The 65,976-nt window shown below is 46.4% G+C and overlaps 1 protein-coding gene across 2 annotated transcripts; it reads right to left on the bottom strand.

The window, feature by feature from the left end:
* Positions 1-19,969: 19,969 nt before the first annotated feature.
* Positions 19,970-49,622, bottom strand: DNAL4 (dynein axonemal light chain 4). Of its 2 annotated transcripts, XM_075320878.1 has the most exons (5): positions 49,470-49,622; positions 43,131-43,337; positions 42,004-42,163; positions 37,450-37,533; positions 19,970-21,460 (listed from the first exon to the last, which is right to left on the bottom strand). In XM_075320878.1, exons 3-5 carry the CDS (start codon positions 42,073-42,075, stop codon positions 21,296-21,298), a joined length of 321 nt encoding a protein of 106 aa, XP_075176993.1. In that variant the 5' UTR covers positions 42,076-42,163; positions 43,131-43,337; positions 49,470-49,622; the 3' UTR covers positions 19,970-21,295. The 2 variants fall into 2 exon arrangements, with proteins under 2 accessions (XP_075176993.1, XP_075176992.1); XM_075320877.1 differs by lacking the exon at positions 43,131-43,337.
* Positions 49,623-65,976: the final 16,354 nt, after the last annotated feature.

Here is a 65,976-nt window from a genome sequence, read left to right as displayed (position 1 = left end):
CCGATCGCTGCAAGCTGCTTGCAGTAGACGGCGGGCAGTAAAATTATGACCGCCAGGACGTAACATTACTGCCCGCGGTCGTTAATTAATCTGTGGTCCATAAACCAGACAACAAGCAACCCACTTAGTGACACATGGCTGTAATCATGTTCCATGCCCCTAAATTATGATGCTCTCAGATGAGTTAACGAAAAATTAAGACAGGGCCTCTAACACCGGATACACAAACTTTTTGTTCCAAGGGCCACATAAAAAACTTAAAGTGGTACTTACATGAATACATCACCAAAACCATCGTCAGTACAGGAATACAGCACCAAGTTTAGTACATCGATCAATTGCAGGTTCAGGTCAGACCCATATATACTTATATCATATGAACCTGCTAATCCAAGTATGTCCTTAATAATTTTAAGGAGAAGTTGGGAGTTCTTATTACTGGCCATCATTAGACTGCGGACCATGCAGGAACCATATTTTACTGATGAAACGTATTCAGTATCACAAATGAACATTTTCATCCAAGTACCTTATAGATGACATCTTCTCTGATTGAAGTTGTTCCCATCCCCTTTGTCTCCATACAGTACAGACATTATGATGAGATTTTACGCCCAGAGCTCTTCTCTGCAAACTTTCCTCTTCTCTGTCTTCAGCAGCATTTCTCGACATGGTGTACTTAAAAATCAAAGTGTCATTATAATGCTCCTGACATAAATAAAAGTATCTCCCATGCTGTGCCCCTGAATAAATAATTGCCCCTCATTGTGCTTCCCGCACAAAATCTACCCTCATACTGCCCCTCTCCATAACATCCCCCCACACTGCCCCTCTCCATAATATTCTTCTAACACTGTCTCTCTTTATAATATGCCTCACACATACACACACTGCCCCTCACTATGCTGTGCCCCCTTTCATAGTTTCCCCCCCACTGCCTTATAATGTACTCTCTCAGTAATACTCTCTTCCATAATCTATTCTCTCCCATCCAACCTACAGAAATGGTCAAGACATTCAATCTTTGACTCCTCCATGGAGCACTAATCGTTCCCCACTGCATCCTCACCACCTCTGTGCGGCACTGCAGTTACAGCTGCAGTGTGATGAGGTTAGCAGGATGATGATCTCATCAGGCTGCTGCACGTCAGGGTGGCAACTACTCTGCCCCTCTCCCAGCACTCAAGTATTCAAATGTATTTGCATCTTAGAGATGCAAATATAACTGAATGTAGGAAGATGAGAACCAGCATTTCGTGGCTCTCTGTAGGCTGCAAAACATCCTCCGGCGGGCCAAGTGTTATGCTGGCATGCTTTAAAGGGAATCTATCACCAGGGTTTTGCTACCCCATCTGCTAGTAGCATAATGTAGAGACAGAGATCCTGATTACAGCGATATGTCACTTACTAATTTTGATAAAAATCAATGTCTTCTCTGCTGCAGAAGTAGCAGTTATACAGAGCTCATGAATATACTGGACTATCTGCAGCATGCCACATAGTCCTCTAATGATAATCTACTGCTGATTAAACAGTGATTTTCCAAAATTACACTAAACAGCCCAGTAAGTGACTCACTTCTGGAATCAGGATCTCTGCCCCTACGTTATGCTCCTCTCAGATTAGGTAGCAAAAAGCTGGTGACAGATTCACTTTCATATCCACATAAAAACTGTGTGCCAGGAGGTTCATGCCTTGATTTCAATGGCGAAGCAGCTTCATGCAAGCTTTACATCACGAGGCTCAATACCAAACATCAGAAGTGATGTAAAGCACTGTGCAAGTGGACTCCGGAGCAGTGAAAATGTGTTTTCTGAGTGACAAATTACACATCACTCTCTGGCAGTCTGATGGACGAGTCTATTTTGGCATAAGCCAGGTGAACCATACCTGCTTGACTGCATTGTTTCAATTGTAAAGTCTGGTGGAGGAAGGGGTTGTCCTCGGCCCCTCCATTCTAGTGAAGGGAGATTCTTATGTATAAGCATAAAAAGGAATTTTGGACAATTGTATGTGTTCAACATGGAAACATTTTAGGGAAGGCCTACTGGTCCACACAAAGCCCAGACCTCGTCCCCATTAAACACCTTTGGAAATAATTAGAACAGAGATTACTACTGTCATGACTGACTCCTGGCTCAGCTGGAGCTGAGCCTTTTTTTTTAGTTTCACTTCTGATGCAGGTCACGGTAGGGGTTAATCCTTCCTGCCTCGTTCTGGAGGTCAGGCTGCTTTATTAGGGCACTGTTTCTCTTGGACTTCGCCAGTGATATTTCTGGCTCTGCTGTGTTCTGCTCTTGAGTGACCTGTTGTCTGCCCTGCCCCCTCCTGACCTCCATGTTCACCTGACCTGTTAACCTCCTCTGTTGTCTGTTTCCATCAGTGTCTCTCCCGCTGTCTCCCTGTTCGTTCCTTATCTGTTTACCTTAATTCTGTCTTGTCTTCCCACTCCCCCTCGCTTCTAGGCTCTGATTTCCCGGCTACTGACTATTTGCTTCCCTCTGACTATGTTTAGACTTTGCCCTTGTGTACTTACAAGACCTCATGTTGTGACACGGCTTTCTGATGATTCTACTGCCATCTGGTGGGCTTGACTAGTATTACCTCTGCTAGGGAATTCCCTGCTCATACGTTTCCTCCACTTTTACGCCCCCTAGTGGTTTACCAGCTAACTACCTTCTCAGATAGTTTCAGGAATCCTCTCAGTCCCACATTACTGCGCTGTACTGCTATTGTACATCTTAGAGTACAGCGTGACAACTACGAACCAGAGCCTGAACTCACAAATGCTCCGTTGGATGAATGGGCAAAAAGTCTAATAGATAAACGCCAAAATCTTGTAGAAAGCCTTCTGAGAAGAGTGAAAGTTATTTGGAAGCTATTTTATTTTCAAAATGGGGACCAGCTCCTTATTAATGCCTATAGATTTACAATGGGATGTCATAAAAGCTCCTGTAGGTGTTAGGCCCCTTTCACACGTCAGTGATTCTGGTACGTACAGTTAGGTCCAGAAATATTTGGACAGTGACACAAGTTTTGTTATTTTAGCTGTTTACAAATACATGTTCAGAAATACAATTATATATATAATATGGGCTGAAAGTGCACACTCCCAGCTGCAATATGAGAGTTTTCACATCCAAATCAGAGAAAGGGTTTAGGAATCATAGCTCTGTAATGCATAGCCTCCTCTTTTTCAAGGGACCAAAAGTAATTGGACAAGGGACTCTAAGGGCTGCAATTAACTCTGAAGGCGTCTCCCTCGTTAACCTGTAATCAATGAAGTAGTTAAAAGGTCTGGGGTTGATTACAGGTGTGTGGTTTTGCATTTGAAAGCTGTTGCTGTGACCAGACAACATGCGGTCTAAGGAACTCTCAATTGAGGTGAAGCAGAACATCCTGAGGCTGAAAAAAAAGAAAAAATCCATCAGAGAGATAGCAGACATGCTTGGAGTAGCAAAATCAACAGTCGGGTACATTCTGAGAAAAAAGGAATTGACTGGTGAGCTTGGGAACTCAAAAAGGCCTGGGCGTCCACGGATGACAACAGTGGTGGATGATCGCCGCATACTTTCTTTGGTGAAGAAGAACCCGTTCACAACATCAACTGAAGTCCAGAACACTCTCAGTGAAGTAGGTGTATCTGTCTCTAAGTCAACAGTAAAGAGAAGACTTCATGAAAGTAAATACAAAGGGTTCACATCTAGATGCAAACCATTCATCAATTCCAAAAATAGACAGGCCAGACTTAAATTTGCTGAAAAACACCTCATGAAGCCAACTCAGTTCTGGAAAAGTATTCTATGGACAGATGAGACCAAGATCAACCTGTACCAGAATGATGGGAAGAAAAAAGTTTGGAGAAGAAAGGGAACGGCACATGATCCAAGGCACACCACATCCTCTGTAAAACATGGTGGAGGCAACGTGATGGCATGGGCATGCATGGCTTTCAATGGCACTGGGTCACTTGTGTTTATTGATGACAACACAGCAGACAAGAGTAGCCGGATGAATTCTGAAGTGTACCGGGATATACTTTCAGCCCAGATTCAGCCAAATGCCGCAAAGTTGATCGGACGGCGCTTCATAGTACAGATGGACAATGACCCCAAGCATACAGCCAAAGCTACCCAGGAGTTCATGAGTGCAAAATAAGAATTATTCTTACCGATAATTCGGTTTCTAGGACCTTCCACGACAGCATAGGAGGTTGTCTCTCCACTCCCTAATTGGGACAGGAAGTTCAAGAGGTTTAAAAAGGACCCTCCCACCTCCCACAGCCAGTGTCTTACAAAGAATCCATAGCATATGAGAAGTACCACACATTCAGGAATATATGAATACAAAGGGGAGGGAATTACCTGCTGTCGTGGAAGGTCCTAGAAACCGAATTATCGGTAAGAATAATTCTTATTTCTCTAGTCCCTTCCACGACAGCATAGGAGGAATACCAAAGAATTGATACCTAGGGGGGGGACCACAGCCTGCAGGACCTTCCTGCCAAAGGCCAAATCCCTGTTAGAATCCAGATCCAGACGATAATGCTTCGTGAAAGTATGGAGCGAAGACCACGTAGCCGCCTTGCAGATCTGCTCAGGGGAGGCCCCTGCCCATTCGGCCCAGGAGACAGAGGTAGCCCTGGTGGAGTGCGCCGTGAATCCAGTAGGTGGAGAGAGATGCTGAGCGAGGTATGCATCTCTAATTGCCCGCACAATCCAGTTGGCGACGGTACTTTTAGGCACCTTCTTGCCCTTATTGCGGCCAAAGGGCTGGATGAACAGGTTAGAATCAAGGCGCCAAGAAGCAGTAACCTCCAGGTAGTGCAACACTATCCGACGGACATCCAAAGAATGAAACACTTCCTCACCCGGAGTCCGAGGATTCTGACAGAAGGAAGGCAGGACGATGGACTGCGAACGGTGAAAATCCGAAACCACCTTGGGTAGGAAGGAAGGGTCCAGCTGAAAAACAATGCTGTCATCTCTGATGGTCAGGTAAGGTTCCCTAACAGACAAAGCCTGAAGTTCTCCGACTCTGCGAGCAGATGTAATAGCCACAAGAAAAGCAGTCTTGTGAGAAAGGGAACGAATGTTGCAAGAGCACAGAGGTTCAAACGGAGACTGAGATAGTCCGGTAAGGACCACATTGTGATCCCAGCGAGGCGTCAGGACCCTCTGACGTGGACAGAGTCTACTAGCGGACACAAAGAACCGACGGATCCAACGATGATCTGCCAGAGCCGTGTCAAAGACTGCACTGAGCGCTGACACCTGAACTTTCAGGGTGCTAGGCCTAAGACCTAAGTCCAAACCACTCTGGAGGAAGTCCAGAATCTGCGCAATATTAGGCCGAAGTGGGTCAGGAGGCCGAGAACCACACCAGGAGGAAAATCTCTTCCAAATTTTGTTGTAAATACTATTAGTCACAGGTTTACGGTTCTTCTGTAGGGTAGCCACAACTTTGTCAGAAAGCCCTTGGGCCTTCAGTGCCCGGGCCTCAGAAGCCAGGCAGCCAAGTTGAGTTTCTGGGGAGCCGGATGGAAAATCGGACCCTGTGACAGTAAGCTGGGGTCCGAACCTAAGAGGACTGGGCCGTCGATGCCTAGCGTCATGACCAGGCTGTACCAACTCCTCCGGGGCCACAGCGGGGCTACCAGTATAGTTGGGACCCCCTCGTCTCTGATCTTCCTCAGGGCCCTTGCGAGAAGAGGAAGAGGGGGGGGAACGCGTAAGCGAGGCGAAAGGACCATCTGTGGCAGAAAGCGTCTACCCCGAACGCCTCGTCCCGTGGGTTCAGGGAGAAATATGTTGCGACCTTGCGATTCCCTGCCGAGGCAAAGAGGTCCACCTCTGGTGCACCCCACCTTGCCACTAGAGAGCAGAACACCGCCTGATCCAGGCTCCATTCCCCTGGATGAACATCCCGACGACTCAGGAAATCCGCCTGAAGATTTAGGGAGCCCTTCAGATGGACCGCAGAAAGGGAGAGCAGAGATCGTTCTGCCCATTGAAAGATTCGGGAGGATACTGACTTCAGGGCGCCTGAGCGTGTACTGCCCTGATGGCGGAGATGTGCCACTGTTGTGACATTGTCTGAATACACCAGGACGTGAGAGTCCCGGACGAGGTCCTGAGCCGCAAGGAGGGCTTCCCTGACTGCCCTGAGCTCCCTGTAGTTGGAGGATTGGGAGCTGACGTAAGGACTCCAGACCCCTTGAAATGGGGAATTTGCCACCATTGCCCCCCATCCTCGTAGGCTGGCATCTGTGGTCAGTGTAACCAGGGGTTTCTGAGTCCAGGCAACCCCCACCTGCAGGTTGGCGAGACGCAGCCACCAGAGAAGGGATGAGGAGACGGACCCCGAGAGGCGAAACCGTCTGTTCAGGGATGACGGGAGTCTGTCCCAATGTGCCAGGATATGATCCTGGAGACACCGAGAATGGGCCTGAGCCCACCTGACTGAGGGAATGCAGGACGTCATGGAACCCAGAGCTGACATAGCCGCTCGAAGCGTCGGGCGAGCCTGTCTGTGAAGCTTTGATATTTTGGCTAACAGAGTTACCCTGTGGCCCTCTGGGAGAAAAGATGCCTGTCTGTCGGAGTCCAGCAGCACTCCGAGAAACTGCCGAGTGGAGGAGGGGGTTAACTGTGATTTTTTGAGATTGGGAATCCATCCCAGGGACCGAAGGATTCCCAAAGACCTTTCCACATGGCTCCGGAGGGTTGGAGCAGATGGAGCCATGAGAAGAAAGTCGTCCAAATATGGAACCAGACAGATACCCTGCAATCTTATGAAGGCGACCACCTCTGCCATGATCTTGGAAAAGATCCGTGGAGCCGAGGAGATCCCGAAGGGAAGTACATTGAATTGGAAATGAAGTACTACCTCCCCGTGTAGCACCGCAAACCTGAGGTATTGCCTGTGCCCCGGATGGACGGGTACATGGAAGTAGGCGTCTTTCAGATCTATAGAGGCCATCTGGTGGTGTAGACCTATCAGGGGAATAGCTGATTTTACTGACTCCATCTTGAACCGCCGGTACCTGGCCTGACGGTTTAGACGTTTTAAATTGATAATTATTCGGACGTCGCCGGACGGCTTCTTGACAAGGAAGAGGCGGGAGTAGTGTCCTACCCCTTCTTCCTGACTCGGGACTGGGGAAACGACCCCCGAGTGCACTAGCTCTATAATCTTTGTGTACAACAGAGCCTGTGAAACCTGCGACGCCAGAGCAGTGACTTGGAGACCCGGACGAGGGGGGGAGAGGAATTCTATGAGGAGACCTTCCGAGATGATCTTCAGAACCCATTGGCAAGTGGTTATGGACTGCCACTGGGGAAGAAACGCTGAGAGTCGTCCCCCCACCCGGGCCGAGTCACTGTTTGTCCTGCTGAGGACGTTGCTGATGGGGAGGGATGAGGATGTTTCTCCCTCTACCTTTGGGATAGCTCCACCTGCCTGCCTTCCCTTTCCCTCTGGGCTGGGAGGCCTGAGGCATCGAGGGACGAAAGGACCGCTTCCTGTTAGGTCTAGGATCGGGCAAGGCCTTACGATCGGTCGCCTTATCCAGAATATCATCCAGGGCAGGCCCAAACACTAAATCCCCTTTAAACGGAAGGGAGCAAAGCCTCATTTTGGAGGTGGAGTCTCCGCTCCAGGCCTTAAGCCAGAGGGCACGTCGGGCAGAGTTAGAAAGAACCGAGGTCCTGGCCGCCAGGCGGACAGATTCCACCGAGGTATCTGCCAGAAAACAGGTAGCCTTCCTAATTAGGGACCTGGATACACAGGTGGAGGCAATGTTAGCTTGAATAGAAGAAGACGATGCCTCCCAGGATCGCTTCATCAGGCCCTCTACCTTCCTATTCATCTGATCCTTCAGTTGGGAAGTATCTTCAAAGGGAAGAGCCGTTTGCTTAGCTACCCTAGCCACCTGAACGTCTACTCTTGGGACCTCCCAATGTAATCCAGAAGGTTCCAGAGGAAACCGGCGTCTAAGGTCACTCCGTACCCGCCTCTCAGGAAATTCCCATTCCTGAGAGACAATATCCAAAACATTGGCATGAACTGGGAATCCCAACTGTTTGACTGACTTCAGGCCAGCAAACATTTCGTCCTGGATTGAGGGAAAGAGACTGCACTTCCTCTAATCCCATAGTGCTCCGAACTGCCCCAATAAGATCCCCCAACTCTTCTGAGAGAAACAGAAAGGACTGGTCAGACCCCCCAGAGGGAAATCCTTCATCAGGACCCTCAGAGGTAGAATCAGCGTCCTCCTGATCAGATGGGGTCGACTGGAGTCTCCTCTTTTTTGGAGGAGAGGGTCCAGGAGCAGGGCCAGGAGCAGGGCCAGGAGCAGGGCCAGGAGCAGGAAGGGAGGCCAGAGAGGCCCTAATCTCCTGTTTCATCATGGACCGCAACTCGTCTATCAGGGACGGTTGTTCGGCCCTAATAATCTGGTCCATACATTGCTGGCAAAGCTTTTTATCCCATACTGCAGGGAGCTTCTTTATACAGATAGGACATTTTTTAATTTTTTCCACTCTGTCAGGTCTATCAGGCTTATCGGACTTGTCAGCTTTTTCTGACTTCTCAGGCTTCTCTGACTTTTCATTTTTGTCAGTTTTCTTGGTGGCCTTGTCCTCCTAGAAAACACAGACCAGAGAGCCATAAATCATCTGATGAGACCTATGTCCAAGGGACCATTCCCCTCCATACTTACAGTAGGAGGGGGCACACTGGGTTCTGCAGATGCAGCTGCAGCGGAAGACATGACAGGGAGCACGGTTGCTTACCATGATCTGATGTCTTCGTGGCAGCCCTTATGCAAAAGGGCCTGCCCCCCCAGTGACGGTGAACGTTCCCCGCCTCCCGCATCCGGTCCTGGACAGGCCGTGTCACCATCGGCGTGTCCTCCACGCTGCCTCCGCAAACCGGAAGCGCTCGACCGGAAGTCCGCAAGACCGGAAGTCCCGCCCCCGGGAGCACTTCCGGATCGCTCCGGCAGCGTGCATGCAGGAAGCGGCCGGCGGCTCAGGGAGGACGCCGGCCGGGGAGCTCAACAGCCTGCATCACCCCTAAGGAGGTTCCGGAAGGCTGGAGCAGCGGTCCCCCACAGCGTGAGGGAACAGCAAGGGAGGAGCGGTGAAGGCCCGACCGATGCTGTCCGGCTTAAGGTAACAGGGGAAGAAAAAAAAAAATATAATGTAGTTCGCCGGCCACCACAGCATAGGAGAAAAATAAAAACCTCTCCATGCCCCATGGGGACAGGAAAGACACTGGCTGTGGGAGGTGGGAGGGTCCTTTTTAAACCTCTTGAACTTCCTGTCCCAATTAGGGAGTGGAGAGACAACCTCCTATGCTGTCGTGGAAGGGACTAGAGAAAAAGTGGAACATTCTGCAATGGCCAAGTCAATCACCAGATCTTTACCCAATTGAGCATGCATTTCACTTGCTCAAATCCAGACTTAAGACGGAAAGACCCACAAACAAGCAAGACCTGAAGGCTGCGGCTGTAAAGGCCTGGCAAAGCATTAAGAAGGAGGAAACCCAGCGTTTGGTGATGTCCATGGGTTCCAGACTTAGGGCAGTGATTGCCTCCAAAGGATTCGCAACAAAATATTGAAAATAATTTTTTTTTTTTGGGTTTGGTTTATTTGTAAAATTACTTTTGACCTCCTAAAATGTGGAGAGTTTGTAAAGAAATGTGTACAATTCCTACAATTTCTATCAGATATTTTTGTTCAAACCTTCAAATTAAACGTTACAATCTGCACTTGAATTCTGTTGTCGAGATTTCATTTCAAATCCAATGTGGTGGCATGCAGAGCCCAACTCGCGAAAATTGTGTCACTGTCCAAATATTTCTGGACCTAACTGTATGTGCTTTTTTTATACGTACCAGAATCACTGACATACGCAGACACATTATAATCAATGGGTCTGCTCACACATCAGTGATTTTTCACTGAATATGTCTCCGTGCAGCGTACAACCGTGTCCGTGATTCTGCACGGAGACAAGTCAGTTTTTTTCTGGCATCACTGATGACCGACGGACCACACTATTGTGTGATCCGTGTGTGATCCCTGAAATACGTACCAGAAAAACACTGACATATCAAATAATAAACATTTTCAACTCACCTTTCCAGCGACGTGCTGTGCAGCCTCCGCTCTCTGCAGCTCCTGCCCGGCTCATGAATATTCATGAAAGCAGGAACAGCAGACCCGGAAGTAGCTGCAGAGAGCGGTGGGCGGACGCTGCAGAACCGAGGAGTTCAGCACCATGGACAGCAGGAGCGAAGGCAGATGAGTAATGTCCATTTGCAATCACGGATCACGGATTGCACATGGACAACCCACGTGTGCCGTGAATCACGGGACACGGAGGGACATGTGCGTGTTTTACACGTTAGTGAAGAATGTCAGTGTTTTTCACTGACGTGTGAAGGGGGCCTAATGTGTAGGTGTCTCAATACTTTTGAATTAAAGTCGGACATTTTTTCCATTTTCTTAATCCACGAGCATGTTCTGTTAAATAGACTGTCTGCAGCGGTCCTGTGTTGTAGTCGTGATACCACTTCAGCTGTATGAAAAAGAACTAATGAGCACCGGTAGAGGCAGCACTGGAGCAGCAGGGATAAGGTAAGTCTAATTATACAGTGTGTCCACCCATATCCTGTCTACCGCCTTTAACTTGAGAATGGCGGCAGCTAGAAGTGATGTCTAGATATAGTAAAGTAGCCATGCGCTACACAATGAAACCACCTATAGCGCCACCTGATGGAAAACAACGGAGTTAGCATTTTTATCTCGAAAACGGAACGAGATAGAGAAAAAAAGTGAATTACAAAGTTGTAGGGCATCATCAATTCAATACGAATCGACACCTTGCATACAGAAATGCTAAGATATGAAACCCATGACCCCCCCCCCCCCAAAAACATTGAATGCTGGTCATGCATATGGCGCTCATTTAACTTTGATGCTCAAAGTGGCCACCGTCAGCTGCAATGCACATCTGGACTCTGGACAGCATACTGTATCTTGCTGCACGTTGTGCAATATGGTACAGTAGGTGACACGTTTGCACAAGCATCTGTGATACGTCGTCGTAGGTCCTGCAATGTTGGTGGAGGGGTCGCATACACCTGCTGTTTGATGTGACCTCACAGAAATAAGTCCAATGGGGTCAGGTCAGGTGAGTATAGAGGCCACTCCACGCAGCCACCATACCCAATGACTTGTAGGAAGGTCTCCATGAGGTATTGCTTCACGTCCGCAGCCTTTACATGTTCTAATCATAGTATTTCTGTATTCAAGGTGTCGATTCATATTGAATTGATGATGCCCTACAACTTTGTTAATTCACTTTTTTTCTCTATCTTGTTCCGTATTCGAAATAAAAATGCTAACTCTGTTGCTTTCCATCAGGTGGCGCTATAGGTGGTTTCATTGCGTAGTGCATGGCTACTTTACTATACCTAGACACCACTTATATGCCTATAGCTGCCGCCGTTCTCAAGTTAATGGCGGTGGACAGGATGGAATACAGATTGAAAGCAGACAACCTGTTTATTTGCAAAATTTGAGTGTTTTTTTTGTTTACTATACAATTAAATAACCAGTTTAAGTGGAAAAATGAAGATGTATTGAAACAATATATTTTCTAATTCTATCAATAAAAATTAATATTTTGGCTCTGGATCTGGCATTACACATTTTTTTTTCATATGTGAAAAATAGACAGTTTTTTCTTTCTTCGTGCTGGATCCATTTTTGGTCTGTGTGTAAGTATTTACAATCCTTGTCACTTCTGTTTTGTTTTCTTGAAGGGAACATGTCACATGGAAAAATGCTATTAACCTGCAGATATGGGGTTAATTTGTAGATTAATAGGATTCTGAACCCACCCAGCGCCTGCACATTGAACTCTGCTGCTGGGAGGAAATTACTTTTATTCCTCCCGGCAGCATTCAGGTTTTGGTCACGGGGGCGACTCTAGCGTGGGTTCAGTCATCGCTCTGTGTATGGAGAGTAGTGGTTGTAACCGCACCCCCGCACTGACCGACAGCTTTCTCTAATGCTGTGACTGTCAGTCAATGTGGAGGGCGTGGTTACAGCCACTACTCTCCATACACAGAGCAGTGACTCAACCCACGCCAGCGCCGCCCCGTGACTGACACCAGAGCACTGCCGGGAGGATTAAAGTTAATTTCTACCCAACAGTGTGGTTCAATGCTATTAATCTGTGGATTAACCTCATATCTGATGTGCACACCTCTTCATGAATGTGCAGTATCTGACGAGTGGTGCGTGCCACACGAGAAATTGAACTCCAGTCAGTTACTGGAGTGAGATTTCTTGTATACAGAACACCACAGCTTGTCAAGAATCAGATGAGCTGTGGTATCCCAGCTCTGCTCTACCATTTAGGGAGAAACTGGAGTGAAAACACCAAAAGACGCAGAATTTAGGAGTAACAGGTAAAGCCCACGGCTACAGGCCATAGCGCCCATTTGTGGGCTTATCTTGGCTGTATATCAAAATATGGGAGCTGGTATTCTCAGGCAGGGGAGACCCATGTCTATTGCTCCCCCAGCCTAAAAATAGCAGCTTGCAGCTGCCCAGGATTGTCGCATCCATTAGATGTGACAGTCCAGAAACTTTACGTGGCTCTTCCCGATATAAGATACCCCCATTGCTAATCTGTAAGTAAAGGAAATAAAACCCAAACAACAAAAAATCCTTTACTTGAAATTAAATACAAAGAAAACCCTCTTTCACCACTTTATTAACCTAAAATACACCCCTGCAGGGCCGACATAATCCCCACGAGATCCCACGACAATTCCAGCTTTGCTACATATCTGAAGTTACAGAGCGCGATCATGGAACATGACCGCCCACTGCGGACTTCAGGCAGAGACTGTCCTATCCCCCTATCCCTTCTAACACCATTTTTTATTGCTGGATTCTGGTCTTAGATGGGGAACGGCATCTGGCCTGGAACCAGATTTGTTTTTTTTTTAAAAAAATCAGGTTGGACCCGCCAGTCCCGATTATCTGTGAGTCCGCGCATCACTAGTTAGGAGAAGGGCCAGAAAGGAGACTCCGGTCTCTCCACCATCAGGTGTATCCCTGAGGTTAGGAATACTATAGGGCTCCCTAGCTTGAGGGACAGCCTAGGAGCCCTGGTTCCCCGCTTTCCCATAGTCATCATGACACACACATTTTGATCATCATGTTATCAGACATTTTCAGTTTTGAAACTAATTACTTATCGACGAGAGATCAATGTATACATTTTTCATGTGTGGTGCATATCTTTTTATACAGCTAGGTTACCATACTGGCAAAATATTACATTATTATTAAAAAATCCTGCACTGCAAAATGTAAGCAAAACTAATCTATTTAAGGGTGTATTCACATCTCAGACATGTATGGTATATCCAGTGTTCACTGATAAATTACCGTTTGCAATCCTTGCCATTGCCTACAGAGTAGAAATATAATAGAAAATCAGTAAGAGTGAAAGTGGTTAAAATGGTACAAAAATGTTTTCAGGTCACGCTGACACCAGCAACAGGGGCAGCAATACTTTGTTCAAACAACCATGGCCAGATAAAAGGCATGTCTGCAAACAGTACAAGCGTTACTCAGGTCAGCATGACCAATCCGCAGTCCATCCTACCAAAGAATCAAATTCAGTGAAATGTATTTCGATTTATTTCTGTTCATAAACTGCTGTGAAAAATATTTTACTGATTTTACCTACTTTTGTATATTGGTCACAAGTTCTTAAAAAAAGTATTATAAGAGAAACCTGAGTAATCCCAAAATACTTACCAATATGGCTCCATTCACACATTTGTGTTTTAAATAGCACACAATTTGCAGACAAAGCTCGTCAATTCTAACGATTAGCTCTGCATTTTTAATATGCCATACACGGATGCCATCTGTGCTGCATATGTGTGTTGTCGTGATAAAATATGCATCTGTGAATTCAATATACACTACTCACAGAAAGTTAGGGATATTTGGCTTTCAAGTGAAATTTATGGAAAACGTGAAAAATGCCCGCTATAGGGAAATTTTATCAAGAAAGTAGGGCATTTAAGTAGAACCATGCAATGGTGATTTCATAATCTCAAACAATTTATTGAAACAAAAGCCAACAATACTGGTGAGTATACCCCACAAAAATGTCAGTGTCAAAATGCCTTGTCATGTGGCCTTGAGGATTAACTACAGTTGACAACAATGTCTCCTGCTGTTCAACAATGGAGTTATTGCCTGTCGAATCATGGCATCCCACTCTTCTTGAAAAGCCTCCCTAAGGTCATGGAGGTTCAGAGTCTAGGTACATCTAGGTACAGAGTTACGAGTCTCTAGACGGCGAGTTGGCTGATCCCATAGGTTTTCTATGGGAATCAGGTCTGGAGAAAGTGCAGGCCACTCCATTTGAGGTAGCCCAGTCTCCAGCAGTCGTTCCCTAATGATGCAACCTCGATGAGCTGGAGTGTTGTAGTCCATAAACATTAAATTAGGCCTGTGTTGTTCATGCAGAGGCAAAATAATTGGATTAATGAAGTTATTTAAGTAGTAGGAGCTCGTGATTGTACTATTCACAAATCGTAGGGCCATTCTGTACTGACTACACACACCTGCCTACAATGTAACACCACCACCACCAAAGGCTCGTCTGGTAAGAACAGTGACTCATGCATAGCGCTCTCATTGACGTCTCCCAATATCATTGGCAGCCATTATTTCTGCACATAGTGAATCGATTTTCATCAGTTAACAGCACTGAGGCCACTAGTCCCTCGTCCAGCATAGATGATGCCTGTACCTGAAGGTATGGTCAGGTACCCTTGCAGGTCGTCTAGCACACAGACCATGCTGATGTAAACGGTTTTGAATGGTCTGACGTGACACTTGACATAACACACCTTCCCTTAAATGTGCCTGTAGTTGTGTCGTATACATCATCTAGTTCTGAAGGGCATTGTTCACAACGAAGCAGCGGTCATCAATGGAGATGTGGCCAAAGGATGTCCACTTCTTAGTCTTTCTGTGATGCTTCCAGTCTCTCTTTATCTCTGTTGCAACCTGCTGATGACACTCTGTGACACTGTAAGCTCAGTGGCCACTTCTGTCTCACAACATACCGCTTGAAGCCTCACAATGACGAGCTACTGTTGATCAATTATTAGGTGTAATCATGATGAGGAGGGCTGTATAAATACCAATTCTAATTGAACCCCGAAATTTATTGGGTGATTCATGGATTAAATACCTATTGTAAATGTTGCCATTAAGCTCCTTGTAAGATAACAGCAAGTTGTGCACAAAGTACTGAAACATTGAACAGTTGGACATGTGCATTCAAAGGTTTAGAGAAGATCACATTAAGTTCACCAGAAAAGGTTGAGTGCATTGTAAGATCATTTTGAAACTTAACCAGAAAGACAAATATCCCTAACTTTTTGTGAGTAGTGTAACCCCCATGAAAAAACAATTTCTATAATACCCTATTTTTCCGAAAATAAGCCCTCCCTCGAAAATAAGCCCTAGCTTGAGTTTTAGGGATTTCTGGAGTAGCCTTTAAATATAAGCCCTACTCCAAAAATAAGCCCTGTCTAGTCAGTGCCTCCAGCACGGTTATGTCACGTGATGCTAGGTTATGTCACTAACATCATGGAAACATAACCTAATGCTGGAGGCACTGGAATAGGCATAATGTATCTCCTAAATCATCCTGCCGCTTCCTGACACCATGGCAGGGTAAAATCTGCTCACCCGCTCCTGAATCCCACCTCCTGAGTGTTGTCACCTAGTTCCCGCCTCCTGGCTGCTACTGCGCAATGATGTTTGCTTGTTTGTTGTGAATGTCATCCGAGGGGGTGATTGTTTGGAGCTCTCTCTGGTGGTCAGGACTGGAGGTGAAGCTGACTGTAACTCAACAGGTGTGTGAGCTAATTGGGAGTTTGGGAAGCCCAATTAAATACAGATCAGCCTGGGCTATATAGAATAGCAGTGTCTGCTGGCTGGGGCCGGTGATAGATGTTTATTCTCAGGCTCTGAATTTGCTTGGAGTTTGTCATTCCATTTATCCTGTGCCTGAACTATTCCAGATAAGTTGCAAGTTCTTTGCTTTATTGCCTGATCCACATCAAAGGGTGTTTGTTTCATTTTATTTTGCTTAAAGTCTGTTTTCTTGCAGGAGAGGAATTGTCTTTCTGTTTTGATGAGCATGGGGGTTCCCCCTATGCATGTCCCACTGCAACAAAAGGGAGACTCTCCCTGTTCTATTTGATTATTTGCATTTTTGTATTTCTTGTGTTTTTTTGGCATTTTGTTTCTCCCATTATTTACAAAAGTACCTGATATAGTGGAGGAGAGTCCATGTGATCTCAGTATTTTTTATCAGGAGATTGGTATTTTCCCGCAGTGTTTTTGCACTAACCAAAATCAGTTATCTGTCCTGTTCTATCTAGGACGTTGAGCCTCGCCTTTGCTACTCTATATTTCCTATCTGTGTACTGTGTTTTCTTACATCACCATTGGCTTTATATGTTGGGGGCTTGCTATTCCTTTGGGGACTACTCTGACGCAAGATAGGTTTCCTCATTTCTATATGTGAGGTGTAGTAAGCTCTCCAGCTGTGGCGAGGCGTCTAGGTGTGTTTCGGAACGCTCCACGGCTACTTCTAGTGTGGTCTGACAGATAGGGGATTGCGGTCAGCTCAGATTCCAACTACTCTTGTGTTTTTTCTGCTGATGGAATTTTTGTGATCGTCCACGATGACCAGATCATAACAGTTGCTGTTCCTGAGTCCTGCCTCCTGAATGCTGCCTGCTGGGTCTCACCTCCTGACCACTCCTGCGCTATGGTGTGCGTTTGGCTGCGGCTCCAGGGTCCCACCTCCTGCCTCCCGAGTGCCGCTTCTTGGATCCCACATCCTGGCCAACCCTACTCATTTCCAAAGAAGAGTGCCACGTGTGACATCACAACCACCGTTCCAGAGTCCCACTCAAGACTCCTTCTTTCTGCCCCCCCTTCAATCTGAAGCTGGCCAGACACCTTCAAGGTAAATTGAAGCATAAATGTGATTGTTGTTCATTGAAAGAAAGAAAGAAAAAAAGCCCTCCCCCAAAAATAAACCCTAGCCCTTTTTCGGAAACGAAAATATAAGACCCTCGTCTTATTTTTGGAAAAACACAGTATTAAGGTGTACCCATAAGATTGAGGATCACTTACTGATCCCTGATGGTGCAACCGCTGGATACTCCTGTAATCTGGGCCCTGGAACTGAACTCTGCATAGCTAAAATTGAATACAGGGGAGGTGCACATGCTGAACCTGTCATTGTCTATGAGTCTGCTGGATATAGCTATATGATGTGCGGAGATCGAGCATGAACAACTCTGGGATATGCAAAGCCTATTGAATTTACCAGTTTTGATGATCGCAAAGGGTCCCAGTAGTCGGACCCCAGTGATCAGAAAGTTAATGTGGTTACTATTCTTTGAGAATAACCATTTCAGGAGTTGCCAAAAGTCGTAAAAAAAAAAAGTCTCCTATTTAATTCTCCCAAAAAAGCACTACTGCTGTCCATGGGCATTATGGTAGTGCAGCTTCTTTTTATTCATCTGGACCAGAGATGTAATAATCTCATCCCTTAGTTTGTTCTCTTGCATTTGAGTCCCCAAATGTCAGGAACCAGGACCCAGATATTATGATATCTGTAACCCTTCACCGCCTAATGCGAAAATTGTAGGAGACATTTTTGCATCCATGAATAGAAATGTGATTGATAAGTGTCTTCATGATACAGGACCCCTCTGGCCCAATTTTCAGAGAAGAGCTGGCCGCATGTGAATTTGAGCTAATGCGCAGCATATATACTGTATATGAAAATCAGCACCTCTCAGAGTACAGATGTAGGTGAACGGAGTTTGGTATACAAGACATATGTTGCCACTGTTATGATAAAGTTAATAAAAAATGAGAAAAATATTAAAATTTGAATCCCCAATTTTTCACATTTATAAATAAAATAAAAAAAAAAACAAAACATGTTTTGTACTGCCGAATCCGTAAAAATCCATGCTATCTAAATCTAAAATGTATTATTCCATACGGTAGTGTCATGCAATTTTCGGCTCTGCACACACTTACTTGCACCGCATCATCAGACTCTGTTCACAACACAGAGTCTGACAAGCAACCTGAGGCTTCTAAATTGTTCAGCCAGAGCCGAGCATCGGCTGGTTCAGGTTCACTGGTCTTCAGCTCTGCAGGAGTTAATTTCTGTGGACTTTGTGAGCAGGACCTAAGAGCTCAGGTTGCTAATTGCCACGTGCAGCTGTCTCCTCCCTATTTAATGTAATTAAGGCATTCCCGAACTTGAAAGTGATGCAAGTTTATTTAATGTGCATGAAGAAACGTTTTCGGTCCACTACGAATCTTCCTCAGTTGTACATTAGTGGAGTGGACTGGAGGCAAAGGATGGCGTGAGGCACGGTATCCACTCCTGCATGCTGGCGGTCCCCATGCAGCGGTGGATACCGCACCTCACGCCATCCTATGCCTCCAGTCCACTCCACCAATGTGCAACTGAGGAAGATCCGTAGTGGACCGAAAACATGTCTTCATGCACATTAAATAAACTTGCATCACTTTCAAGTTCGGGAGTGCCTTGTGTAATTACATTGTACGGCTTTGGAACCTGAAGAGCACCCCTATTTCTCTTGATATCCCTACAAGGAAGTGCCATTTCTTCTTTCTACGTCCTCCCTATTTAAAGCACGGCTTTCTTCCTGTATGTGTCTATGATAGTTTCAGCGATACCGGTCTTGGTGGTTATCCTGTTAATGGTGATCCATGTTGTGCTTTTGAGTGGTGCGAGCATTCTCCTGTTGTGCGTTACTTTGACCCCAGTATACATATTGTCTCTACTGTATGTTTTGAGTGCTGTGTGTATGAGTTACCGTTCTCCCTTGTCCGTGTCGTTTTATGGGGGTTTTCCCTTGGTGTTTTCCGGCTTGCCCCAAGGTTGTGGGAGAGGGAGAGCAAGATCAGGTATCAGACAAGAGTTAGAATCACGCTGGGGGCTTGAACCTGGCTACCATCTAGCCCACCTCCGAGATAAGGGACAGTGCAGGGTCTCAAGTCTGAGGGCCAGCCTATGAGACTCTGTCCTGTCATTTCGAACCTCGTGACTGGTAGATGACACAAAGAATAAAAAACAAAAAAACAAAATAGCAATTGCAAAGTTTTGCTAGTTGTACCTACCTGAAAAATGCAATAAAAAAAGGAGCAAAACATTGCATGGATCCTCAAATGGTATAACTAAAATTGCCAGCTCACCACCAGAAAAAATAAAGAAAAAACTTTCATTCACATAGCTCTGACTAGAAAAATAAAAATTTTATGGGTTTTATAAAATGGCGACATCAATTAAAATAACTATAACTAATGATTTTAGAAAACCCTGAAAGTTTTGTTTTGCCGTAATCATATTAACCTGTAATATTGAGTTATCAGATCATTTTAGAATTCACAATAATTGTAAAAAAAAATAAATAAAATAATATAAAGGTAGGAGGAACGGGAGGGGTAGATTTTTCCCCACCATTTCACAGCACTTGGATATTTTTTTTTTCCAGTTTTTCACTGCGTTATTTGGTAAAATAAAAGATGCCATTTATATTCATCCTATAAAAAAAGCCCTCATACAGCTATGTCGACAACAAACTAAAAAAGGATCAGGCTCCTGGAAGAGAGAAAACAAAATTGCGAAAATGAAAATTGGACGCTGCGGGATGCAGTTGAAAGCAAAATTTTAAAAATTCCATTTTCAGCTAAAATATTTTAGAAAATCCTGCAAAAATCTACACATGAGACCATACCCTTGGGCGTGAATGAATACATATGTATGCGCAAGCAAAATCTTCTTGTAAAAAAATCCAAGGAAGTTTATTAATGACAAGTAGAGTAAACAGTTTTATAACCAGAGGTAACATAAAAAACAGCATACTTGAAGTTCCAACAGAGTATAAAATCCTTCCGAGAAACATGGCTTCACGTTTCTACCACTGAACAAGAGGAATTAAGGACTGGTAGCTGGCAGGCTTCTCTGTGGTATCCTAATCTCCTGATCTATTATTTATGGCTTGTGGATAGTTATGATGCGGTGACTACGTCAAGTGGACAACAGGGAGGTGAGGGGGAATGAGATAGAAGGAAGAATTGGAAATTCATATATGATCATATGCAGTAAGAAGGAATGAAGTCAAGAGAAAATATATTGCACAAATATATATATCTATCTATTTATGTGTGTATACATGCCACTCAGGTGAACGCAACTATGATGAATAGAGAAACCCAGCTGATCAATCAAGATATTTCTGCACGCCAAATAGCTAACCTAGACAATACGTAACTGGTACACAATTCCGAAACCTCACCGCTTGTCACATCTATTACACGTGAAATGCAAATAAACTGACCGCCATCAAATATTAGCACAATGCTCCCTACTCCGAGATCAGACGCTTTTCTCCTACACGTGCTGGTGCTCTATAAATGTCTGGATGATGGGTCTACTGTGCCGTTTAAGAATTAATAACAAAATACGAGATGTGATGAAATATTACATTTATGTCAAGAGTATTCTCCAAGGGAGGCTGGTAAGACGGCTCGTTAAGAGGAGAGGATAGAAGTGACTCATACATGACAGAATGTGTGAGATTGAGAATTACAAGGGGGCAGAGTGTCAAGGAAATAGATAATGAAAGAGAAATGTTCTTGTAATACTTGTAAGGAAACGAAAATGAGGAATGAGAGTGACCATAAAATATATTTGGGAAACCAGAGCTGCGGTGCCAGTTGGACGGTAAAACCCTGTGCATACATTATTACTGGTTACAAAAGCCTCTGAGGGTCAGGGGTCCGGAAAAAAGTGTTTGACAGCTGTTCCTGTTCTTCATTTGGTGTCATTGATTGTTGAAAAGCTATGTAGCGTCTAATTAGGAACGTATTGCAAGAGTCGATCTATTCCCCTTCTTGTAGAGTTAAAAACAATCCAAGCTGTAGGTGCCTGCATATCTATTGCAAACCCTTTTGATTCCCAATGGGTCAAGAGGTGACTCCCAGACACCTCAAAAGATAGCAGAGAGCCCGGCTGGAGACTCTTTCCTGAGCGAGGCCTTGTAGCAGCACATCCTGAGTAGAAGGTAAGAAGTGGAAGGAGGGGGCAACCTGGACAAGGTCCCTCAGGAGCACTTCCACACACAGATAGCCAAGCTGCCCCCAAAAAACATGTATAGAAGGTTCTTGACTTCATGAGTGATCTCAAAACCAAAGCCTTCCCCAATCACTACGTGCCATGAGGATCCAAACTTCTTGTCCATTGTCTCTTTTATCATCTTCGCCGCACTCTGAAAAAAGAAAGATTAACCATTTCAGAATATTGTAAGCCTCAGCTAATGTCCGTTTAAAGAGATAGAATTTTTTGCTTTAATCCACCATCATTTAAGATTTCGGCTAACGGTCAGTGAATAACATTCTTATTTATATGAAGGTTTCTTTGCATAGATCCAGTGATGGTTACAAATTAGTTTTCGGAGGCTGGGGGTCTCACAAAGTGGTCAGCGCGTGGCTAATATGAGGCTGAACAGTGCCTGTAATTCGGATGCTACATAAAAGATGGAGCTGTATTTTTAGTTCAGTACAAATTTCTTGCTTAATCTCAATGACTGCACGGTTTTGCAGAAACCAGAATAATTAAACAGGTTTTCCACTACTGTAACTCCTTTCCTTTATCTTAACTCTTCCTAACTAACACTTCCTAATATACTTCTGCTATCTACTCTGCTCCTGTAAGCTTATTTTTCAGAGGCTCATAAATACCTTTACTGTAGCTTTGATCCTTCCAGCTGCCAACCGGATTCAGACCAACTGAGCAGGGTACGTCACTGGTGGGGGCTGAGAGGAGAGAGAAGTGTGACCTGGGCACGTGTGCCCAAACTACTGTCTCTCAGTCAGAGGCAGCCCCCCCTCACCAGTGATGTGCCCTGCTCAGTTGGTCTGATTCCGGTCTGCAGTTGAAAGGATCAAAATGACAAAAACAAAAAGGTATTTACAAGCCTCTTAACCCCTTAAGGACGAAGCCAGTTTTGTACTTAATGACCAGGCCATTTTTTGCAATTCTGACCAGTGTCACTTTATGAGGTCATAACTCTGGAACGCTTCAACGGATCCCGGTGATTCTGACATTGTTTTTTCGTGACATATTGTACTTCATGATAGTTATAAATTTAGAACAATATTTTTTGCTTTTATTTGTGAAAAAAATCGGAAATTTGATGAAAATTTTGAAAATTTTGCAATTTTCAAACTTTTAATTTTTATGCCCTTAACCCAGAGAGTTATGTCACACAAAACAGTTAATAAATAACATTTCCCACATGTCTACTTTACATTAGCGCAATTTCTGAAACAAAATGTTTTGGGGTTAGGAAGTTAGAAGGGGTCAAAGTTCATCAGCAATTTCCCATTTTTTCAACAAAATTCACAAAACCATTTTCTTAGGGACCACATCACATTTGAAGTGACTTTGAGAGGCCTAAGTGACAGAAAATACCTAAAAGTGACACCATTCTCAAAACAGCACGCCTCAAAGTACTCAAAACCACATCCAAGAAGTTTATTAACCCTTCAGGTGCTTCACAGGAACTAAAGCAAAGTGGAATGAAAAAAAGCAAAAAATAAAATTTTACCTAAAATATTGCTGTACCCCAAATTTATTCACTTTTAGAAGAAATAACACAACAAAATGAACCCCAAAACTTGTTACCCACTTTCTTATGAACGCGCCAATACCCCACATGTGGTCAGAAACCTTTGTTTGGACAAATGGGAGGGCTCGGAACAGAAGGAGCAATATTTGAATTTTGGAAAGCAAATTTGGCTGAAATAGATTGCGGGCACCATGTTGCATTTACATGTCCGCCAAGGTACCTAAACAGCAGAAACCCCTTACAAGTGACACCATTTTGGAAACTAGACCCCTTAAGGCTTCTATCTAGGGGTATAGTGAGCATTTTGGATCCACAGGTACTTCACAGATTTTGATAACGTTACGTTGTCACATTGAAAATTTTCATTTTTTTCTCAAAAATGTTGCTTTAGCATCAATTTTTTCACTTTTTCAAGAGGTAATTCCAAAAATGTGACCCCAATGTTTGTTACCCACTTTTTTATGAGCGCGGTGATACCTCACTTGTGGTCTGAAACCTTTGTTTGGAGAAATGGGAGGGCTTGGAACGGAAGGAGCAATATTTGAATTTTGGAAAGGAAATTTGGCTGAAATAGATTGCGGGCACCATGTTGCATTTACATGTCCGCCAAGGTACCTAAACAGCAGAAACCCCTTACAAGTGACACCATTTTGGAAACTAGACCCCTTAAGGCTTCTATCTAGGGGTATAGTGAGCATTTTGGATCCACAGGTACTTCACAGATTTTGATAACGTTACGTTGTCACATTGAAAATTTTCATTTTTTTCTCAAAAATGTTGCTTTAGCATCAATTTTTTCACTTTTTCAAGAGGTAATTCCAAAAATGTGACCCCAATGTTTGTTACCCACTTTTTTATGAGCGCGGTGATACCTCACTTGTGGTCTGAAACCTTTGTTTGGAGAAATGGGAGGGCTTGGAACGGAAGGAGCAATATTTGAATTTTGGAAAGGAAATTTGGCTGAAAAAGATTGCGGGCACCATGTCGCATTTGGAGGACCCCTAAGGTACGTAAACAGCAAAAAAACACCACAAGTGACCCCATATTGGAAACTAGGCCCCTCAAGGAATTTATCTTGATGTTTGGTGAGTACCCTGAACCCCCAGGTGCTTTACAGAAGTTTATAACGTTGAGCCATGAAAATAAAAAATAAAAAAATTGTTACTTCAACCAGGTAGCTTTTTTTTTCACAAGGGTAACAGGAAAAAAATCAAATAATAGAAAAATAATAAAAAAATAGATTGCGGGCACCATGTTGCATTTACATGTCCGCCAAGGTACCTAAACAGCAGAAACCCCTTACAAGTGACACCATTTTGGAAACTAGACCCCTTAAGGCTTCTATCTAGGGGTATAGTGAGCATTTTGGATCCACAGGTACTTCACAGATTTTGATAACGTTACGTTGTCACATTGAAAATTTTCATTTTTTTCTCAAAAATGTTGCTTTAGCATCAATTTTTTCACTTTTTCAAGAGGTAATTCCAAAAATGTGACCCCAATGTTTGTTACCCACTTTTTTATGAGCGCGGTGATACCTCACTTGTGGTCTGAAACCTTTGTTTGGAGAAATGGGAGGGCTTGGAACGGAAGGAGCAATATTTGAATTTTGGAAAGGAAATTTGGCTGAAAAAGATTGCGGGCACCATGTCGCATTTGGAGGACCCCTAAGGTACGTAAACAGCAAAAAAACACCACAAGTGACCCCATATTGGAAACTAGGCCCCTCAAGGAATTTATCTTGATGTTTGGTGAGTACCCTGAACCCCCAGGTGCTTTACAGAAGTTTATAACGTTGAGCCATGAAAATAAAAAAATAAAATTTTACCACAAAATTGTTACTTCAACCAGGTAGCTTTTTTTTTCACAAGGGTAACAGGAAAAAAATCACCATGAAATTTATTGCGCAATTTCTCCTGAGTTTGTTGATATCTTGTATGTGGTGGAAATCAACTGTTTGGGCACACTACAGGGCTCAGAAGAGAAGGAGTGCAATTTGACTGCAAAATTGGCTGGAATCAATAGCGGACGCCATGTTGCATTAGGAGAACCCCTGAGGTGCCTAAGCAGTGGAGGTCCCCCACAAGTGACCCCATTCTGGAAATAAGACCCCTCAAGGCTTTAATCTAGGTGTATATTGAGCATTTTGAATCCACGAATACTTCATAGAATTTGATAAGCTTAGGTTGCCATATTGAAATTTTCATTTTTTTCACAAAAATGTTGATTTAGCGACACATTTTTCACTTTTTCAAGAGGCAACAACAAAACGTGTACCCCACAGGTTGTTATCTAATTTCTTGTGAGCGCAGGGATACCACACATGTGGCCAAAAACCTTTGTTTGGATAAATGGGAGGGCTTGGAATGGAAGGAGCACCATTTGAATTTTGGAAAAGTTGAAGTAAATTGCGCGCACCATGTCACATTAGCAGGGCCCCTTGGGCACCTATACATCAGAAACCCCCCACAAGTGACCTCATTTTGGAAACTGGACCCCTCAAGGATTTTATTCAGGAGTATAGTAAACATTTTGAATCCACAGGTACTTCACAAAACTGTTGCTGTAGCAAAAAATTTCTCACTGTTAAGGGGGCTTTACACGCTGCGACATCGCTAATGCGGAGTCGTTAGGGTCACGGAATTGGTGACGCACATCCGGCCGCATTAGCGATGTTGCTGCGTGTGACACCGATGAGCGATTTTGCATCTTTGCAAAAACGTGCAAAATCGCTCATCGGTGACATGGGGGTCCATTCTCGATTATCGTTACTGCAGCAGTAACGATGTAGTTCGTCGCTCCTGCGGCAGCACACATCGCTATGTATGACGCCGCAGGAACGAGGAAGCTCCCCTTACCTGCCTCCCGGCCGCTATGAGGAAGGAAGGAGGTGGGCGGGATGTTCCGGCCACTCATCTCCGCCCCTCCGCTTCTATTGGGCGGCCGCTCAGTGACGTCACTGTGACGCCACACGGACCGCCCCCTTAGAAAGGAGGCGGTTTGCCGGTCACAGCGACGTCGCCGGGCAGGTAAGTATGTGTGACGCATCTGCGCGATGTTGTGCGGCACGGGCAGCGATTGCCCGTGTCGCACAACAGATGGGGGCGGGTACCCACGCTAGCGATATCGGGACCGATATCGCAGCGTGTAAAGTAGCCTTTAGGCTATGTGGCCATGATCCAGCGACACGGCGTCTAGTACCCAGTGTCAGCCTCCTGCAGAAATGTGAGTGTTGTCCACGGGAGAACGCAGCTGCCCATGCCCACGATTTGGGTTCAGGCTGCTGTGGACTTTAGTTCTATTCTACCTGCAAAGAACACTCATCTCCGCAGCATAAATTGACATCCTGAGGCTCGGGAAGCTGCGCCACAGGTCGATTTATGCTGCGGAGAAAAGAAACACAGTGGGCACGGGATTTCTAAAAATCCTGCCACTGTGCTTCTACTGCACAACGCAGCGTTATGGACGCAGGGAAAACTCTGCGCCCAAAACGTTGCAAACCCTGATTGTGGGCACACAGCGTAAAATGCTACAATGGATGAATGGATAGATGTCAAACATATATAACGTCCCACCCCCCTGCATATTCTAAGCTGGCGCCCTTTAGTGCCTTTCATGTGACACTAAAGGATGCCTAGCCTTGTATTTAGCCCAAAAAAAAAAAAGAATTAAAATAAATGACGTGGGGTCCCCCCTATTTTTGATAGCCAGCTAGGGTAAAGCAGACAGCTGTAGCCTGCAAACCACAGCTGACAGCTTCATCTTGTCTGGTGATCAATTTGGAGGGCTCCCCAAGCTGTTTTTTTTTTTTAATTATTTATAAATAAATAATTAAAAAAAAAAAACAAACGTGGGGTCCCCCCAAATTAGATCACCAGCCAAGGTGAAGCTGACAGCTGGGGTCTGGTATTCTCAGGATGGGAAGAGCCATGGTTATTGGACTCTTCCCAGCCTAAAAATAGCAGGCCGCAGCCGCCCCAGAAGTGGCGCATCCATTAGATGCGCCAATTCTGGCGCTTCGCCCCAGCTCATCCCGCGCCCTGGTGCGTTGGCTAACGGGGTAATGAATGGGGTTGATACCAGGTGTGTAATGTCACCTGGCATCAAGCCCAGCAATTAGTTATGTCACGGCGTCTATCAGATACCCGACATAACTAATTGACAGTAATAAAAAAAAAATTGACAACAAAAAAAAATTTATTTGAAAAAACACTCCCCCAAACATTCCCTGATTGACCAATTTATTGAAAAGAAAAAAAAAAATCCACAATAATCCATTTGGATGTCCCACGTCGCCTCTGGACCTTCTAGAATATGGGGGACACGTTCAGGGAACGTATCCCCCATTTTCTAGGAGGGCAGACCCTCCATTTGAGGAGAGTGGGTGCAAAGAATCTGCACCCACTCTCCCCGGGTCACAGCTGCAGAGTGCGAGCAGCCAGCACAGCTCTCTGAACACAGGAAGCTGTCAGCCGCGCTCGGCACATGTGACCGGCAACTGCTGTGAAGGAGCCGGAGGAGGGGGTCGCGGGGGATCAGAGCTGCGACAGGTATGTATGACACCGGGGGACACCGGGGAACACCAGGGGGGGGTAGGGGGGATCCCGGCAGGGCCTGGGGAGCAGGTTTCTGTCGTATGTGTTATGGCACATACGACAGAAACCATAGGAACAGTGGAAATGCGGCCGGCGCGCTGCTGTGATCGCCGGTGCGCGCGGCCATCTTGGATTTTCGGGAGGGGGTTGGGGGTCGGGGGGGGCACTTTGGGGACACCGGGGGACCGGAGGGAACCGGGAAAAAGATTTATCTCCCATCTGGCATGTTTGATCATGCCAGATGGGAGATAAATCATTTTTTACCGGCGCGGTCATTTACTATAACTTGATGATCGGTATACGGTGTATACCGGTCATCACGTGACTGGGGACCGGAAAAACCGGCCCGAATCATGATCTCCAGGGTCTCAGCTACCCCCGGCAGCTGAGACCCCGGAAATTTTCTGACTCTGGGGGGCGCTAGACCCTTTTTTCCGACCGCCGTTAAAAAGCGGCGGATCGGAAAAAGTACCCTTATTTACCGCCGTTAAAAGGCGTATCGGCGGTCGTAAAGGGGTTAAGAGATAAGCTTACAGGAGCAGAGTAGATAGCAGAAGCATATTAGGAAAGTGTTAGTTAGAAAGGGTTAGGCTATAAGAAAGGGGATCACATTAGTAGTAAAAAACCTCTTTAAAATTAACAAAGTGAAAATAAAAACTAAAATTGAAAGATCAATTATTTTATGAACTTTTAATAATACAGAATTGTACTGGGGCTTAAGCCACTTTGTGGGATCCTAGCCTCATGCACTTAAACGGAATCGGTCAGCAGATTTTAGCTATGGAATTTGAGAGCCTCAAGGTGTAGGGGCAGAGATTCTGACTCCAAAGATGTCTTACTTACTGGACTGATTGGTACAGTTTTGCTAAAATTTCTGTTTTCTCTGTTGTAGATGTAGCAGAGGTAAAACTTTTAAGCTGTGTATAACACTACCCACACCCCTGACTGGCAGCTTCCTGTGTAAACTGTGTGTTGTGAGCAAGCTTCCATTTAGTGATGGGGGCGGGGTTACACTGATTAGCTCATCTAGCATGCACATAAGACCAAGTCCTGTAGTGATAAGCTCCTGCTCATAAAACTCTGAAACAACAGCCCGTAGGCTAAAAGTAACACATCTTTGGAAGCAAAGGTCTCAACGCTTTCAGCAAGCTGCTCTCAGATTAAATAGCAAAAACCTGCTGACACAATCACTTTAAATATGACCTATCACCAATCTGTAGCTGGGCTTTTTATTTGCCAAGATAATGGACAGCCACAGATTGATAATTTTAGTAATTAACATCTTTTTATAAAATACAAGTGCCCTAATGGTTCTCTAAAAGACCCAATTTATTAGCAAAAGTTAAGGGAGCATTTACAGGTTGTGGGATAGCAGTGAAAGCGCATGTTATTGCTAGATATCGTACTTTAAGCAAGCTCTACTACATCCTTTACTGCTCTAATGATGTAATTCAGCAACTGACCGTAAAGGTTGTAGCAGAGCTGGTTAGCTTAAAATGTGAGAACTTGCACTTTCAGTGCAAAAAAAGGGACACAAAAGGGTTGTAGGATTTGTCACTGCAGGCCAGGGTCAAACAACCCAGATGTTCAAAACCAAAATTTTGCTTGGAAGTTTGGTCTTTTTGGGGAACATTTGAGACTCTTACCATTGTTTTATTAAGAAGGGCAGTCACAGACTGGTGATCGGTACTGTTTAACACTAAAACTACTGAGGTAGCTATTTTGACTACTTTGCACCATGTATTTCTATATAGGTGTCACGAGTCCAGTAGTTCTAGTGTTAAAGGAAACCTGTCAGGTGCAATATACACCCAGAACCACGAGCAGTTCTGAGTGCAAATCGCTAATCCCTGCCTAACAGTCCCAGCAGTATAAAGAGATCTTTAGGAAAAATATTTCTAAAGATGCTTTATGATATGCTAATGAGCGCAGAGACTGGTCACAAGGGCGTTGGTTCCTGCGCTCATTCCGCCCTCTTAACAGGTTAGCACGCTCACAGGGGCGTGCTAACATGCTATTCAATGCCCACTGCCCGTCATCTTCACCAGCAGTGACGCATGTACCTGTCCGTTGCTACAGCCTCAGACGCCAGGCACTGCGCATGATCAGGTCACTGCACTTCTGGTCATGCGCACTATGAAGCTGGATGCATGCGTTCCGGCTTCAGAGAGGTCTAGTGCACATGACAGGAAGTGCCAGGGACTTTTAATCATGCGCACTGCTTCTCTATGTGAGATAAGCAAATAATTGACCGGCTCGACGAGTTTCCCCGTTCACTATAGTGCTTCCTTCCTGTGTGATGCCTTATGACACCATTGCAGCATTGCCTGTGACCAGAGATTAACTGCCTTCCTGGTTGGTGCACAATTTGGGATTCTGCATCTGGACACTTGGCGTTTGCTATTGTCTATTTTTGGCCTCCTGATGAACCGCATGAACGGGGAAACGTGTCGAGGCGGGCAATTATTTGCTTATCTCACATAAAGAGGACCTTTTCCATACAGCAAATCTATATAGCAAGTGGACTTGCAATGGTGGTGAATTCCACAGAGACGCTGTTTGCTGGATTAGGGCGGTTTCGCCAAATGTATACAAGACATATGTGAATGACTTTCTATAATATATGAAGCTAAGTATTGCTCATTGTGGATCTCCTTACTAATTATGTGTACATCTTATGTCCTCGTGTGAATATTACCATTATGGTGTAAGTCCGGTTTCTGTTCATCCCTGCCTTCTGAGGTTTATCGTGGGCTACTGGATAGCCAATATCCACATAAGCTTTATCTTTTTGTCTATATTGGCTCCAAGGAGATTAAAGTCTATATGTTGGAAGGCTGGATCTAATGGGGTGGATTTTTTCCATATGTTAATTTAATTCTATGGAGTAAGGCGGGCTTTGCAGGTTGCGACATCGCAAGCCGATGCTGCGATGTCGCACGTGATAGTCCCTGCCCCCGTCACAGGTACGATATCTTGTGATAGCTGGCGTAGCGAAAATTATCGCTACGCCAGCTTCACATGCACTCACCTGCCCTGCAACCGTCGCTCTGGCCGGCGACCCGCCTCCTTCCTAAGGGGGCGGGTCGTGCGGCGTCATAGCGACGTCACACGGCAGGCGGCCAATAGCGGCGGAGGGGCGGAGATGAGCAGGATGTAAACATCCCGCCCACCTCCTTCCTTCCGTAGAGCCGCCGGCGGCAGGTAAGGTGCAGTTCCTCGCTCCTGCGGCGTAACACACAGCGATGTGTGCTGCCGCAGGAACGAGGAACAACATCGTACCATCGCTGCAGCAAAATTATGGAAATGTCGGAGCTTGCAACGATAACGACGCTTTTGCGCTCGTTTATCGTATCATCTAGGATTTACACACTATGACATCGCAAGTGACGCCGGATGTGCGTCACTTTCGATTGGACCCCACCGACATCGCACCTGTGATGTCGTAGTGTGCAAAGTCGCCCTAACAAGCTGTACCCTATACATACTAAGATATAAGGATTGCATTGTTTGTCTATACATGTTTAATGTTCTTTGCACGGTGTGTGTAAATTTTAATATTTTGTTGTAATAAAAATTTGTATTGGGAAATCTTGTGAATTTTTTAGATTATATTTCCCATATGTATATTTTCCCTAAATGCACAAAGGATTAGCAATATGTACCCAGAGCTGCTCGTGGTTCTGGGTACATATTGCACCTGACAGGTTCCCTTTAAGCTGTTGCACCTGATAATCAGGATTGGTTTGAGGCACAATTACATGGAACTGCTATGATCTGGCCAAAATCTGTACCGGCATGCAATGCACACGGCACATATTGCCAACTACCTGCCTGCTTTGCAGGGGGCCCATCTCTGCCGCGTCAGCTGACATTTCCCCTGCTTCATTTCACCTCTCATCAACGGGCAGCTGTTCCTTTTTACTTATGCTCTGTTGACAGGTCGTCACAGTTACGCCGGGGGAGCCGGATGACAAGGAGCATGATAACGGCAGAGACGACCAATCAACAGAGCACAGCAGAGGAGAAAACGCTGTTCTGTAGACGTGACGTCAGTGAAAGCAGAGAAATCACCGGCAGGAGCGATGCATGACCATTCTGAACCAGCAGAAATCATCGCCAGGCAGGTGGTTAGCAACTACCTGCTTATAGGTCTGAGCCCCATATATTAAGAAAAATAAAAGTCCTGGATAACCATTTTAATGATCTATACTAAAGGATAGGCCATCAGTATAGAACAGCACCTTTAACCCCTTCCACTGTCCGGACCAGGACAATTTTTTAAATTCTGACCAGTGTCACTTTAAGGGGTTATAACTCTGTAACGCTTCAATGGATCCCGGTGATTCTGAGAATGTTTTTTCTTCATCTTTATGATATGTGTTTATTTCTGAAAACATCAGAAACTTGGTGACAATTTTGAACTTTTCAAATTTTTTATTTTCTTTCTGCCCTAAAACCAGAGAGTTCTGTCACACAAAATAGTTAATAAATTACATTTCCCACGTGCCTACTTATCACCAGCATCATTTTTCAAACAGATTTTTTTTGTCAGGACGTTAAAAGGGTTAAACGTTTCAGTAATTTCTCATTTTTCCAACAAAACTTAAAACATTTTTTTTATTTTTTTAGGGACCACATCACATTTAAAGTGATTTCAAGAGGCCTATATGACATAAAATACCCAAAAGTGACACCATACTAAAAACTGTATCCCTCAACGTGCTCAAAACCACATCCGAAATGTTTTTAACCCTTCACAGGAATTAAAGCGATGTGGAAGGAAAAAGTTTAAATTTGACTTTTTCCCATAATAATGTTACTTTAGCCCCAAATTTTGCATTTTCACCAGGGTATCAGGAAAAAGTGGACCATAGAATTTGTTGCTCTCATGAATACGCCGATACCTCAAATGTGGTAGAAATCTACTATTTGGGTGCACGGCAGGGCTGGGAAGGGAAGAGCATTTGAACAGAAAATTGCCTGGAATCTATAGCAGATGCCATGTTTCATTTGCAGGGCCCTGATGTGGCTAAATAATGCAAACCCACAAGTAACCCCATTTGGAAACTAGACCCCTCAAGGAATTTATCTATCACAAGAGAAATAGGAGAAAATGCATCATACAATTTGTTTTGCAGTTTTTCTTGAGTAAATCAATACCACATATGTGGTGGAAAACTATTGTATGGGTTCACGGCAAGGCTCGGAAGGGAAGGAGCACCATTTTGGCAGGAATAGATCGCGGACGCCACGCCATATTTGAAGAGCCTCTGACATACCAGAACAGTAGAAAAACCCACAAGTTACCCCATTTTGAAAACTACACCTCTTGAGGAATTCTCATCTAGGGGATTAATGAGCATTTGTAACCCTCAGGCAATTCACAGAATTGTATAACATTGGGCAGAGTAAATGAAAGTTAACATTTTTTCCAATAAAATGTTGCTTTCTCCCTAAATCTTTAATTTTCAAAAGGAATAAAAAGGAAGGATGGAAGGATCTTACAGGCCTCCGTACATGGGTGACCAGTGTGGTCCTTATTCAGCTTGGGGTCATCATAGAGACCATTGGCACAACGCAATTGCAATTGTGTTGTGGAGATCACAGCAGAGAGGGGGCCCCCTCCCACTACAAGCAAATTGATGCCGTCGTCACTATTGACAGTGGTATCAGAGGGGTTAAACTTTTCCAATCTGTGCTAGCAGGTTTTTGCTATGTAAGCTGAAGCCAGCATGCTGCAAAGGTTAACACAAGGTTCAGGGATGCTGTTTTGTCATTTATTTGCTGTGTTTGTTTAGCAGTAGGACCCCTACCATTACTGAGACTCAATGTCAGGGGCCGTCCAACATGCCCCCTACTGTGATTGACACCTGGGCTCAACTACATGACTAAAAGCTAAAAATTGTGATTAAAGGGTACTTTACACGCTGCGATATCGGTACCAATATCGCTAGTGAGCGTACCTGCCCCCATCGGTTGTGCGACACGGGCAAATCGCTGCCCGTGGCGCACAACATCGCTAACACCCGTCACACGGACTTACCTTCCCTGCGACGTCGCTCTGGCCGGCGATCCGCCTCCTTTCTAAGGGGGCGGTTCGTGCGGCGTCACAGCGACGTCACACGGCAGCCGTCTAATAGCAGAGATGGGGCGGAGATGACCGGCCGGAACATGCCGCCCACCTCCTTCCTTCCGCATTGCCGGTGGACGGAGGTAAGGTGATGTTCGTAGCTCCCACGGTGTCACATATAGCGATGTGTGGTGCCACAGGAACGACGAACAACATCGTACCCGCAGCAGCAACGATATTAAGGAAATGAACGACGTGTCAACGAACAACGATTTTTCACGTTTTTGCACTCGGTCGTTGCTCATTGGTGTCACATGCTGCAATGACGCTATCGGCGCCAGATGTGCGTCACTAACGACGTGACCCCGACGATATATCGTTAGCGATGTTGCAGCGTGTAAAGCACCCTTAAGTCAGAACGGCTGCAGCCAGCAATCTAAGTAATACATCGTTAGATCAGAATCTCTTTGCCTACATCATGCTGCTCTCAGATGTGGTAGCAAAAACGTGCTGACAAATTCATTTTAAAAAAACTGTACCTCTAGGCCACATATGTCAAACTCTGGCCAACAAGCCAATTTTATTTGTGTAGAGGACAATGTGGGGCCCATTATTCTGTATACAGGACTACAGTATGTGGGGCCCATTATTCTGTATGCAGGACTATGAGGGGCCCATTATTCTCTATGGAGGGCTATGTGGGGCCCATTCTCTATGGAGGACTATGTGGACCCCATTATTCTGTATGGAGGACTATGTGGGGCCCATTATTCTGTATGGGGGACTATGTGGGGCTCATTATTCTGTATGGGGGACTATGTGGGGCTCATTATTCTGTATGGGGGACTATGTGGGGCTCATTATTCTGTATGAAGGACTATATGGAACCCATTATTCTGTAATTATTCTGTATGGAGGACTGTGTGGGGTCCATTATTCTGTACACAGGGCTATGTGGGGCCCATTATTCTGTATGCAGGACTATGTGGGACCCATTACTCTGTATGGAGGACTGTGTGGGGTCCATTATTCTGTACACAGGGCTATGTGGGGCCCATTATTCTGTATGGAGGACTATGTGGGACCCATTACTCTGTATGGAGGACTATGTGGGACCCATTACTCTGTATGGAACACTGTGTGGGGTCCATTATTCTGTACACAGAGCTATGTGGGGCCCATTATTCTGTATGGACGACTATGTGGGACCCATTACTCTGTATGGAGGACTATGTGGGGTTCATTATTCTGTATGGAGGACTATGTGGGACCCATTACTCTGTATGGAGGACTATGTGGGGTTCATTATTCTGTATGGAGGACAATGTGGGCCCAGGTTGGCCCAAGACTTTGTCCAAGTTTTTAATTTTGTCTCTCTGTGTTTCTGAGCTTGACATATCTGCTCTAGAAAGAAAAAATATATATTTTCCTCAGTTGCTGAGTAAAGTTTTCTTTTTCCAGCCTCACTCCTCTGTGTAAAGTCAGTGTAAAGGGGTTGTCTACTACTTCTACTAGGACAAGCTCTTCTGGTTCCACTAAAGTAAAAAAAAAAAAAAAAAAAAGTCTACACTCACCTTCTATGCTGGCACCCTTCCAGCGTGGTCCTGCCTCACGTTCCCATAGCTCACTTGACGTTGTATCCCGCGAGCCCCATGTCCAATCAACGCCGGCTTCTGTCTCCTAGACTTCGGACGCAGGAACAATCAACAAGAAGGGTAGCTGCAACGCTCACTTCCTATTGGGCAGCAATTGAATGCGGGGCTCACGTGACACAATGTCAAGTGAGCCACGAGAAAGTAAGTTCGGACACCACTGGAACAGCGCCAGCATAGTAGGCGAGTGTAGCCTTTTTTATTTTACTTGAGGGAAACAGGTGGAGTCAGAAGGGGATGTCCTACTAGTGGACAACCACTTTTATGCTGCTATGTACAATCCGTTGGCAAATACGACAGCACTATTACATTTGCACTTTCTACACAAGAAGCGCATTTATTTCTTCTCCTATCACAGCCCTTCTCCGTCAGCTCACTGGCAAATGTGCTCATGATACAGTTCCTTTATCAGTTGAGATGCAGATTCCTGGATCTATGTTTCTTCAGACTTCAGCCTGTCAAGACTCCCGATTAGGATGAGCTGCTATTTGAATTACATGATAGGGGCCATCATGTAATTCAATGTAAACAGGCTGCCAATCACCCAATGAACAATCAAAATGCTTCCTCATTGGTTGAAATGATCTTTTGTGGAGGACAAAAGATCATTGCTTTCAGCTGTGCTTGATCCTGTGCAAACAGGACCTGCGCTACTGAGAAAACGCGGCCTATGTGAACTTAACGATCACCTACCGATTGTTTAGTGCGGATCATTTACCCCGGTCTGCTTGTGCATATAGACTATTAAATGACTGCCATTTAGTAAAAGTTTACTAATCGGTGGATCTGTAGAGCCTCTGGCCGGTCTGTATAAACGGACCCTTAGTGGTTGGTGCATCTGCATAGGCAATGGCAGTCACAAATATAAAGGCATCTTTACAATGAAAACGAGAACACAAAAAACTGTTTAAAGGGAATAAGTCACCACATTTTTTGCTACCCTACCTAAGAGAAGCATAATGTAGAGTGAGACATGGATTCCAGTGATAGCAGATCACGAACAAAGTAGATGTGAAACTGTTACTGCGCTCCTGAAGATATGACATAAATACAGGAAAGTTGAATGAAGGTGGTTTTATTCAACACGTTTCGAAGCGTCACCTCACTACTTCATCAGGAAATCCACCGAAATCGATGAAGAAACGCGTTGAATAAAATCACTTTCATTCAACTTTCCTGGATTTATGTCATATCTTCAGCAGCACAGTAACAGTTTCACATCTACTTTGGGCTTTTTTAGCACGTGGACTCTGCAGTAGCTGATTACATGTTTTAATTTTGGTTGTGTGATATAAGGTGAGCACATTACCTTATTACTCTTATAGACTCTATGTGCTTTTTCCCTTCAGCTTTTACGCATTCCAGTGATGTATCATTTAATTTCCTGTAGTTCTGCTTAAATCACTGTTTTCTCTGCTGCAGATTTGACAGTTCTCTATAACCATCACCCACACCACTCATTGGCAGCTTTCTATGTACACAGTTCATAGGCAGAAAGCTGCCAATTAGTGGTGGGGTGGTATTATAGAGATCATGGCTTATACAGACTACATTGTTTACTGGTTCTCTAGTGACAATCTCCTAATATTTAAATTGTCTCTTCAGGGAGGAAGGCGACAAACTCTAGCGCCACCTATTGGAAGTAACAATCCTAAAAGTCAAAAGTGGCCCTTTAACAAGCCTTGTCACATGACTTAGGATTTATGCCAGATCAGAACCTCAATTTTCAGACATGGAGTTTCGGGATGATTGTCCCTTGTCAGTGCAAAGTATGAGATCTGATCTGGCTGAATGAGAAGCTCTACTGGAGACTAAGGGGAGAACTTTTCTCCTTGCGGAGACTGACAAACCTATCTGGCTGTCAGTGGTGAGGAGTCTTATAGCTGCAATGCTCCTCCGGGGAATATTCAAATTGTCTCTTCAGGGCGGAAGGAGACGAACTCTAGCGCCACCTATTGGATGTAGCAATCCTAAAAGTCAAAAGTAACGTTGTCACATGGCTTAGGATTTATGCCAGATCAGAACCTCAATTTGCAGACACGGTGTTTTGGGATGATTGTCCCTCGTCAGTGCAAAGTATGAGATCTGATCTGGCTGAATGAGAAGCTCTACTCTCCTAATATCACAGTGATTTTATCAAAACTACAGTAAGCACCCAAGTGACACATGGCTAGAATCAGTGTTTCTGTCTCTACATTATGCTGCGCTCAGATTAGGTAACAAAAACCTGATAGCAGGTTTGATTTAACACGCTGTACAAATTACTGCAGTCTAAGGAAGAGAATGTCATTCTGGAAGTGGCGTTACCTCATTATTACTGGCAAACTTTTCACAGGCTGTTACACAAAGTTCCATGGTTTCTACTCTCATCTCTTCCGGCATGTCTGTGTGCTGGAGGGAAAAAAACACTTATATCATGAGGATAGTGATAGTAACCACTTATATCATGAGGAATTCTGACCATACATATGACATCAGCAGAACTCTATGGACACCCCCCTAATTAGTGGGTTTCGCCATTTCAATTACACCCGCTACTAATAAGAACTACAGACCACGCTTCCCAAATGGACTAGGATTACAGGAGGAGTTGTCGTTTTAGCAAGTATTGTACTGGAAAATGGGGGGAAAGTCAAGTGTGGTGAATGTTATGCTGATGTTATGCTGATGTTCCAGAATGTGATATTATATATTGGAATAAATGTTGTTTCGTATAAAAATAAATGTGGATTGTTGTTCATGGAAAAATAAACAAGACGTCCCCTGAAAATAAGACCTAGCCCATATTTTTGAGCAAAAAAATAATATAAGACCCGGTCATATATTCAGGGAAACATGGTATGTATTTATACATGCATACACAACATGTGAGCCATAAACCATGGCCCCGCGAGCCACATGTGGCTCCCGAGCTACATACTGGAGCCCCTGGTTTACATGTATCGGCAAATAATAGACTGTTTAGACAGGTCATCATCACTGTTATGCACACACAACCATCATTAAAAGGAGTCTGTCACCAGGTTTTTGCTCCCCCATCTGAGAGCGGCATGTTGTAGAGACAGAGACCCTGATTCCAGCGATGTGTCACTTACTGAGCTGTTTGCTGTCATTATGATAGAATCCCTGTTTTTTCTGCTGCAGATCTAGCAGTTATACAGAGCTCATGTATATGCTGGACTACCTGACAGCAGGCCAAGTAGTCCTGTAATAATAATCTACTGCTGATTAATCAGTGATTATCAAAACTACACTAAGCAGTCAGTAAGTGACACATCGCTGGAATCAGGATCTCTGCCCCCTACATTATGCTGCTCTCAGATTAGGGGGCAAAAACCTGGTGATAGATTCCCTTTAATATGAATATTTTGTGAATAAAATGTCATTCTCAGCAGCCCAAGTCCATTTACACAGGCCGATGAGCTGCGGAGAACGATGATTTTTGTTAAGCATGCTCGCGGAGGGAGAGCAGTACTTCCATTTGTTTCAAACAGTTGGGAGTCCCTTTTATAATACTTTTTATCCTCTAGAAAACTTCAGTTATCTTTTATTATCGCAGTGAAAAAATAATGGAGATCTATTACAAACATGCTACAGTTTAGCTGTGCTCACTCCATATAGGAGGCGCTTCTCTTTAAAGCCTCATTCAGACGTCTGTTTTTCATATTTCGTTTCTATCCATAGAACACCTCCTCATTACAGTCTATGGGGCTGATCAAATATATGTAGTTTTTTTTTGTAGACCATGCGTCCACAAAACAATTCACGGAGACGGGTATGTTTTTTTAATCACTGTCACGAATGAAAATCATTTATCTTGTCAATGGGAGACAGACATGGATGGCATTGGTGTACAACCCATGATTAACATTGCAATGAATGGGAGAAGCTTTGTAAGGTATTTATTTTTCCATACAGTAAAATCACTGATGGAAAAAAGCTGACACTGGCCAAACTCTGATGAAACACGGATCCAAAACACAGATACCGTTTTTTTATGTATGGGAAAAATCACGGCCATCTGAGTCAGTCTAAAGGCCCCGTTACACGCAGCGATATCGTTAACGAGCGCACCCGCCCCCATCGTTTGTGCGTCTCAGGAAAATCGTTGCCTGTGGTGCACAAAATCGTTTGGACCCGTCACACTATACTTACCTGCCTAGCGACGTCGCTGTTGCCGGCGAACCGCCTCCTTTCTAAGGGGGCGGTTCGTGCGACGTCACAGCGGCGTCACTAAGCGGCCGCCCAATAGAAGCGGAGATGAGCGGCCGTAACATCCCGCCCACCTCCTTCCTTCCACATTGCCGGCGGCTGCAGGTAAGCTGTAGTTCGTCGTTCCCGAGGTGTCACAAGTAGCGATGTGTGCTGCCTCGGGAATGACGAACAACCTGCCTCCTGCACAATCAATGATTTTTTGAAAAGAAACGACGTGTCAACAATGGACGATAAGGTGAGTATTTTCCATTGTTAACGCTCGTTTGTTGGTGTCACATGCAACGACGTTGCTAACGATGCCAGATGTGCGTCACGGAATCCATGACCCCGGCGATATATCATTAGATACGTTGTTGCGTGTAACGGGGCCTTAAAGCCTCTTTCACACGTTCGTGGAAAACGCACACGTTTTCATGGACGCGTTGAAGCACATGGAGGACAGGAACATTTTACTCACCTGTCCCTGGTGCTGGTGTGTCCAGCGCTGCTACTTCTGGGTACGCGGTGCAGTGAATATGCAATGAGTATAATGAGTGGACCCTGAAGCAAGTGACAGCATTGCTGGAGACAGGCGAGTATAGAAAATCATTTAAGTTCAAAGACATGTGTTTTCTCAGGTACGTGTCACACGGATCACATCACTGGGTGGTCCATGTGACATCAGTGCTGCTGGAAAAAAAATGGACTTGTCTCCGAGCGGAACACACGGACACGCGTGTGCTTCATACAGACATACGGTCCTTGTGAAAACACGGATGTGTGCACAGAATCATTGATTCTGATTGAGTCTGCGAATGTCCATTGTCACATCAGTGCCTAGCATGGGTTAAGTTTCTTAAAATCCAGCCAGACATGATGATAGTTTGTTTATAAATGGGGTATAAGCCCCTCATTGTTTCTACAAGACTCTTACTCTGGGTTCACACATAGCGACAACAACAACGATGTCGCTGCTACGTCACCATTTTCTGTGACGTAGCAGTGACATCCCGTCGCTGTCGCTGTGTGTGACATCCAGCAACGAGCTGGCCCCTGCTGTGAGGCCGCCACTGAATGTCCTGCTTCATTTTTTGCTCGTCGCTCTCCCGCTGTGAAGCACACATCGCTGTGTGTGACAGCGAGAGACCGACGAACTGAAGCGAGCAGGAGCCGGCATCTGGCAGCTGCGGAAAGCTGTAACCAACATAAACATCGGGTAACCAAGGGAAGACCTTTCCTTGGTTACCCGATATTTACTTTAGTTACAGCGTCCGCCGCTCTCACACTGCCTGTGCTGCCGGCTCCCTGCTCTCTGCACACAGCCAGAGTACACATCGAGAAATAAGCAAAGGTTTGCTTATTAACCCGATGTGTACTGTGGCTGAGTGCAGGGAGCCAGCGCTAAGCGGTGTGCGCTTGTAACCAAGGTAAATATCGGGTAACCAGAGAAGCACTTTGGTTGGTTACCTGATATTTACCTTAGTTACCAAGCGCAGCATCGCTTCCACAGCGACGCGTGTCGTTATGATCGCTGCTGCTTCTGCTGTGTTTGACAGCTAAGCAGCGATCATAACAGCGACTTACAAGGTCGCTGTTACGTCACCGAAAATGGTGACGTAACAGCGACGTCGTTGTCGCTATGTGTGAACCCAGCTTTAGGAGTCTAGTGTTAAAGTTCTTGTTGACTTGTGTAATTGCCTTGGCCAGTAAAGGTCAGATACCCAGATAAATCAATTATGTGAACCTCCCATTGTATTACTATGTGTATTGCTAGATGCGATGTAACTTAGCTGTCTCTCCTTCGTCTCTGCCAGAGAACATTACTACTAGGGATATTTTGTATACGGCTTGAAATATAGCCAATGAGAGAACAGTCTTATGCACCAATCGTGAAGACCCAAATGTTCTGAATGGAGAGCTCAGGGGTATAAGAAGGAGGGACTGTCCATTGCCAGGGAGACTCTTGCTACATGATACCAATCTAGGATCTGCGGATCCGATTGGCAAGCCATAGCTGAACCTGGATTATAATACTATATGGACTTCAGCATTGAATGCAAGGATTCGGCTGAGCTATCAAGGACTACCTAAGGAAGGAATCCAGCTTGGGACAATCTAGTCAGACTACAGGCTTTGCGGTCCTCAGACAGCTTCCTAAATCTGGCGTTATTCCATTCTTGGTGGGAGCCCGCCGAAAGCGGGGTGCTGCTGGGTTGGAGTAAATAGCCCTGGAACCTCTGAGGCATGGACATTGTAATCCCTGGTGAGCCAGCGGAAGGGTGAGAAACTGTTGCCTGTTACATTTGTGTGTTTTGTTGGTTATGTGTTATGTGCCGTTAATTGTTTGGGGATCCAATAAAGTCTTAATATTGTGATTCCCTCACCCTGTGTTGTCTGAGTAGTGTTCCGCCCACGGTTAAGGAGGTCGGGCGTTCAGTTGGGATGAGCCCTGAGCCACGCTGTCTCTCTAAAGGCGGCCGGACCAGCGGACGAGAGCACCCACTGATCCCCGTGTCTCCACATCCATGATTCCGGTACATATGAAAACAGCGTCAGACATATCGGAATCTCTGATGGGTGAAGAGGGCCTAATACAGTAACCTGGGCTTATATAATTGGTGTAGCCATTCTTTAAAAATCGTAATTCTGGAGCAGAGGCGTTGTTACCCGTATTAGTGGGAAGCTGTGCATCCTCTTGTAGTCCGCCTCATCCTTCTTGCCCTCTCCAGGATCTGCCATGACGCTCTCTCTTCAAGTAATAGCAATTAGTGATGTGCAAAACAGAACATATAGAGAAGATTCAGGAGACGCCGGCGACTTCAGATCACTAAAGAAAGACAGAATACATAATGGAGCACAAGCAAAATCAGAGGTGGTTTTTCATCTGCGCCGTTTCCCGTCCCCTCTCTCCCATTAAAGGCGCCTTCATCTTTCTATTATACATTGCATGAGTCCTGGACCAGAATGCCACGTTCAGAGAAAGGACAAATTGTATCAAGTGTTAGAAGTGTTCTGCGCGTGAACTTTAGTGGCACCGGTGTGCGGATGAATTTATTTTTACTTCCAAACAATAGCAGCCTAAACATTAAAGAGCCCGGCCCGTCTCTGTATCACCAGGGAAACTCGCAGACACCATTGTGTTCAAAGACAAAAACGCCACAAAGAAAGAAACCCTTTAAATGTTCCGAGACGGCTGCCCGGAAATGATCCTTAAAGGGATATCGCCCCACAAAGCCGTCTGCAGGCCGGCTCCATCACACATAGTGGATCGGATATTACCTCTGACTGTACATTTCTATACAATAAGATTAAATGCTGCAATCAATCTTCACTTTCACTTTTCCCCTCCCCCACACCTTTTTGTGTGGGGGAGGGGGAAAAGCAGATCTCTCACCAAAGATTTCAGATACGTGGTCTCATTCAAACTTAAAGGGGTATTTCCATCTGAAATATTTATGGCTTATCCACCTTAAGAGTGGGCCCGTTGTGTGCAGCCGTCAGCGCCATGTCTCAAGAGAAGGACGCAGATCGTGGGACGGCAGATACTGTATACCATGTGGATACTCCAGAAATGTATGAGATACTTCCCAAAATGACCAAGGAGGGCAGATAAAGTAGAGGACAGTAAGAAAAATCTCTTAATCTCTGTATTTCACTGTAAGCAGTAAGCGCCACCTAGTGGTGGATGAAGAACTTTTCTGTTTTTAAAGCACCACTACAGCGTTTATTTTTTAACATTTCAGAGCGGGAGTTATGCTGAAAATGTAAGTCCGCTGCCCCCATCTTATACTCACCTGCCACCATCTTCATCTTTTTCCAGTTGGTCTGCCGGCAGCTTCGGAGTTACACGGAGTGCGGCGGAGGTCACAACGCAATACAAGTCTACGAGAACCTCGTTCTGGGTCTCATAGAGCTGTATTGGGAGCTTGTGATGTAACTGTTCACTTCTGCCCAGTCAGAAGTTACGGAAACAAGATGGCATCGCAGGATTGGAGCGGCGTCTGAAAAAGGTGAAAAAGGGTGAGGAAAAGAGAGGGGCTGGGGGCCTATATTTAGGCTGTGTTCACACGGTGCATTTTTGCGCTTGTTTTTTCATTGGTTTAATCAAATCCATGCTAATAAAAGGCTGCTTTTTACAGTCCCAGCAAAGTCTATGAGATTCCAGAATCTCACACACACACTTGCTTTTTTTCCCTGACAAATGGAAATCTCCTGCGTATCTGAAAGAAGCAGAGTGTCAATTCCTTCAGCGTTCTTGCTGGGTTTTATAGAAGGCAATGACAGTGAAAAACCGCTGCTGCGTTTTTGGTGAATGAAACAGCTTTTATTTAGACATGTACTGTAGACAAATGCAGCTTTTTTGCTGCCAAGAGATCAGGTTTTGCTGCAGAAAACAACTCCAGTAATAAAGCAATGTGTGAACACTGACTAAGGCCATGTGTGCACACAGACGTTTTGATTCTAGAGCAAAAATGCACCCTCTGGCCGAAAAAAACGCAGAAAAAAAAATGCATGTGATTTTGACGCGTTTTTTTCACTACATTCAATTTCACCCAAAACTGCAGGCAAAGAAGCAACGTGCGCACAGCCTTTCGGATTTTTCATAGACTTTGCTGGAAGGTCATACATGCAGTTTAGGACCACAAACTGCATCAAAAAAGCATAAAAAACACAGCAAAAAAAAAAAGCAGCGTGCGCACAGGGCCTTAAAGTGCCACCCCTGCGCTGAAAAACAAACGCTGAAGTGGTGCTTTAAACACTATTATATTTCTGTCAACAATGTCATATGAGGACTTGTTTTTTGTGGGGGGTTTTTTGCAGGACAAGTTCTAACATTTATTTTATCATTTAACATCTTAAAGGGGTTGTCAACTACTAAGAGAACCCCTTCCGATTCCATGTTTCCTCAGCGATGCCGTAGTTTGGGTTCTTGGGTCACATGTGACATTGTGATGACAGCGAACCCCGCCTCCCGTCAGCGCTGGCTTCTGTCTCCCCGCCTTCCCTCAGCGCTGGCTTCTGTCTCCCCGCCTTCCGTCAGCGCTGGCTTCTGTCTCCCCGCCTCCCGTCAGCGCTGGCTTCTGTCTCCCCGCCTCCCGTCAGCGCTGGCTTCTGTCTCCCCGCCTCCCGTCAGCGCTGGCTTCTGTCTCCCCGCCTTCCCTCAGCGCTGGCTTCTGTCTCCCCGCCTTCCCTCAGCGCTGGCTTCTGTCTCCCCGCCTTCCCTCAGCGCTGGCTTCTGTCTCCCCGCCTCCCGTCAGCGCTGGCTTCTGTCTCCCCGCCTTCCCTCAGCGCTGGCTTCTGTCTCCCCGCCTTCCCTCAGCGCTGGCTTCTGTCTCCCCGCCTCCCGTCAGCGCTGGCTTCTGTCTCCCCGCCTTCCCTCAGCGCTGGCTTCTGTCTCCCCGCCTCCCGTCAGCGCTGGCTTCTGTCTCCCCGCCTTCCCTCAGCGCTGGCTTCTGTCTCCCCGCCTTCCCTCAGCGCTGGCTTCTGTCTCCCCGCCTCCTGTCAGCGCTGGCTTCTGTCTCCCCGCCTTCCCTCAGCGCTGGCTTCTGTCTCCCCGCCTCCCGTCAGCGCTGGCTTCTGTCTCCCCGCCTTCCCTCAGCGCTGGCTTCTGTCTCCCCGCCTTCCCTCAGCACTGGCTTCTGTCTCCCCGCCTTCCCTCAGCGCTGGCTTCTGTCTCCCCGCCTCCCGTCAGCGCTGGCTTCTGTCTCCCCGCCTTCCCTCAGCGCTGGCTTCTGTCTCACCGCCTCCCGTCAGCACTGGCTTCTGTCTCCCCGCCTTCCCTCAGCGCTGGCTTCTGTCTCCCCGCCTTCCCTCAGCGCTGGCTTCTGTCTCCCCGCCTCCCGTCAGCGCTAGCTTCTGTCTCCCCGCCTCCCGTCAGCGCTGGCTTCTGTCTCCCCGCCTTCCCTCAGCGCTGGCTTCTGTCTCCCCGCCTTCCCTCAGCGCTGGCTTCTGTCTCCCCGCCTCCCGTCAGCGCTGGCTTCTGTCTCCCCGCCTTCCGTCAGCGCTGGCTTCTGTCTCCCCGCCTTCCGTCAGCACTGGCTTCTGTCTCCCCGCCTCCCGTCAGCGCTGGCTTCTGTCTCCCCGCCTTCCCTCAGCGCTGGCTTCTGTCTCCCCGCCTCCCGTCAGCGCTGGCTTCTGTCTCCCCGCCTTCCCTCAGCGCTGGCTTCTGTATCCCCGCCTCCCGTCAGCACTGGCTTCTGTCTCCCCGCCTCCCGTCAGCGCTGGCTTCTGTCTCCCCGCCTCCCATCAGCGCTGGCTTCTGTCTCCCTGCCCTCCGTCAGTTCCCTCATCCACCATTCTGCCTTTACATCTTAGTCTCAGCGCAGCAGGTGAGATGACATCAGTAGAGCTGTGCGGAGCCTCAGGACACACAGGGTTTTATTATGGGAGAATAGAAAATCAATGGTGAAAATCTCCTTTATAAAAAATGAAAGACTCCTTCCCGTCTCAGATACTTATACCATATCCACAGGATGTACCATTAGTATCTAAGGTCACGTTCACACCTTGAGCATTTGGTGAGTTTTTCACCTCAGTACTTGTGGCTAAAACCAGGAGTGGGTGATAAATGCAGAAGTGGTGCCCGTGTTTCTGTTATACTCTTCCACTGATTGTTCCACTCCTGGTTTTGGCTTACACTCACAAAATAGTGTGTGAACATGGCCTTAGATACTAATGGTACATCCTGTGGATATGGTATAAGTATCTGAGATTGGAAGGAGTCTTTCATACTTTATAAAGGAGATTTTCACCATTGATTTTCTGTTCACCCATTACTAATACAACACCTTAAGTTTATTATGGTGGATACAGGCATGCCAAGTACATACTATTTTGTAACGTTTAATAAAATATTTACATATCTACAGTGCCTTGCGAAAGTATTCAGCCCCCTTGAATTTTTCAACCTTTTCTCACATTTCAGGCTTCAAACATAAAGATAATTTTAATTTTATGGTGAAGAATCAACAACAAGTGGGACACAATTGTGAAGTTGACCAAAATGTATTGCTTATTTTAAACTTTTGTAAAAAATAAACTGAAAATTGGGATGTGCAATATTATTCGTCCCCTTTAAGTTAATACTTTGTAGCGCCACCTTTTGCTGTGGTTACAGCTGCAAGTCTCTTGGGGTATGTGTCTATCAGTTTTGCACATCGAGAGACTGAAATTCTTGCCCATTCTTCCTTTGTAAACAGCTGGAGCTGAGTGAGGTTGGATGGAGGCGTTTGTGAACAGCAGTTTTCAGCTCTTTCCACAGATTCTCGGTTGGGTTCAGGTCTGGACTGTGACTTGGCCATTCTAACACCTGGATACGTTTCTTTGTGAACCATTCCATTGTAGATTTTGCTTTTATGTTTGGGATCAATGTCTTGCTGGAAGAAATCTCCGTCCCAGTCTCAGGTCTTTTGCAGACTCCAACAGGTTTTCTTCAAGAACGGTTCTGTATTTGGCTCCATCCATCTCCCATCAATTTTAACCATCTTCCCTGTCCTTGCTGAAGAAAAGCAGTGCCAAACCATGATGCTGCCACCACCATGTTTGACAGTGGGGATGGTATGTTCAGGGTGATGAGCTGTGTTGCTTTTACACCAAACATATAGTTTGGCATTGTGCCCAAAAAGTTCAATTTTGGTTTCATCTGACCAGAGCACCTTCTTCCACATGTTTGGTGTGTCTCCCAGGTGGCTTGTGGCAAACTCTAAATGACAGTTTTTATAGATATCTTTGAGAAATGGCTTTCTCCTTGCCACTCTTCCATAAAGGCCAGATTTGTGCAGTGTACGACTGATTATTGTCCTATGGACAGACTCTCCCACAGCTGTAGATCTCTGCAGTTCATCCAGAGTGATCATGGGCCTCTTGGCTACATCTCTGATCAGTCTTCTCCTTCTTTGAGATTAAAGTTTGGATGGACGGCCGGGTCTTGGTAGATTTGCAGTGGTATGATACTCCTTCCATTTCAATATGATCGCTTGTACAGTGCTCCTTGGGATGTTTAAAGTTTTGAAAATCTTTTTGTAACCAAATCCAGCTTTAAACTTCTCCACAACAGTATCACGGACCTGCCTGCTGTGTTCCTTGGTTTTCTTTAAACAGAACACTGACTATCACAGAGCAGGTGCATTTATACGGAGACTTGATTACACACAGGTGGATTATGTTTATCTTTATGTTTGAAGCCTGAAATGTGGGAAAAGGTTGAAAAATTCAAGGAGGCCGAATACTTTTGCAAGGCACTGTATGTATGGACACCTCTGAAGGCTACGGTAAGTGCACATGCTGCAGATTTGGTGCAGAAATTTTCTACAGCAAATCTGCAAGTTTTGGCAAAGAAGTGCATCAAAAACCGGATCAGTGTTTCACCTTTTTTTTTTATTTCCACCATAATCTGCATCGCTGTCAGGTCCCTCACCGTTCTGCTCACACACACGGGGTCCAGTATCCCTCCACTCATGATCACAGTAAGATTCGCTCACACTTCTGTCAGCAGAACGACCTGGGAGAGACCGCCGCGGGACGCAGGACGACCTCGGAGAGACCGCCGCGGGAAGCAGGACGACCTCGGAGAGACCGCCGCGGGACGCAGGACGACCTCGGAGAGACCGCCGCGGGACGCAGGACGACCTCGGAGAGACCGCCGCGGGACGCAGGACGACCTCAGAGAGACCGCTGAGGGACGCAGGAAGACCTCTGAGAGACCGCTGAGGGACGCCAGACGACCTCGGAGAGACCGCTGAGGGACGCCAGACGACCTCGGAGAGACCGCTGAGGGACGCAGGACGACCTCGGAGAGACCGCCGCGGGACGCAGGACGACCTCGGAGAGACCACTGAGGGACGCAGGAAGACCTCTGAGAGACCGCTGAGGGACGCAAGACAACCTCGGAGAGACCGCTGAGGGACGCAGGACGACCTCGGAGAGACCGCTGCGGGACGCAAGGACGACCTCGGGGAGAGATGCAGATGTCCAGGGTCCAGGTCTGGTAACTGTAATTCTCCTGGAGGGGTGGTGGTGGGGGGGTCCTGCCGTAAAACCCCTTACCCCTAAACTGCATTTCCCCAAAAATAAGACAAACCTCAAAAAGGAGTCTACGCATTTTTCAAAACAAAAACATAATGTAAGACAGTGTTTTATTTTCGTGGAAGCACGGTAGAGGGAGTGCGATGAGGCCCGTACATATATATATATATACACACACACACGGCTCAGCTGACTGTACACCCGTCACCATTCAGAACTCATGTATGCTCAGTGCAGCTGGGTGTCCATGTATAAAGAGCCAAGTCACCTACTAGAGGAGTGCGGATCCATATAGGGCTTCTCGGGGCATGATACACTGATGAGCTCTTATTAGGGTAGGTGATGGATGTCAGATTAGTGGGGTCTGACATTCCGCTCCCTCCAATCAGCTGCTCGGATATCACAGGTGTCGGCCCCTCCACAATCTTCCAAAATACTGTTGCCATAGCAGCCTGGCCTCATATGGGTGATCACTGGCTGATGACAGCAAAGGGAATGCAACTTTCAGAGTTCTTCCCCCCTGTACTCTGATTTCTATGGTATTTCAATAAAAGGGTCTCAGGCGCCATACGTCTGCCCCCCGGTCTGTCACCATCGAGACACACAACTGCCCCCCTAAATCGTTTTATTCATCCACCACTAATTTAATGGGAAACTAACTTCTGTTTCAGACACCGAGGAGCGAGGCTGCCATCACTGGGCTGATACCTGTCATGTGTGGTATACGAGCCCCCAGCCCAGCTGTGCCCCCCGGAGTCAGGGACCCCCGGAGTCAGGGACCCCAGGCTCACACAGCCAATCACAGCTATGGATGAGCAGTTCTCCAAACAAAGGCAGTGTACAGCTGCCCTTACTCCATGCTGCCCTGTGCCCCCAGCCTGCACTCCCCCCCGAGCACTTGCAGCACTCTCCCCCGAGCACTTGCAGCACTCTCCCCCGAGCACTTGCAGCACTCTCCCCCGAGCACTTGCAGCACTCTCCCGCTGGCTCCATTCATCTCTATGTGATGCCGTTTACTTTTGTTCTTCCCAGGTCTGTTCCTCCCCTCAGTACAATGTGCACACTGTGGATCCAGTCACGGCTCTGAACTCCAGCGCGCAGTGACTTACCGGAGCCCGGACCGGTCTGCATCGGTCTCCGGCTTCACACAGCGTCCCTCCGCTTTCCGTTGCTATGCCGCGGCCCAGGCCTCCCCTGGCAACCGCAAGCAAACCCGGAAGCGGAGCCACCGAGCTGTAAACCACGCCCCTCTTGTTCCCACGCTGCCTATGATTGGTAGACTGAGGGGGGCCTTCCTGCTGACGTATGTTGGGGGCTTTCACCTCGGTTGTCTAGGAGACCAAACCGCGGTAGCTGTCTCTATTATTGCCTGACCATCTCCATAGCAGCTCAGCAAACAAAGTTCTGTCCACACTAAAGACTAGCACAAAAGAAGCAGCTGACGTAGGTGGATGTGTATAGTGTATATGTACATGATGTAGGAATTAAAGGGGGTGTCCATTATGTGTGACCCTAATCAGCAGCTGATTGCCCATGCAGGGGGTATGTCAGCCGTTACTGGAGGTGAATGCTGCTCTTCCTCCTCTCGGGTTTGGCTGACTTTTCTCTACTTCTGGTGTCTGTTCTGCTGCTAACAAATGTCCCAGAAACACCATACAAAGTTCCCAGCCCATTAGAAGTCCATGAAGTCATCATTCTTCAATGATCAGGAAACTTTTCCTTTCTGAACCCTATTTTTTTCTTTGCCTTCTTCTAAGAGCCATCTTTTTTTTTTCATTTTCTGGCAACATACATAGAAACTGAAAAATGAAAGGAAAACGCACGTTCTTAAAGGGGTTCACCAACAATGTAATAAAATCGCCCCTCACATGACTCAAAAGACAGTGTGGCACCCCCCAGGCTTCAGTCGCCACGGAATTTGACGCCCTGGACTAGCCAGGTAGTCACAGGTAGAACCCCTGCACAAACACCAGCCCCTAATAAGGTGACAGCAGCCAACCTACAAACCCTTGTCACCTCCCTCAGGGTTTGATGTTCACACCAGGGGGCGGAGCCAGGCAGTTGGCCACGCCCACCGAGGAGTTCAAGTGCAGACCTGTGTCCAGGTCTGCCACAGTCAAACACCAGGTGTCTGGGTTGGAGCCCAGTCACCTCTGGCAAGGAGGCAGACGGTGGTTGCCGCCTGCAGGAGCTGGGAAGACGGCTGGTGGAACCGTAAGGGACCGGGACAGGGTAGTGGCCCGCAGGAACCGAGTAGCCAACTGGAAACCGGAGCACCAGGAGGGGTACTCAGACCCAGAACGAGGTCCAGAAGCCACTGGACCGCGTCAAATTCACTGATTGAGTTGTGAACCTTAGGTTCTTTCCCGTCCCAAGACCCGAAAGACGGCAACAGCCCACCGAGGGGGATAGAAAGCCACCGCACAGGCAGAGAGACCCCCCAGGGTCTCTCTGCCTGTGCGGGCAAACGGGTTCCCCAACACACATCAAGCCAGGGAGCGGACTACCGTTGCTGAAGCATAGGCAGTCAAGTTCTACAAAGAGATGCAGGAGAAAGGTGGAAACCACCAACCTGAGAAAGGGGCAAAGCGCAGCCGGCTGCGGGCACCGACCACCATCCTTTTTGGTTTACCAGAGACTCCGGTGTATCTGTCATAGGGAGTACAACAGTGCCCTCGGGCCGCGCACCGCACCACACCATCTTACCCGCGCCTCACAACCACCAGGCCCCAGGACCATCATCCCCTGGATGCATAACACCGTCCCCGGAAGCCTAGTTAACGGAAGCGGTGGTGCCCACATTCACCACAACCCGTGGGTGGTGTCACAGATTTACAATTTACACCTTTAAACTCTACGGCCTCGGCCTTGAACCTTCCCCACCGAAATCCCTACACGTAGCGCCAACTCCCTTTCAAAGCGACGTGACCACCGGGTCCGGGAGGAGCTCGAGCCACCCACCGACGAGCACGGACCCACCGCTCTGCACCTCGGCGCCCGCCATCACTACTCCACTACTCCCGTTATCATCCTCTTCGGGGCCTGCTCCACCTGTGGGGAGCAATACCATCCATAGCTATTACCACCATCTTCCCCGGAGGACAGCGACAGCAGCGGCGGCCGATCCCCTGGCTACATACCACAGGTGGTGTCACGACATTCATCCTACTACTAGCCCCATCATCCTGCCCAACCCATCTTCCTTATGCCTCGGGACAATGAAACCGGGCTAGGCTGCCCGTGACGATGTCCATCAATGGCCGGGCAATGAGTAAGTTAAAACACCTGCCCCGTGGGGCGGTACATTTGACGTCACGAACAGGATACCGTGCCCAGCCAAAAAACCTGGGTACTGTGCGCCTTACTAGACTGTGTTTAATATTTTGCTTAAAAAGGATAGTCGCCATCACTTATGCAGCGTGGGAAAAAGAAGGGCCGTGTCGTCGTGGGCGGTACTTGCAAAAAGCACGAAAAGCGTGGAAGGAGCCCAGAAAGAGCACCAAAATGAGCCCCACTGCCAGCAACTGACAGGAAACCCTGTGCCTGCAAGGATATGTCCATCAAAGAAGAAGACCAGCTTACCCCAGACATTGCACCTGTAACACTGGAGATGCTGGACTCGCAGCTTTGCACTTTTGGAGAAGAATCTGTGGCGCCCCTGAGGCTTCCGTCGCCACAGAGACATTGCACCTCAGCCAGAGGTGTGATGTCCCATTCTGGGTAAGGACAAGGGTACATACCGGTTCACAGGCAAATTCACACTACACCTATTGTCAGGCATATTTTGGGACCGGAGATAGTTGCAGCTACCCCCATGCTGTAGTCAGGGGGGCCGTAAGACCCATCTCTCCTCCCATGGGGTGGGGGCCTAGCAACAAGGAAAGTGGGAGGAGCCAACTAGAAAGTGAGAGTAGAAACAGGAAGTTCAAAGTCAGTTAGAAAAGAGTGTAGTGAAGTCTGAGAGAGGGAGGAGGAGAGGGAGGTAGTTACCTCAGGAGAGTGAGCCGAGACAGTAAAGAGAGAGAAGGTTCCTGGTGGAGATCCTGGGGCCCAGCTAGGCCCAGGTGACACCACAGACAGAGAAGAGAGGATCCCAGGGCCACGGAAGGGCATATTTGCTCGTGGCCTGCTCCACAGGAAGATCGGGTGGAGGGGTCTGGCTGCATTCGGGGACGGTCCCCAGACAGAGGGAAGAAAGACATTTCCTCATAAAATAACACCGAAGGCCCAGGGTGGTTGCAAGCGCCCAGGGCCACCACCTGCCATAGATCCCCTGGGAAGAGGTCAAGATTCCTGTAAGGCAAGTCCTCTTGACCAGATTCTGGGCAGAGGCCGAGACTAGTTCATACCAAAGTCGAGGCTAAGAAGTCAGCCAAGGAAAGAGACTTAAAAAGTGGTGCACCGGTATTAACCCTAAGAATTACCTGGGATCGGCGGAGGCACCGGATAGTGAATTCCAGCACTCCAACGGCAACCAGTCTGCTGCAGCCCTGGCAATAGTGAGTAAAGACCTTGAAACTGCAACTCCTGGTGTCGCCTCCCTTTTGTTCTACACCACCATTGCATAGACTTTCATAAGCACCAACGGTTGCCCCGAGGTACCGCTCCACCTGTGGGGAGCAGAACCATCCCAGCTGCCATTACATCAGTTATGTGCCATATGCTGTTAATTGTTTGTGGATCCAATAAAGTCTTAATATTGTGATTCCCTCATCCTGTGTTGTTTGAGTAGTGTTCCGCCCACGGTTGAGGAGGTCGACGTTCAGTTGGGGTGAGCCCTGCGCCATGCTGTCTTTCTAATGGCGGCCGGGTCAGCGGACGAGAGCACCCACTGACCCCGTGTCTCCACAATTGGTGGCAGCAGTGGGATACTACTCAGCCTGGATTATCCAGGGGAGCTGCAGAGGACTGGTGTTCGCAGACACCGTCCAGGGCTCAACAACCAGGGAGGCACATAAGCATACCCAGCAGGCCATAGGGGAGCCATTCAGGTTTCGGACGCTGCCATGTCCAACCCCACCAACTCAGTCATGGGACAAGGACCGGAGAGGAGTTAAGACCGCAGCAGTAAATGGATGCTACAGGATCTGTGCCAGATGCGAAAGATTGAATACAGGAACACTGACAGTCGGTCAGACTTGATCTGGAAATTGGTCCATTGGGAGACCCAGAATGATGCAGAGGATGATGAGGACACCACCGATGGGGTATAAGAGGATGTAAACCGTATGTCTCATCCTAGATCCAGTGACTGTCTGGGAACAAACCAAGCCCAAGCAGACCGAGTCAAAGAATTATTGACTGCATTGGGGCCTGAAGCTTCAAGGGAAGAGAGGGCTGGTGTTCTGCAATTAGTGTTGGGAGTTCCAATTTCCTTACCATCAACACCTACCTCCAGGATTGACCGCCACCAAGGAAGTCATCTTCACTACAGGGACGGGCCAGTGGTTAATGATTCCAGCACTGAGATAGATGAACACTTGCAAAACTTTGAGGTGCTAATGCGTATGCACCAGGTGCCCACAGCTGAGTGGTCCAAATACCTGTGGACAAGCTTGCCTGCCCGGGCCCAGGAGGCTGTCCGATCACTTGGGCCTCAGGACTGCCTGGACTACGGAATTATTAAGGACACTTTGTTGGCCCTTTTTACCATAACCCCCGAGAGACATCGCACTAAGTTCCGGACTATGTCTTGCCAGGGTGTCTCGTACGTCAAATTTAACAGACATCTCCGACGACACTGTAACCGCTGGCTCAATGGTCGGGCTGCCCACTCCGCTGCTGCCCTCCGGGACGTGATGGTGCTCGAACAGCTGTTGAAGAAGATGAACCCGCAATTCCGAGAATAGGTAGCTGACAGGAAGCCCGATACCCCAGAGCAAGCAGCACGATTGGCTGACAAATTTACAGCCAACCGACCCAGCTGGAGGCCTGATAGGCCCACCAATCCCAGGAGGTCCCTCAACCATGGATCCAAGCAATCTGCCAGTCCAACCAGTCAACCTATGCCGAGATGAACCAACGAGACTGAGGAATACTACTCCCGAGAAACACCAATAGCTGAGGAAGTGGTTTACCCAGTCCACACCCTACGGCAGGCTGGACACTGTACACCAGCCAACCTCCATCGCCACATCCAGACAGTCAAGGTCAGTGATATACAGGCTCAGGGACTTCGAGATACTGGATCTTCCATCACCCTGGTCAGCCCAAACATTGTTACCACAGAACATCATTTACCTGGCTGCCAAGTGACCATCTCCCTTGCTGGGGGCCAGCTCTCGAACATCCCTCTGGCACGAGTGCAGTTGGTTTGGGGAACTGACCAAGGAGAGGTTGAAGTGGAGCTCATGGACGGCCTCCCCACCCCTGTTATTTTGGGAAATGACCCAGGACAGGGACTATCCAGTCAGTTTGTCACCGCCATTACCCGCAGCCAAGCCAATCACCATCCTGGTGCAGGTCTTTCTACCAACCCATCCGAGGAGATCCCTCAATCTTCAGCCTCCTCATTGGAGCCAACGAATGTGAGTACATCAGACCCAACTTTGGCCATTGACTGGGGGGAGATAGATTATCAGGAATTCAGGGAAGCCCAACTGACAGACCCCACCCTAGAGCTTATCCGTAGTGTGGCCACCCAACCTGGGGGAGAAAATCAGGGGGAGGTATATAGATGGGAAAAAGGCCTCTTATATCGGGAAAAGCCTGCATCCTGCCCAGAAAAACCCTGGACCCGTATACATCAGCTTGTGGTACCCAAGCAATACCGACCCCAACTATTGCATTTAGCGCATGATGCTCCTGTGGCTGGGCACATGGGGGCCAAAAAGATCCGGGCCCGCCTGTTGCGCAGTTTTTTTCTGGCCAAAGGTCACTCAAGAAGTGCAAAAATACAGAGCCTCTTGCCCAGTGTGTCAACGTATGGGGGGAGCCCCATGTCGTGCCCCACTCCAACCCATGCCCTTGATAGAAGAACCATTCCAGAGAGTTGCCATTGATGTAGTAGGCCCCTTAGCCATCCCCAGCTGCAGTGGAAAAAGATTCATCTTCACCCTGGTAGACTTTACCACCCGCTATCCAGAACCGTTGCCTTATCCTCCATAGATGCAGAGCACGTGGCTCAAGCTCTACTGGACATCTTTAGTTGGGCAAGGTTTCCACAGGAAGTATTGAGTGACCAGGGGGCACAGTTCCAGAGTGAACTAATTCAGACCCTGTGGAAGAAACATGGCGTCCACCCCATGCGCACCACCCCCTACCATCCTGAAACAAATGGATTGTGTGAGCGCTTCAACGGAACACTTAAGCAGCTTATTAGCCGTTATGTAGCGTCCGAGGGGGGGACTGGGAGAAAAACTTGGAGCAGCTCCTTTTTGCTTACTGGGAGGTGCTGCCGAACTCCACTGGGTTCTACCCCTTCAAATTGCTTTATGTCCGAAAGGTACAAGGGCCCCTAGAGCTGGTACGAGAGAGTTGGGAGGGCACCTTCCCCACAGAAGAGGTTCCCATTCTGGACTATGTTCAAAAGTTTAGGGAAAGGATGAGGCACCTCATGGTGTTAGCCCACGGGAATTTAGAAGTGACTCAAGAAAGGCAAAAACAATGTTACGACTGCACTGCCTGACCCCGAAAATTTGCCTGTGGACAGAAGGTCCTAGTACTAGTACCGGTACGGAAAACAAGCTGCAAGCCATGTGGATGGGTCCATTCACCATTACCAAGAAATATGGCAATACTGACTACACCATGGCCCTGGATCGAGCAGGTGTTTGTGAGCGTACTTACCACATCAACAGGTTAAAAGCTTATGAGGAACAAGAGGTCACCAATTTAGCAGTTTGTTGTCCAGAGTCAGATGGCCCAGAGGTGGACCAAATCCCAGACCTATTAGTGGATTTGAAAAGGGAAATGGGGGTAAAAGATGTATCACTAGGGGAACAGCTTTGTCCATCACAGAAGCGACAGATATCAGACATTCTCGAAACATATGAATCCTTGTTCACGAGTCAACCTGGTAGAACCCCCCTGGTCCAGCATCATGTCAACACAGGTTCAACCACTCCACTAAGAAAACCCGCCTACCGGGTGACCCCTGCTGTGTTGGCAATGATGAAGGCCGAGGTGGATGACATGTTAAATATGGGAGTCATAGTTCCCTCCCATAGCGTACTCGTTTCTGTGTGGACTATAGACGGCTCAATGAGGTCACGATTATAGATGCTTACCCCATGGCCCGGGTGGATAAACTACTGGATAGGTTAGGGGGATCTCAGTTTATATCTACCCTTGATTTGAGCAAGGGATACTGGTAGATCCCACTTACAAAAAAGGCTCAAGAGAAATCGGCCTTCATAACCCCTTTTGGCCTATTTGAGTTTACCAGCATGCCTTTAGGGATGAAGGATGCCCCGACTACCTTCCAGAGGATGGTAGACCATTTACTGAAGGGATGTCAGAGGTATGCCCAGGCCTATTTGGATGACATCTCTATCTTCAGCGACCCTTGGGAAGAGCATCTTCAGCACGCGTCCCAGGTGCTGCAGAGGGTACCAAAGCCCAGCATACTATCCGACCTGACAAATGCCAAATGGTGATGGCTGAAGTGCTATACCTGGAACATCAGGTGGGAAGTCGGTGCATTTGTCCCGAACCTGCAAAAGAAGAAGCCATTACCCAGTGGCCACGCCCGGTCAACCAAAAACAGGCCCTGCGTTCCTAGGAACCGCAAACTAGTATAGAAGGTTTATCCCCAATTACAGTACCGTAGAAAATTGCTCACTGACCTCACAACCAAAAGATATGCCCGAAACCTTATCTGGACCCCAGAATTTGAAGCTGCGTTCCTCCAGTTGAAAGACCGGCTGGCTTAGAGCCCAGTCCTTACTGCTCCTGACTTCCGTCGCAGGTTCATCATCCAAACAGACACATCGGACACAGGACAAGGAGCTGTACTTAGCCAGGTGGGGGATAACGGTGAAGAACATCCGATAGCTTACTGCTCCCGGAAACTGTTGGACCGAGAGAGGGCTTACGCCACCATAGAAAACAACACAATCTTACAATTTTTCCATCTCCCATAAACAGGGCAAAAACCATGGAAACGCAGATGGGCTTTCCCGACAGGTGGAGAAGGATGATCGGAAGCCTATCCTGTCTGGCTAATATTAAGAAGGGGGAGGCATGTGACGACATGGACTCTGTCAGTGCCTAGCATGGGTTAAGTTTCTTAATATATATATATATATATATATATATATATATATATATATATAATATATAAAGCTGAATGTATGTGTGTGTATGTCCGCTAAAGGAATCTGCACCGTCGCATTAACAATCATAAAAGTTTGCCCAGCCACCTTATTTGACTCAGGGAACGTAATAGACAATGTTTTAAGGGGAAAATTGAACCCCATGTTTTACAGTTATTCGCCAAAAAACCTGCTTACATTAAAGTCACCGGAGCTGGGGACGGATCTATTATTATAGACTCCTATTATGGACAGAGAAAGAGACCCACACACATAAAGAAAGAGACACACACAGAAAGAGACACACACAGAAAGAGACACACACAGAAAGACACACACAGAAAAAGAACACACACCGAAACAGACACACACATAAAGAGACACACACACAGAAAGACACACACACAGAAAAAGACACACCGAAGAGACACACACAGAACGAGACACATACAGAGGAAAAAGATACATAAAAACACATCGGCACACACCCGAAGAGACACAGACAGAAAGAGACTCATTTAGAAACTGTTTGGATGTTTGAGGTAATATATTGGCTGTTTTTATCGAAAGGCTCTCGAATAAGGAGTTCGAGATAAAGTACTTCACATTACTTTGGTAAACATTTAGTTTATTTGTGTTGCATCTCTGTGCTACTAAATATATGATGTGAAATGCGTCTATTACTTTACTTTTTTTAGGTTCAATAATACAATATCTGTTTGTTTAGCTTGTGACTTTTATCTGCAAAATAATTATTTGTTTAAGCATGTAATTTTGATATAGTTAAGAATAGTTTGTTACTATCCCGGGCAATACAGCTAGCTATATATATATATATATATATATATATATATATATATATATATATATATATATATAAATATATATATATATATATATATATATATATATATACAGTGCTGGCCAAAAGTATGGGCACCCCTGCAATTCTGTCAGATAATACTCAGTTTCTTCTTGAAAATGATTGCAATCACAAATCCTTTGGTATTATTATCTTCATTTAATTTGTCTTCAATGAAAAAAAGAAAAAAAAATTGTCATAAAGCCAAATTGGATATAATTCCACACCATACATAAAAAAGGGGGTGGACAAAAGTATTGGCACTGTTTGAAAAATCATGTGATGCCTCTCTAATTTGTGTAATTACCAGCACCTGTAACTTACCTGTGGCACCTAATAGGTGTTGGCAATAACTAAATCACACTTACAGCCAGTTGACATGGATTAAAGTTGACTCAACCTCTGTCCTGTGTCCTTGTGTGTACCACATTGAGCATGGAGAAAAGAAAGAAGACCAAAGAACTGTCTGAGGACTTGAGAATTCAAATTGTGAGGAAGCATGAGCAATATCAAGCCTACAAGTCCAGCTCCAAAGACCTGAAAGTTCATATGTCTACTGTGCGCAGTGTCATCAAGAAGTTTAAAGCCCATGGCACTGTGGGTAACCTCCCTAGATGTTGAAGGAAAAGAAAAATTGACGAGAGATTTCAACGCAAGATTGTGCGGATGGTGGATAAAGAACCTCGACTAACATCCAAACAAGTTCAAGCTGCCCTGCAGTCCAAGGGTGGAACAGTGTCAACCCGTACTATCCGTCGGCGTCTGAATGAAAAGGGACTGTATGGTAGGATACCCAGGAAGACCCCACTTACCCCGAGACATAAAAAAGCCAGGCTGAAGTTTGCCAAAACTTACCTGAGAAAGCCTAAAACGTTTTGGAAGAATGTTCTCTGGTCAGATGAGACAAAAGTAGAGCTTTTTGGGAAAATCCATCAACATAGAGTTTACAGGGAAAAAAAGGAGGAATTCAAAGAAAAGAACACGGTCCCTACAGTCAAACATGCCGGAGCTTCCCTGATGTTTTGGGGTTGCTTTGCTGCCTCTGGCACTGGACTGCTTGACCGTGTGCATGGCATTATGAAGTCTGAAGACTACCAACAAATTTTGTAACATAATGTAGGGCCCAGTGTGAGAAAGCTGGGTCTTCCTCAGACGTCATGGGTCTTCCAGCAGGACAATGACTCAAAGCACACTTCAAAAAGCACTAGAAAATGGTTTGTTAGAAAGAACTTGAGACTACTAAAGTGGCCAGCAATAAGTCCAGACCTGAATCCCATAGCACACTTCAAAAAGCACTAGAAAATGGTTTGTTAGAAAGAACTTGAGACTACTAAAGTGGCCAGCAATAAGTCCAGACCTGAATCCCATAGACCACCTGTGGAGAGATCTCAAAATGGCAGTTTGGAGAAGGCACCCTTCAAATCTCAGGGACCTGGAGCAGTTTGCCAAAGAAGAATGGTCTAAAATTCCAGCAGAGCATTGTAAGAAACTCATTGATGGTTACCGGAAGCGGTTGTTCACAGTTATTTTGGCTAAAGGTTGTGCAACCAAGTATTAGGCTAAGGGTGCCAATACTTTTGTCTGGCCCATTTTTGGAGTTTTGTTACTGGTGTCTTTAGACAGCTCTTCCCTGTGAAGAGAAGAGAAGAAAGTGGTCATGGTGTCATGTCCCAGAACTGGTGTCCCAGGTCAACTAACTAGTGATTGTTTGAGTTTGCTCCTATTTCTACCCTAAGTGGAACCCGCCCCTCAAGTGATTGTCCTAGCGACCGCGACAGTCTCAAGAATTGTGTTGGCCAACCCCCTGCCTACCCTAGTCCAGCTCCCCTGTGACACGGCTTCTAAGCTTTATGTCAGTTGTGAATGTGGAACGCCGGTGATTAACCCCCTCCTTTCATGAGGTGAATACCACACCTTAAATGAGGTGCAGTACTCTGTGGCAACTGAAGCCTCAGGGGCGCCACATTCCCCTACAGCAAATGGCAGCACTCCCGGATTGCAACTAAACAAAATTAGTACACTGCAATATTTTTTTTGTATGCATTAAACAAATAACATTCTTTCCTTTATGGAAGGCACCATAAGTAAACAGTTTTAAACATTTTCAACGCTTTCCGGTCAGCAGTATCATTATGCAATTAATATCAAAGTTGCATATGGAAAAGAAAAGAGAAAAACAGTTATTCTTGCTTGGCAGCTGGTGGTGCCAGAGGGCTGGTCCCAACCCCCTGGCTCTGGGCACTCAATGCACACCCACGGGCAAAGTGTCCAACTTTATTGCAGTGACGGCAGAATGGCTGCCCATCAGCATCATAATGATCAGGAACTTGTGGGAGCGGAGCTCTCCCGCGTTGCCGCCGGGGGAGATCATCAATGGTTACAGGTGGCTGAGTACCCTGCTTGGATTGCACTGCTTTGGTTAAAGTAGCCATACCTTTAATCAGTTCTAACATGCGGAGCCGCAGTTCATCATTGGAGTTTCCACCCGCAGTCTGTTCCTTAGCTCCCACTTGCACTGGTGTAGCTGGCTGTAATCCCTGTTAATTTAACACAACGCTGCCACGATCCTGTTCGCGCAGTGTTCAGATGGCCCGGTCTTTGAACTCTGCGAAGCTGAGAACAGAGCTTTGCATGGATACAATGCACATCTGGGTCCGGTGGGCATCGAACAAAAGCTCCTCGATGAATTGATCAGTCAGCAGGCGATTTTCACTTTTCACCTCCTCCGGTTCCACCTGCTGAACTGATCTCATTGCCTCCTGAAGATTTAAACCATAGTCCCAAACACTTTCTTGCACCTTTTGCTTACATCCGTAGAACCGCATTTTTATCTCAGCTGCTGTACGGGTATCAAAGGTTTCCTTGAATTTTGTCAAAATGTCCTTTCCACTCTTTTATCAGTCTCCGGCCAAGATTTGACTTCACGTCGGGCTGCCCCTGTCAATTGACCAATGATGACACTGTCTTTCTGGTCCTCCGTCAAAAGGTAGACCCGGAATAAACTGTAAAGTCTCTCCTTGAAATCAGACAGGATATATGCCTCCCCGGAATACTGGGGGAGCCACGTTGCCCCAGGAAGATATGGCATGATAAATGGCAGCATCGGAGCTGGGGTAAATGCTGCAGGACCAGCAACAGGGACGGTTTGGTCTCTTTCCTCCCTGGACATGTCCGTGCAGGCACGGGGTTTCTTGTTAATTGCTGGCAGTGGGGCTCACTTTGGCGCTCTTTTTGAGCTCCACCCACGCTTTGACGCTCTTTATGGGTACCGCTAACGATGACACTCCCCTTCTTTTCTCGCGCAAAACGACTAATGGTGACTGTCCCTTTTAAGCAAATTGTTAAACACAGTCCAATAAGGCACACGTACCCAGGTTTTTGGCCTGGGCACGGGGTCCTGTTCGAGATGCCAAAATGTTGCACCCAGGGCTAGGGAGAATCAGGCACAGGGTCTCATACCTGAGTTACTCGTCACCGGGCTGGTGTGGTGGTCTGGGATGTCGCGGCGGCCTGTCCGGCATTGTGTCCCAAGGTGTACACCAATAAGGAGGGAGGATGATGGCTGTTGTAATAAGAATACTGTCGTGACGCCTCCTATGGTGCGCGACCAGGGATTATCCGCCGCTGCTGTCGCTGTCCTCCGGGGCGGATGGTAATAGCAGCAGAGATCGTGTTGCTCCCCACAAGTGGAGCGGGTCCCGGGGAGGATGATGAGGGGAGTAGCGATGGCAATGGCATTTGGCACCGAGGAGCAGTAGAGTCAGTTGCTGCAGTTCCAGGTGTCTTTACTCACTCTTTCTACCTCTCGCCCAGGTAGTACCGGTCACCCGCTGTGATGGGCCCCGTCGACCTCGGATACATTGGAAAAAGTCACCAGTGTTTGAAAGAAGAAAGTCCTTTTTCAGAATTACCCTTCCAGCCATGAAGAGAAGAAAGTGGTGATGGTGTCATGTCCCAAAACTGGTGTCCCGGGTCAACTAACTAGTGATTGTGTCAGTTTGCTCCTATTTCTACTCCAAGTGGAACCCGCCCCCCAGGTGGTTGTCCTACTGACCGGGACAGTCCCAAGCTTTGTGTTAGCCCACCCCCTGCCTACCCTAGTCCAGCTCCCCTGTGAGAAGGCTCCTAAGCTTTATGTCAGGTGTGAATGTGGAACATCGGTGATTAACCCCCTCCTTACCCAAGGCGAATACCGCACCTTAAATGAGCGACCGTTAACGAGCGATAATACTCACCATATCGTTGCTCGTTGACATGCTCCCCTATTCCCAATAATCGTTGCTGCTGCAGGTACAATGTTGTCCGTCCTTCCTGCGGCAGTACACATTGCTATGTGTGGCACCGCAGGAACGAGGAAACTCACCGTACCTGCAGCTGCCGGCAATGAGGAATGAAGGAGGTGGTCGGGATGTTACGTCCCGCTCATCTACGCCCCTCCGCTTCCTTAGAAAGGAGGTGGTTCGCCAGTCACAGCGACGTCGCTAGGCAGGTAAGTAGTGTGATGGGTCCAAGCGATGTTGTGCACCACGGGCAGCGATTTGCCTGGGACGCATAATCGATGAGGCAGGTACGCACGCTAGCGATATCGGTAACGATATCGCAGCATGTAAAGCGGCCTTAAGTCATTTATAACCAACAATGTTATGTGTACTGAGGAAATCATCCAGCCCTTTTTTAAAAGCTGTTATTGTATCTGCCATTACTACCTCTTGTGGTAGGGCATTCCACAGTCTGACTGCTCTAACTGGAAAGAACCCTTTCCTATTTAGCTGCCGGAATCGCTTTTCTTTCACTTGCAGTGAGTGCCCCCTTGTCCTTAGTATTGTCTTTGGAAGAAATAAGTCATGTGCCAGTCCTTTATATTGACCCCACATGTATTTATACATATACAGTCAGGGCCAGAAATATTTGGACAGTGACACAAGTTTTGTTATTTTAGCTGTTTACAAAAACATGTTCAGAAATACAATTATATATATAATATGGGCTGAAAGTGCACACTCCCAGCTGCAATATGAGAGTTTTCACATCCAAATCGGAGAAAGGGTTTAGGAATCATAGCTCTGTAATGCATAGCCTCCTCTTTTTCAAGGGACCAAAAGTAATTGGACAAGGGACTCTAAGGGCTGCAATTAACTCTGAAGGTGTCTCCCTCGTTAACCTGTAATCAATGAAGTAGTTAAAAGGTCTGGGTTGATTACAGGTGTGTGGTTTTGCATTTGGAAGCTGTTGCTGTGACCAGACAACATGCGGTCTAAGGAACTCTCAATTGAGGTGAAGCAGAACATCCTGAGGCTGAAAAAAAAGAAAAAATCCATCAGAGAGATAGCAGACATGCTTGGAGTAGCAAAATCAACAGTCGGTACATTCTGAGAAAAAAGGAATTGACTGGTGAGCTTGGGAACTCAAAAAGGCCTGGGCGTCCACGGATGACAACAGTGGTGGATGATCGCCGCATACTTTCTTTGGTGAAGAAGAACCCGTTCACAACATCAACTGAAGTCCAGAACACTCTCAGTGAAGTAGGTGTATCTGTCTCTAAGTCAACAGTAAAGAGAAGACTCCATGAAAGTAAATACAAAGGGTTCACATCTAGATGCAAACCATTCATCAATTCCAAAAATAGACAGGCCAGAGTTAAATTTGCTGAAAAACACCTCATGAAGCCAGCTCAGTTCTGGAAAAGTATTCTATGGACAGATGAGACAAAGATCAACCTGTACCAGAATGATGGGAAGAAAAAAGTTTGGAGAAGAAAGGGAACGGCACATGATCCAAGGCACACCATATCCTCTGTAAAACATGGTGGAGGCAACGTGAAGGCATGGGCATGCATGGCTTTCAATGGCACTGGGTCACTTGTGTTTATTGATGACATAATAGCAGACAAGAGTAGCCGGATGAATTCTGAAGTGTACCGGGATATACTTTCAGCCCAGATTCAGCCAAATGCCGCAAAGTTGATCGGACGGCGCTTCATACAGATGGACAATGACCCCAAGCATACAGCCAAAGCTACCCAGGAGTTCATGAGTGCTAAAAAGTGGAACATTTTGCAATGGCCAAGTCAATCACCAGATCTTAACCCAATTGAGCATGCATTTCACTTGCTCAAATCCAGACTTAAGACGGAAAGACCCACAAACAAGCAAGACCTGAAGGCTGCGGCTGTAAAGGCCTGGCAAAGCATTAAGAAGGAGGAAACCCAGCGTTTGGTGATGTCCATGGGTTCCAGACTTAAGGCAGTGATTGCCTCCAAAGGATTCGCAACAAAATATTGAAAATAAAAATATTTTGTTTGGGTTTGGTTTATTTGTCCAATTACTTTTGACCTCCTAAAATGGGGAGTGTTTGTAAAGAAATGTGTACAATTCCTACAATTTCTATCAGATATTTTTGTTCAAACCTTCAAATTAAACGTTACAATCTGCACTTGAATTCTGTTGTAGAGGTTTCATTTCAAATCCAATGTGGTGGCATGCAGAGCCCAATTCGCGAAAATTGTGTCACTGTCCAAATATTTCTGGACCTAACTGTAAATGAGATCTCGTCTGAGACGTCTTTTTTCTAAGCTAAACATATCTAACTTTTTCAACCTGTCATCACATGTGAGGCCTTCCATTCCTTGTAGTAGTCTAGTTAGCCACCTTTGAACTGACTCTAACTACTGAATGTCCTTTTTAAAATGTGGAGCCGAAAACTGGATCCCATATTCCAGATGTGGCCTTACAAGTGATTTATAGAGGGGTATCAATACGTTGGGATCACGGGATCTGATCTCTCTTTTTATACACCCTAAAATCTTGTTTGCTTTAGCAGCTGCTGCTTGACATTGCGTACTGTTGCTTAGCTTATTTATAATAAGAACATCCAAGTCCTTTTCCTGTTCTGTAGTTCTGAGTTTACTTCCATATAATGTATACGCAGTTATAGGATTACTCCGTCCTAGGTGCATTACTTTACATTTATCAACATTAAATCTCATTTGCCAAGTATCTGCCCATTCTGATATCTTATCCAGATCTTTTTGTAATATTTTACTATCAAGGTCAGTTTTTAATATCCTACATAGTTTCGTGTCATCAGCAAAGACTAAGGGATACTTTGCACACTACGAAATCGCAGCTGCGATGTCGGTGGGGTCAAATCGAAAGTGATGCACATCCGGCATCGTTGTCGACATCGGAGTATGTGAATCCTTTTTAATACGATTAACGAGCGCAAAAGTGTCAAAATTGTATGATCGGTGTAGTGTCGGGCATTTCCATAATGTCACTGCAGCGACAGGTACGATGTTGTTCCTCGTTCCTGCGGCAGCACACATCGCTGTGTATGAAGCCGCAGGAGCGAGGAACATCGCCTTACCTGCGCCCCGGCTGCAATGAGGAAGGAAGGAGGTAGGCAGGATGTTTACGGGATGTTTACGTCCCGCTCATCTCCGCCCCTCTGGTTCTATTGGCCGCCTGCCGTGTGACGTGTGTCGCAGGGCAGGTAAGGGCA

The sequence above is a fragment of the Anomaloglossus baeobatrachus genome, chromosome 8 (genome assembly GCF_048569485.1).
Source record: "Anomaloglossus baeobatrachus isolate aAnoBae1 chromosome 8, aAnoBae1.hap1, whole genome shotgun sequence".
NCBI lineage: Eukaryota > Metazoa > Chordata > Amphibia > Anura > Aromobatidae > Anomaloglossus > Anomaloglossus baeobatrachus.
This window is presented reverse-complemented; position numbering and strand designations above follow the sequence as displayed.

Bases quoted from the DNA above. Each gene is read 5' to 3' on its own strand.
- DNAL4 (XM_075320878.1), bottom strand. From the start codon at position 42,075: ATGGCAGATCCTGGAGAGGGCAAGAAGGATGAGGCGGACTACAAGAGG. The intron at 37,534-42,003 runs GTAACAACGCCT...TTTTCCCTCCAG, and splicing joins ACAGCTTCCCACTAATACGG to CACACAGACATGCCGGAAGA. The intron at 21,461-37,449 runs GTAACGCCACTT...TTCTTTTTTCAG, and splicing joins AGTTTGCCAGTAATAATGAG to AGTGCGGCGAAGATGATAAA.